Below are 72,089 nucleotides of genomic sequence, written 5' to 3'. Positions count from 1 at the left end.
TTTTCATATCTATGGCATTTATGAAATGAAGGTCCACTTGCAGCAGATTTTATTTCTTATTATTTCTTTTTGTCACTGTTATCTTAAGTCAAGATTATAAATAGTCTCTTTGCTGAAAGTTGTAAAATCAAGTATGACTTATGCATTATATACATGTATATTTATGCAAAGTGAAATTTAATTTGGTCTAACTCAATGCAAGCTATCCTCAAAACTTTACTTATACTTTTCTAATTCATTTCTTCTCTTTTATAGAGTGATTTAAAGAACTCACTTTATTTGAGTAAGTTCTGTATCTCTTGATTAAAGTAATAATTTACCAATTTTTTTTCCTAATACAATAAAATACTTTATTCTAGGGTGTGGGTTTTTTTCTGACCTGAAATTTTACATCTCTGAGATCAAAAGTTTTAATGTATTAATGAGGATTAGCTTGTTTCAGAGCTTGTATGGAAACTTTCAAATACCATTAAGATGTTGCAGGAAGAATGTGGCTTTCATTTAATCAATGAGTGGTTCTTATTCAACTTATGCCCAGTGTTGTTGCAAGATATTATGGTACTCAGAGGACAAACCTTAAAAACAAGGACTTTTTAGACTTGGTCAAAATGTCAAAGATTTAAATGTTGTTTGTGTTCCTGTTTAGACTGAAAATTTGAAGTTGTAAAAAAAGCTAGCTGTTCAGAAGTGAAACTGTCCTGAAAAAACTTTTCATGTCATTCATCTCTGCTAGACCATCCTGTCATTCTTTCTCCATTTCTGTTTGTAACTGTTGTAGTTCCACTTTAATTCATCTGTAATGCATTTACTGAGTGAGAGAAGGAAAGTGAGGAAACTGTGAGGTTGCTTCTTTGTACTAGCGGTAGAGCTGGGAAATGGATGCTCTGAATTTGTAGGGAGGAATTACATACCTCTTACTAAGCAAAGGCTTGGATCTGGGAGTTGGAAGCAGAGATAATTACCTCCCACCATCCCAGAACTAGACACCAAAATACTCTTGCAGCTAGACCTTTTTTTCTCCTTGACATAAACTATGGCTTAGACAGTTTGTTGGCACTGAGAAGCCCAGTGTAACATTTGTTCCTTCACATTTTCCACGGAGCCTAGAGGTTACAGCTGAAAACTAAAGGTTACAACACCTGTTATGGAAGAAGCCCTTCATAATCTGGGAGCTTGTTACAACTTCTGAAGTGATTTAAGCAACATGAGTCAGATCTTCAAAGGGATTTAAATGTTGAAAATGTCAAGGGTTTTTGATGACTAGGCATTGAAAAAAATGAAGTACCCCTCTGTATCTTTAGCAATGGAAACCCTTTAAATGCAGCGTGAAGATCCTTAAAGATATATTTAGCTTGCACAGCAGGTAGGTGGTCTGTGTCCAAGAACTTAATTCTCTTCTGAAAGTGGACCCAAGATTCCTAATTCACTCACTTTTGAAATGTGATATTTTTTCTTTCCTTCCAACTGTTCCTTGCAGTTATCTTGCTCTATATATAAACTTAAAAATGAAAGAATTTATAGCATAGTTATATCACAAGTCCAACTTGCTTGATTTCTAGCCTACATGTAAAAGCTGACTAACATTTCTAACATTTTGAGGTTGGGATATGGGAATCACATTTTATTATTTATCTACCTGTGCTTTTTGAAGACCAGCAATTCCATTTTATTGAAATACATAATCTTAGTATGCCAGACATCAGTGCTATGAAATGTCACCTGTGCCCATTTCTTTATATTGTAAATCCTTGAACATTGCAAAAGAGGTTAGATTAAAGAGTAGTAGCACTTAAAAGACAATGAATAAATTGTAAATTACATATCTGTACATGTGGGCCTGACTCTAGTTCTTATTATGAGCCGTTTATGCTGGCAGAAAAACACGTCTCTCAACTAGGTGTAAATATATTTTGCAAGAAGTTCTGCTTCACACTCTTTGGACTAGCTTGGCTCCCTGCTGACTAATAGCCATGAGAACATGGTCTTAGGCTGTTTGTGTTAGCATAATTATACAGATCACTGTAAAAATTAACATTAGTTGTTTACACAAATATCAGAAATTTACATTTGTATAACCCCCATAAAATATATAAAGGGATCTGAGTCTTATCTATATCAAAAGTTTGTCTGTATAGTACTTTGTAGGCAGGTAAGAACTCTTTCATACTTTGTTTACTGTGTTTATCCTCCAGGCTATTTGAGAGCAGTGTGAGCTTGATTTGCGGAATACAAAGAATCAGCTATCTACCTGTATTCAGAAGACGGTTGTATAAATCTGGGTTTGGTGATTTCCTAACTATGTTCAATAGCTCCTAGACAAACCAGCAGAAGCCACTAACAGTTCCAGGCAAACTAACATATGCACACATCAGGAGTAAATAAAAGTCATACCTCACCTGCAGAGAAGCCTGCTCTACCCATTTTTTAAATAAATCTGGCTCTTTCCTTATTCACTGTGGTATGAGTAGCTGTGGTTAGTTGTATTATACTGGTACAAGATTTGCGTGAATGGGTAAACTGAGCCCTATATGTTCAAAGTAGCAGTCTTAGTTAACTCATTCATCAATTGAACAGAAACCAAATGCTATTGCAGTGGGAGGAGGAGGAGTTGTTTATATTATAACTTCATCTGGCCCTGTACCTGTTATTTGGGAGGCTCCTACAAGCTCTTTGAAGTCATTTTTCTCATATTGACATCCTCCCTTTCCATATGTTTTTAGACACTACAGTATGAATTATGCTTATTATGGAAATGACAGCCAAATCTATTTTGCTCTTACAAGTGATGTGCCAAGACAGCCTCTGTTCTGTCAGCAAGCATTGCCAAAGTACAAATGCATATGGCAGCAACCCTTTTTCAAGTTAAAACAGAAATGTTGAAAACTGACTTCACTAATTTATCAAAATTGCTTCCTGGCTCTCCTGGGTTTTCTTCTGGTGGCTACAAGACATCCTTCTCCAATGCAACTGGAAACTCTTTGGAGCTAAGTCAATATTTTCATTCACAATTCATGTTAACACTGGACCTGAACATTGCAAGGTGCTGAATCTCTTGAAGGGAAGGCAACCATTGCTTTACAACAAAGAAATTGTGGTCCTACTCTAGTGGTATGACATTATTTTGGAGTTTGTACAATTACTTATAGTTGTGAGAAATTGGTTTGAACTACTACTAACAGAATATCATTTCTTTATCAATATAATTCCCTCTCATTGTATATGAATGCACCTGTGAGGTCAAGACAGACAAAAAGTAGGCCCCAACTCCTTTTTCTTCCACAGAATTTAAAATATCAATACTGGAAACAGTGGGAATACAGCCTTCCTCTCTGTCCTGCAGAACCTCTGATGGTTGGCAGTCTTCTGGGAGTTTGGGGCATGGTCCACCAAGCAGGAGAGGTGCTTTGCTCCTTTTCTCTTTAACATTGACATCTATCCCTGTTCCTATCCTGAGAACTGGAGGGCCCAGTACCATTGTCCTTCAGGCACGGAGAAGTATCACTCAGATGTTCCATGCTTTATGAGGCTGACTTGGAAAGAGATCTACATGCTTTACTTCCTTAAGAATTATTTACAATGTTATTTGTTAACTGAATTCACTGATAAAGTTCTTCATTGTCTTTAGGTATTTATGAATGCTGCAGTCATGTTTCTTACCTTTACTAGCTCTTCTTAGTATACAAAGGATCTCTTTTTATACTCATTGTTGTTTTTTTTTTTTTGTATAGTGAATCAATTAGTTAAACACACTTTCATTTTGTGTAGTGTAAGCATCTTGCTGGGCAACGGCTTTTTTTAAAATGTGAGTGGATCCTGACTCTCTTCAGTGAAGTAGCCTTGACACCTCTGATAGGTGATGACGCAGCAATCTCACATAAGGGATAGTGTGACGGAGACTTAAGTTACTTTCTCCCTATTCTAAAGTTTCTTGTGCAAGAATGAAAAAAACACTTCATCTTGGTGTTTGTGTTTGGTGTTCAGCATTTTTAAAATGAATGTTTTTTAGGTACTATTGACCACAAACCAAACCCTTAGCTGGTATAAATCATTATAGGCCCTATTGTCTTCAAATATGATATTGATTTGCACTAGTTAAGTGCATATCCAGGATTTCTCAGTGTAACCACTGGGAAAAAGCAGATTTCCAAGCCTTTTCTTCATTCAGATCATGATCTATCAGTGTTTTTTATAACTGTCACCTGAGAAAAGGCTTTCTGAAATCTAGGCATTAGCAAAATGAGTAATATTGGATCCCTGCTCAGGAATTCCTCCACCAAGTGGCTAGTCCCACATATTTTTCATCTCCTTAGGAATAAGAGGTTATATAAGTAATGAATTGAAGTGAGTGGGGGTTTTTTTGGCTTGAGACTTTGAATACTTTACAAGATTGGGGTGAGAACAGAATATCTTTTATTGTTTCTCAGAAAATCCAAGGTTGATAATTTTTTCCCTCGTAAGTTAAATTTCAGGCATGTACCCTCTGAAGTCAGTGTCAAAATTCTCCTCAGCATCAAGCAAGAGCAGGACTAAGTTGGCTGATGGCACTGCTCTGAGCTGCTCCTGCAGGAGAGTTGTACACTAGATTAGAGAGTCCCTAAATTGGACAGGTCTGCCCCTTTGTCTGGCTGTCACTTGGCAGACATAACAGTGCTAAGTTTAGCTTTGTATTGATTGTAATTTGCTGTGGGATGCTGGGCAGGGAGGAAGATCTAGAAATGGAAGATTATAATGTATTATTGCATTTACAGTATTGATATTATTGCAAATAGTTCCCTAATTTCTACAGGAATATTTTGGGCACAGACACATAAAAATACTAAAAATAACAGCCTTGTTCCATCATTTGGAGAGCCAAAAAGTGTTAGATTATATATTGTGTAATAGAGTTAGTTCTTTTCGTAAGTTGGGAACTGTTTAAGATCTTTCTGAACTTTTTTTTTTTTTTTTTCTCCTAACTGCATCTTAGATTAACCAGAGTCTACAAATTTGCATTAATAGATTTTTGAAAGCAACTCTTAGTAGGAAATGAAGCTACAAAGTGTCTAACTGAGGGAAAATCTGAAAATCCCAAAGTACTTAACTTTCCTTAAACAAAGAAATATCTAAAGAGTAGTAGGAATCTGCCATGTAAAAGTTTCCAGAAGGCTTTCCAGAAGCTCTACAGCTGTACATCTGCACAGCCCTGGAGGGTCACGGTTACTACCCATAGGGTAGGAATGAGGAACTAGAGGTGCTTGCTGAGGTGTATGATTTGGATTAAATAACCTGGGCTGAAAAAAAAAAAAGATGGGAAGGGAACAGCCAGCTCAGCCTTTCCCTTTTATTTTTATTGAAAGTGTAAAGTTCTTTCTTTTGTTTGGGGAACACCACCAGATAATGAAACTGGGAATGACCACTTCAACTTCACTGCAGAACAATTAAGCCTAGTGTGGGTATGAGTCCTATTAAATGGATTTGAAAATACATATGGGGGTGGCAACTGAAAACCATATCAACTGTGCAGTTAAGTAGTGAGATAAGCAAAATGTTTAGATGCTGCTCCTTTGCATGGACACTTGACATCACAATGACTGTAGTCTTTTACCAAAGATACAGAACCACTTTACAATTCCTTTTGGAACAAAAGGAAAAAATACAAATAAAAAACCTGATAAACTAAGCACAACCAAGTACAAGCCCCACTTTAAACCGTTTTCTAAAACACTTTTTATGGCATTTGCCAGACAGTTGCTAGTCAGAATTGCTGTCCTTCACAGTCTCTGTTTACTGCATGGCAGGGAAGTCTAAGGCACTTGCTGCTTTATAGGAACATTGTCCATTTACCCATAATGGTTTCAACTGCTCCAGCTTTGAGTGTGTAGTGATATGATCACATCTGCATGCGGATTACCTAGTCCTGCTGGGGTTGGTCAGGCATGAATTACCCTTGGTAAACCTGTAAATGTTGTTACCACTCAGCTTTTGGTTGTTGATATGTTCGGACATAGCTTCCAAGAAATTTTGTTCTTCCCTTTCCTGGAAACTGGGGTTAGGATGCCTACTCTGTTGTTCCTCAGATCAGCCTCCTTGCCCTTGTGAAAGAGTAATATGATGTTTGCCTTACTCCAGACATCAGGCCCTGCCTTTGATTGCCACAACCTTTTGAAGATGATAGAGAGTGACTTTTCAATGACATTGGCCAGCTCCCACAGCATTGTTGGCACCCACAGCATCCCATCCTATAAATATCCAATTTGCTAAAGTGGTCCCTAAGTCTATCATTCTCTACTTCATGTAGTGCCTCCTTTCTTCAGAGACTCTCCCAAGGCTTAAGAAACTGCAAGGCATATGTTCAGACTTTACCAATAAAAGTTGAGGCACAGAATGCATTGAGTACCTCATCCTTTTCCCTGTCCCTCATCCTTTTCCCTGTCCCTATGTCCTCTTCCCTACTGATCAGTGTGTCCACATTTTCTTTTGTTTTATTTTTGCTGATGATATGCTCTAGAAGCATTTTTTCTTGTCATTCAGATTGCTTACTAGTTTCCACCTCAGCTGAGCTTTGGCCTTCCTAATTGTATCCCTGCAGGCCTGGGCAATGCCTTGATACTCCACCTGGTCGCTCATTCCCACTTCCATACCACATAGCTCCAAGGATTTGTATAACTGATAGAATGTTTTGCTGTACACTGCAAAAATTTTCCTTTTGCTCCTAATACCACTTGCTAGGGTCAACTCCAGTCATCTCTAGCCACTCTGTAAATGAATTTAGTTGTTGCCATCTTGTGATCACAGACTCTACGGAATCCCAAAATTTAACCTCATACTGTAGTCTAAAAACCAGGAGGTGGAGTTAAATTGTTGCTTTCCTTATAGTAAACATTAGATGACTAATTAGCAAATAATTGATTACTGGGACAATCATACTGAACAAATGTTAGTTTTCTCTGTGTGAGTTGTTGACCTTTTATCTGGACAGCTGTTTTCAAATGCTTGTGTCAGATGATGTTGAATACTTCATCTGTAAGAAAGATAAGTTGTCACTCCTAAGAAAGAAAGTATGAGGGTGTACATCTAGCAAATTTACAACATGGATTATATAGAATGAGACTGGTAGAATGTACACCATTCACTCTCCAGACGTTATTCATGCATTATACATAATAAGGCTTTCTTGTAATGGTGTTCAAGAATAAATAGTCTTAAGTGCTTACATGCTACAATAACAGAAACTCACTGTGTTATTTCAGACGGAATAAATGGACCGATATGTCCATATATGAAGGAATGAGAGAAGAAACCTTCAGAGATATAAAGGAACTAAACATGCGAAACATGGTCTTGAAATAAAATATTTCTACCCCCCCCCCCCCATCTTTTTACAGGGTTTTTCCACTCAGATAATGTAGATGCTTAAGGTACAATTATAACATCTTTAGAAGATTGTTAGATTATATGAAAGAGGAAATAGTAATATACGTACAGAGAGATACTGAGAAAGAGGGTATATGGTTTGAGTCAGAAATCCTCTGATCTCAAAAGAAGCAGATGATGCAGATAAAACACAGGCTTCACTGGCACAGCTAGCAGGGAACTTTTATGTGTACATAAAGCAATTATAAAAGGTGTTTGATTTTGCATTAAAGGAGCCAATTAGTTCCTTTTTTGACTAAAAATATATATTTCTACTTCTTATATTTTCAGCAGACAACAAACCAAAATGAAGCTTGGTAGAAGTCATTGACTCAAAAAAGCTTTTGAAGCATTTTAGTGCAATAATTCTGATGTGAAAAGTTCCCCCACATTGAGACCATTTTCCCATGTAGAAGGTTTAAAAAAAAAATAAAAATTTGACAAAGACGGTAGCTTCAGAAAGTTCCCGTGGTTCTGGGGTAGAATTGGACATTAAAAGGCAGACAGGAGCAACTGTTTGCTGGGCAGCCTACATGAATGACATGTTGGCTGTAGCTGTGGTGAACCTTTGCTGTGGGGTTATCCCTTGCAGGGTTGTTTGTTGGTTTTGTAAGCATATTTCCCTTGAAAACAGGAAGAGGTCAAGAAATGCCAGCAACAAGTTACTGACCATGACACAGAACAAAGAGCACTGGGTCTGTGATACACTGGAGAGTGCTGGAGTCTCTGTTTGTTTTTCTCTGTTGTAATTGCACTGTTGTATTACACAACATATTTAGCTTTTGGTCTCGTGTGGGAGCAGCTTTCAGGAAGGTTTCTGCAGCATAATAGCTTCCCATGAGGAATGGTTTCAAAGGGCAACTATAGGATATAGATACAAGAGAGCTGCTGATATTAACATGTTTTCCTAGTGATTGTTTCTGAATAACCGTGTTTTAAAGTACTAACATTCGTTTATTATAGAGCATTTATGTAGTGGGAAACACTGCAACCTATCTAATACTCCTCCATTTCTTGTAACCTCTTAAAAATCATCGCTGTTATTTCCAGGCATTATTTAAATATTTTAAATAAAAAATGTTGTTGATAAAACAGAATGGTTGAAACAAGACTAAATTGATTAATGGATATGTAGATAGCTGATATATAAAAAGTCTTGGAGGCTGTTTTATGAGATCTGAGGATCAAGGTTGTTGTCCTGGCACAGAATGAAAGGTGTCTTGTCACAGATATGTTTGGCAGCCTTTTAAGGATTTGAAAATGCTTCATTCATATTCACAAGAGCATGGAAGTAGGTCAATCACCACAATGTGTCATGCTCATGGAATACACCAGCAACACCACGATTTTTTATCCTTTTGGCTGTTGTGACTCTACCCATATATAGAAGTGAACAAATGGAGAAGTCCCAAATTTAACTTCAATTTCCAATACCAATCAATGCCAACTCTGTTTTAAGATTTTGAATGAACACTAGCACTAAGATTTTAAGCCTTTTGCAAATATCTTCAACAGGTTTTGATAGAGCTTCTCTGATTCTTTGGTAATGCACTTTGAACCATTGTATGTAATTATTTTCTTGGGCAACTTCCAGAAATCAAAAGACAATAGCACATATTCTGATTGGCCTTGATTATCACCAAGGGAAAAACTCATTTAATCTGAACATATAGCTTTCTTATGCTTTCATGTAGTCTTAGAAGGGGAGATGACACAAGCAATGCTCTGGCTTTTAACGTAGGCCATGCCTTTTTCATGCTAAACATAACCTGATAAATTGAAAACACCTCTTGAAAGTATCCATTCAAGAATTTTTATGTATGCTGTTAATGTGAACAACCTTCATAGTTTGTTACTTAGCTGCTTTTAAGAATTTCAGATAGAAAGAGTACTGAATAAATAAATAAATAAATAAATAAATAAATAAATAAATAAATAAATATGTGGGTAGTAAATTCAGAAGGCTTTCACTGTAGATCATGTTGTAAAAGGATATTTCAAAAATCATGTTCTCCAGAAATGCTTAAGGAAAATATGCCTTTATTGTTGGCAAACAGTACTGCAGATAGATGCTTTACTAGTATGTGGCATTTCTCCATTTCCTCTCTCTTATTTCCTTTTTTCACAAGGCTGATTCTTTAATTTAAAAGTTTTTTTAAAAAAAGTTATCTTGTAGAAACAGCAAAGATTAATTTGTTTAGATAGACAACAAGAAATTATCTCCCGAGAAACAGTGTCTGTTGAATAGTGTATTAAGAAACTGAATTGTTCCAAAAGCAAGAAAGTCTCCAAATTCATGATAAATGTTTAAGTTTTTTCCTTTGCATGGGAACAAGAAGTCAGTGCTGAGCCATCCAGCACCTGTATTACTCTGGGCATACAGACTTTTATTTCTATTAACGGTAAGCAGAAGAAAGTTATAAAAAAAAAACAGTTTAGACTTTAGGAGGTTGTTGGGTAGGTGCCTGAGCTAAGGACGATTTTGTTTTGCAAACCATGCCTCTCTGCGACAGATGACACTGAACAGACAACACTTTAACCAGAAGCATTTTTAACCACTAGTCAGAAGCAAAGGGAGGCTTTTCTGCTGCTGTAAAATCATGAATTTCAGTTGCTGAGATTACGATCTGTGGGACGCACTAAGTGGGATGTAAACCATAATGCTGATGTTAGCTGGCTTCCCAGCTGAAGTGCCGTATGCAGCAGCTAATCACCTGCTTCTGAGAAGAGAGGAGGTATGAGGAGAGTTTGTTTTTCCTATAAATTGATCTCTGATCCTTTCATCCCTCAGTATAGCCGTACTTGTTTAGTCTACTGAGGCCTCTCAGGGGTAACACATAATGAAGTACAATCGTGCAAGGGTGTTCATTGCCACAGCAGTGCTGTTAGCTGTGCTCTTTAATGGATTTGAATAAAACCTCGTTCAGCAAATAGCATGCTGAAAACAAATATTCTTTTTGTTGTCTTAGGATATACTGTCCCTGTTACTGTACCGCATTTGTTTTCAAAACAGACCCAGATAGGGTAGCATTTTGGTCTTTGAACTTTGAGCTGCCCAGTTGTCAGGTACTGATGCTTCAGTGTGAACCTTAGCACAGAAACGAATCACTGGCTTTGAAATATGAGGAGAACATGTGCTGTCCTGGTGGGTGAACCATGTGGTAGCTTTCTAATGTCTTTGTCATTTTACTAAAATCAGAGCTTCCATGGAGAAGTAAATTAAGGAAATACCCAGCTTAATGCAGTCTGTTTGAGCTGCTCCATGCTGTGCAGCCAACCAAGAGGGGAGCAGAAATACAGCCTTAGGCCAGCAGAGGTGGTGAGTCTGAAAGCTCAAGGGGTGACCAAAGCACCCAGCACGTTTTCAGGCAGTTTATAAAGGTGGCAAAAATCATTAAATCCATTCCACTGCTGCTCACCAGATGTCACTGCAGAAATGAATTAATTGCACACAGGGAGCCAAACTGTGTTTCCCTTTCTGACACAGAACTGGACCTTGACTTGGACTCTGCAAGAGGACAGTGCAGATCATCACCTTTTGTGATCCCATCTTTGAGCATTAGGGCTTTTAAACCACAAACCATTACCAAAAAGGTGACTAATCTCTCATTGAAATCAGTGACAAATGTGGAATTCGAAGTTTGCCTCATGTGCATGTGGGGAAAAATCAGCCTGATTTACCCCGCTGTCCTGCCTAGAAGAGGGAATGGACAGGACATTGGTTTTGCCCCTGTTTGCTGGCTGAAGCAGCAGTGTTGGGGTTTAAGAAATTGCTCGCTCCTAAAATCCTGGAGGAGGAAGGAATCACGGTTCAACCTGTAAGCCTCACAGCTCCCCAGGCCACCTTTGGGTCAGACAGTACCCTTCCCTCTGTGCCTGAGGTCACAGATTCACTACCTGCCATGTCCTGGAAACTCTTGCCCAGAATGTTTGCTCCCCTGGTTGGCAAACATATTCAGGAATGGGATAGAAGGAGGGAACGTTCATTCAACAGGCATGCCTTTGGCGTACCAGGTCACAGTCTGAAAACACATGAAGGTGTAAATAAGAGGTCTGATATTTCACCAAAATTTCAGAGCTTAAAATTCCTGCTGGAACAACTGAAATGTAAGGCTGAAGTGAAAGTACAAAACACTGTAAAATTCTTATGACTTTAATGCCAGCGTGCTTGTTGGATAGTTATTCACTGTAGATATGGTTAGTGGTATGCAGGCAGCAGATTTTTAGTTCTGTGGCATTTTGCTGACTTTACAGTAAAATGGTCTTCCTTTCTCAGATTTTAATGTGCTATGTCAGGAGTAAATTATATAATGGATGCCTGGGACTTTCTGTCTTGTGGTCTGACTCTATAACAGATTTCACCCTTCTTTTCCTCAGAGAGGGTAATTAATGGAGTGCACTATGATTTCCATATGAGATAATCTTCAGAGAACTTTATTTAGTTGTTTAGCCTTGTGAACCATTTGGCTTTAAAAGAGACTATGTTGACACTATATTGTGCAAAGTACAAGCAGTATTTATGATTTTATTTTTTATTTTTTATTTTTTATTTTTTATTTTTTATTTTTTTCTTTTTCTGCAGAGGACCTCTTTAATGTATTCAGGTTTCTGTTTCTTATTGATGTAAAAATGTGTATGTATTTTCGTATTTTCACTATTTACCTAGCTCTATAAAGCTGTGTATAGGTGTTTGCATTCAGAAGCGGTTTAACAGTTAATTGGTTTCAATGAACTGAGAACCTTTTCCATAGGCTTCCATTGTGGGATCAGGTTAGTTAACAATTTAGCTAGTTTACTTTTAAGTAGTGTATGCCTCAGTTTCATGGTGAAAGTTAGTAGAGAGACAGGTGTCTGTAAAGCAAAGACCTTATTATCACGCAGAAGAAAATCTGATGATCCTGATCTTGGCAAACTGGATTAACTCACACTAGTCCTGAAATGCTTTTTGTTTGTTTTTTACTTTTTTTTTTTTTTTATTTTTCAGCTGAAAGACAACATGGAGAATAGATGAATAGATCCAAGAAAAGGGGGAACATGAAAAAGAGAAATGAGTATTCTCTCTGGCTTTATTGTCTTTGTTCATCTGCAGTAGTAAAAGTTGCCTAACTGAGTATGTGGTAAAATAATCATTTGTCAAAGAGGTAAACTTACTGTACACCAATGTTCTGCATTTAAAAGATCCCTAGTGTGCTATGAACTATATAGTGTTCATAAAAACTCATACTCAAGAGTCAAATATTCTTCCTTCTTCAATTACTGCAGTTTTCCACTGTCTCTAAGGATGGGTTATTAAACACTCAGTGTCAAGACACACTACATTGTACTTTGTATGATGTATGATAAATTCATTAGGCCATATTTTTTTGATTTCTGATTATATATATGTATGGTTATCATAGACACCAAATTAAAAAAAAAAAAAAAAGAGAGAAAGAGAGAAAGAGAGAAGAGAGAGAGAGAGAGAGAGAGAAAGAAAGAAAGAAAGAAAGAAAGAAAGAAAGAAAGAAAGAAAGAAAGAAAGACAGACAGTAGGAGTCTCCTAAAAGTCAGTAAGTCAATAGGCAGGTTGATTCTTGATTCTGAGAATACTGTGCTTTAGTCCATGAAAGCCTGAGGTCATTTTTGCCTGGACATTGCATAAAGTATGCCTGCCAGATTCAATATATATAATCCAATGCCAAGTGACTGAAATTAGGGTTTTACTGTTTGATCTTTCAGGCAAGTAAGCAAATTGTCACTTTCATTTCCCAATAATTGCTGGGATAACAGATCTAGCTGTTCTTTTTTCCAATGTACACTATTAACCAAGGTATGGAGGAAAGAGTCTGATCAAAGGTAATTAACGAATCTGAACAAGATTTCATTGGGGTATTGGATCACATTTCCTTTACACATGTCAAGAGGAGTATATCTAAAAAAAAGGACAAGGCTGGTTAAATGGAAATGAAGCTTCCAGAGGAAGTTATGTTCTTTTAGAGGTAATATGCTAAAAAGCTGAGATTATAAAACTATTGCTGAAGGAGCAGCATGCTCTTACACGTTGCTAAGTGCCCCCGAGCTGACATCATCATTAGTTATTTATAGCACACTAGTATCTGAATGTCCCAGTAAGATGTAAGGCCTCCTGATATCATCCTCTGTCCAAACTAGAGGAATGTCCTCGGTCCCAAAAAGCTTGCAATGTCATCTAATCTCATTGATGTTGAAGGCAATCAGACCATCTAAAGAGGGGCTTCAGACTCATATAAAGGAAAGGTTTTTGCAGGAACAGCATCTCAGAGAAACCTTTCTTGATGGGTAGATTAATAGTTTCTTAATGAAATATTTTAATTACTTTGGCTGACACAGACAAGTGTTATGGCTGGAATAGAAAAAAGTCAAAATGATCATATATCTCTTTCTTTAAAGATTTTTTTTTTCAAATGTCTTTCATGATCCAACAGAGCACACAGACACATAGTCAAGAAGTAAGAAAGATGCAGGGACATATATATTTACATGTTGCAGATTTTGTCAAGTGACTGACAGTGGAGTGAGCAATTTGAGAATTCAGAGTAGTGGTTGTACTAAAAATTGGAGGTTGTGATAAAACATTTTTGAAGGTTGGCTATTTTACACAGCACTTAAGTCAATACAGACGCTGTGCCTACCTTGTAAGAAATCCATCATTTCTTACCAGAGAGTGAAGAAGTTCTATTTTTTTATTTATTTATTTTTTAAATTTTATTTTAGAGAGCACTTTCAAAAATCTTACTAATCTGTATTCTGCAAACCCACTACTAATGGCAGGTTTGTTGGAGTGTAAACCACTCTCTACTTTGCCTTGGGCTGTCTGGTTTGTTCAAGTTACCCTGGAACAGAAATAGCTGTAGTTTTGGCAGTATCAGTCCTGTTTTACTATAGGGAATACATCACTATTTAGCAGTGAGCATTTCCAAATGCAAATGACCCTCCAAATTAGGGATGTCCTGCCTCTTAGAACCACTACTAAACGACCACCTGCATGTGTTCGTATTCAAAGCTGGTCTACTCACCCCATATGCATCTCCTCCAGTGTTTTATTCGACAATCTGTTTAAGCTTCGCAAGGGAGCTAGCAAATTATGTATTGCTCATTTTGTCAAAGTCATCATTGATGACAATTCCGGCATCAAGAGGCTCATTTCGTTCTGCAGATGTTTTTTTCAAATAGAAGATAAATCATGGTTTTCAATCTTTTTTCTTCTTTTTTCTTTCCTATGTTCTTTCTTTCTTCCTTTCTTTCTTTGTTTCTTTCTTCCTGAGTGTGGGGATATACAATCTACTGCTAGGAATAGGAGTGGGAACACATAAAAAATAAATTAATTCAAAAAATATTGAACCTCAAGAGGAAATCCATTGCAAGCCTACATAACCCATTAGTATATGTTATATTTAGTACCAGTATAATGGACAGGAAAAAATACCAAGTTGTTTATATAAAGGGAATGGTCTCATTCATATTGGATAGCATCCCAAATTCCAAACCACAATTTACAGTCTCTGGCCAACCCACAGCTATTTTTTAACACAGGATTTCCCAAGCCTGTAGGGTGGCATCTTCAGATGAAAAGAACAAGTGACCTCAGAGGTAAGATGCTGTAAGAGGCTCTTTTTACATTCTCCCAAAGTGCACCTTGTCCAAGGGCTATACTTTACACTGTGAAAGGAACACACTTTCCTGCCAGTCTCTTGAAGTTGGCAGTTAGTGGTCTTAATTTCAGGGCATCACATCCAGCGTAAATTCAGTTTTTCAGAAGCTTTCCATGTTCATTGACAAATGATGTCATCCCATTTGCTAAGAAAATGCACCTCTCCATGATCACACTATTTTCAGAAACTGTAAAATTTTCTGAAGCTTGTTGGAAGACACATTATCCTCCACAGAACATCATAACTTTTTTGGTGGCCAATTCTCTCAAATGATTTAAAGATATTTTTTCATTTGTTTTGAAAAGAAATCATGGTATTCCTCCTCTGTAACTGGAAGTGATGAGTTATGGGAGTCTCAAGTGTTGAGTGTATCAAAGGTTAAACATATCAAGAAAACTTCTCACAGAGAAGGACAGATATTTAACATGTCTTGCAGTTACCCTAAGGGAATTGACTGGAGAGGCATACAGAAACACTGTTCAAGTGTACAGGGTTGGGGTTAGAAAAACCAAGGACCATATAGAGTTGAATCTGGCAATACATATGAAGGACAACAAGAAAGGTTTCTACAGGTCTATCAGCAACACAAGAAAGATGAGGGAATATATGGGGCAGTGGATATTGTGAGACAGGACATGGCAAAGGCTGAGGTACTCAGTGCCTTATGTCTTTACTGGTAAGACTGGTGTTCAGAAATCTTAAGTCCCTGAGACCAGTGGGAAAGTCTGGAGCAGGTAAGACTTACCCTGGTGGAGGAGGGTTAAGTTAAAGAACATTCAAACAAACTGGACATACACGTCAGTGGGCCCTGATGGATCCAGAGAAATGTACAAAACAACTTTTTTCCTGTAAGGATGGTCATGCACTGGACCAGGTTGCCCAGAGAGGCTGTGGAGCTATTCAAAACTCATCTGGGCACAGCCCTCAGAAGTCTTTTCTACCTGACCCTGTTCTGAGGAGAGTAGACTAAGCAATCTCCAGAGATCACCTTCCACCTCAAGCATTCTGTGATTCTGTGTGATTATATGAGGTTATGAGACAGAAATAGCTGTGGTTTAAGCAGCATTTAAATTCCTTCATTACTGTAGGCATATTATTTTTTAACAATACAACATTTCAAATATAAGTGACACTACTACTACTACTAGAAAAATGTTTAACTGAAGGCAGAGTTTACCAATTAAAACATGTTGAACAAATATTTTTTTAAACCAGGTTCAATAATAAACACTTCTAGAAAAATGTAACTCTTCAATTTAAATACTTACTTTCCACTTTTTTTTTTTTTTTTTTTTTTTTTTTAAATCTTAGCAGCAACAATGGCAAACAAAATTAGAAACAAAAGGAAACAAACCCTGTGAAAAATATCATCTGGTAATTTAAGCTTGAGCTACCAGCGTTTGGATGTCCCTGGTGCTTTCTGTTGAAACCTCAGTGTTATATTTTAGATGAACAGTACAAGAAAATGATCAATATGTAGTTAGTAGATTTTCTGTCCAGAGCAGTCTTACAGGACAGAGAACACGAGAATCTTGACCTCAAAGCAATCCAGAAGTGACAGCCAGCTTCAACCAGGCTACCTCTACATCAGTTTAAGAGCAGAGGCTAAAAAAGAACTAGTGATGAAATATTAGACAACTTGTAAGAAATTTAGAAAATCAGATGCTCATGTGTATCCTATTGGAAGGGCAGTTCATTTGCCTTCAAAGAACTCTGTAACTACTTTTTTGAAGACACCAGATAATGTTACACACAAAGATATCCATGTCATATTCCCAGACTGTCCAAAACTGGAAGGCTGTGAAGCTATTATGGGGCAAGCAAAAATTGTTTGATATAGTGGCAAAACATGACAAAGCCTTAGTGAATAATTTTGAAATCTATTAGAATAGCAGCCCAAGTGACACCTAACCTACCCTCCTGAAAATAAATAAATAAATAAATAAAGTTCATGTAAATCTGCATAGTTCTTGTACAGAGTTCTTGAAGGATTGTGAAAGAAAACAGATAGGTCTTTTCACCATGAATAGTTAACACTGAAAATTGTTTAGACTTTTGGAAATCAGATGAACTACTGGAAATCGCAGAAGTGACAACTACAAGAAATTGGCAGCTCAGACAAAGTACCACCCCAACTGATTTCCTTTGGATAGTGGAACTTAGATGACTTCTCATGAGTTGGTGGAATTTGACAAAGGATATGAACTTTACCATATCACAACATCACTGCCAGACAAATAGGAAATTCCAAATTTCAGTAAAGAAAGTAAAGAAACAAAGATGTCACGTGGAAAGTTATTCTTTAATGGATAAACATTTCCATGGTATATCATGATAACACCCAGGTACTTTAGCACATTCAGCATGTGAATTATTATATCTTAATATGTCTGAAAAAAAAAAAAGGACAAATATATTAGATATCGTTGCCTAAGCTAAGCTTGGTACCGTAAACAAATCAGATTTCCTCAAACATTTCCTCGTTACAAAATGTGTATGTGAAAGCAAGTTACCTGTGCTGAAATGATGTGTTTCATTCAGGTAATATGGAAGGCACAGACTGATATTTCACCAAATCCACTAATCCACTAATGTATTTGCAGCACAAAAAGTGTGAGTATCCAGGATTATAAAGTACATGCTACATTGAGATCTGGTGAAAAAGACTTGGAAAAAAATGATGTTTTACAAGTGGCTGAGTTATATTGGAATAGTCAATTAAAATGACTTATCTCCAAAAGAACCTGAGTGCAAATCAGACTTCTCAGGAAGAAATGTCTGCAGAGTCCTGTGTCTTCCACGGAAGCCATAAAATATATTAACATCATCTAAATATTCAAGGGAGAAATTTCACTTTACTTCCAACTCCTTCTCTTAGAAAGTCTTGATAAAATCAAAATACATTGCTAGAACTTGGGCTACTACTCTAGATTTTATATATGGATTTAAAAAAATTGCTTTACTTTTATGTGAGTCACTGCAAAGGTTTCAGCAGAAAGACACAAAAATTCAAATAACTGTTTAACAAGCTTCCACCAGATTACCAGATTGATGTAAAGATACAGAAAACTGAAAGTATGAAAATAATGAGAAAAAATAACAAGCTACAGAGATGTTAACAAATACAACCTTCAAAGAGATCTGAAATGAGATATTTAAAAAAAAAAAAGAATAATTTCAGTAAAGCTTTATTTTATTTATTTTGATTGGAAAACCAGTTAAGTTTTATTAATATCTTAGAGTTTTTTTTTTTGTTTGTTTGTTTGTTTTTTTTTTTTTTTTTTTTTTTTTACACGTATTCCTGTGTGGCACTCTTTTATTCCCTTCCTTTAAAATAAATTTTACATACTGATTTTCAGGCACAGTTTACTGTTTCCTGCAAAAAGCCAAACTCACAGAACTATCTGCTGGAGTTATTGTTAGCACACAAATAGACTAAGACAGATCGTAAAGTCCCTGGTGATCCAGGAACTATATAATGCTGACTAGCTCCAGCAGTGCCAGCAAAGATTTCATAAGCCAGTACTTGGATTTCAGCAAGCTCATTCCCTCTAGTTCTTTCCGCCTGAGCACTGACTCAACCTGACCTTATCACTGCCATAAGCACCACACTCTTCTCAACCTGAAAGGAATGCTTGGGTGTTCAGTGTCAAGTTGTCAAGCAAGCACCTCCCAAATCCCTGGCCAATGTGGTGGTGGGCTGAGCACCTCCAAATGCTTCAGGCTGTGTCGGAGGCATTGGCTCCTGGGGAACTTGGTGCTTGGGTGGCTCACAGGTCAGATGGGGAAGGGACGCATGCACTGCAGCACTGCTGAGAAATAGCTTCAGAGGCAGTGGAAAAGTGCTACTGGGTAAGAGCGATTACATGAGGAGCTGTTTGAGATGCTTCACATTCCTGTTCAACTTCACCCTGGCACAACTTACAGGCGGAGACAAGCCCTTATACAAGAGGCATAACAAGTAACAGAGGCATTAATGTTATGAAGCACTGAGTGTTTCCAAGAGTTAAATACATGTATGCTTGGCACTGAGAAATATGGGGAGCAAAGTCATGCTCTTATGTTTCAGAATAACTGCAAATAAAAATTAAATGTAAAAGTGTTCCAGCCCTATCTCAGTACTATTCGGTCTGCCTAAGATCAAGGCTCAATGTGTGCTTTTTCCAGCTGGATCTGTCTTATGCTGCAGTGTACATCTGGCTTCTTTTGCATTCTTGTAGAGTAAGCCTGGAAATTCTGCAACTGGTTCCCCTACTTTTAAGAAACAGTTATGATTTAAGTATGAGCACAAATAATAACACCAGGACAGAAGTCCCTGTTTTATTTACTTTATTATAAAATTTAATTTATTACATGCTTTCCCTACATTTTTGGTCTTCATCTTCAGTATGCTATAGATGCTTGTCCTGATAGCAGAGAATTGCATTTTATATAGTGTAGATAGGAAGAAACTGGTGGGTCTGGGATGTTTGGCCATCTGGGAGAAGCTAGGTTTGGGGTCTAATTGCATTAGTGAGTTTTTCATTCTAAATGATCAGCAGTGAAATAGTTAATCAGACTGAAGTGTAAACTTTCTGCAAGGCTTCAGAGTTAACATCAGTTGGGATGAACAGACCAGTTCACACCTCTCAGAACTAATCTCAGTCTGAAAGTTTTGTTCACTGTTCTGGAAGGTCACTTAATTACCATGAGAAGTTCAGGCACAATCATATGATGAAGGTTAAGCTCCAATATGTTGTTGTGAAGCAAGGAATAGAGCATCAAAGCAGAGTGAGCAGCTTTGCAGGTATGAAGTATGTGGTCTCTGTTTGTAGCTGTTTTGACCAAGTCTCATTCTTCAAACTAAACTGTATAAATCTCACCACCTAATATTGTCTTTTGTGGTGGTTTTACCGTGCTGGGCAGCTAAACCCCACAACCGCTCTCTCACTCCCCCTCCTTTAGATAAGGAGGGGGAGAAGTAAAGCAAAGAACAACTCACGGGTTGAGATAAGGATAATTTAATTAAAGGGAAATAATTATAATAATTAAATAAAGACTACCATTAACTAAACAATTTAACTAAGGGGAAATAAAAGGGAAAGGGGAAAAAAGGAGGAAAACAAACAAACAAAATAAATGAAAGCTATATGGAAGTGCAGAGGAAAGAAATTACTCTCTACTTCCCACAAATGAGCGATGATTGACCACGTCCTTGAAGCAAGGCCTCAATGCACGCAGCCGGTGTTCGAGAGGAGGACCGACGTCTTCTCAACGAGAGCGCACCCCTCCCCTCTTCTTCCTGTTTCCACCTTTTATTGCTGAGTGTGACACCACATGGTATGGAATATCCCTTTGATTGGTTTAGGTCAGCTGCCCTAGTGATGTTTCTCTCCTCACTTTTTTGCCCACCCCCTAGGAGGGTTAGAGAAAGGCCCAATGCTGTGCCACTGCTGCTCAGCAGTAGACACAACACTGGTGTGATAACACTGCTGTTCCAGCTACAAGTACAGAGTACGGCACTGAATGGGCTGCTGCCGGGAAAGTTAACATTCCAGCCAGACCCAGTACAAATATTCTTTGAGGCGCAAGGATATATATTTTTTCTTATGAAATATGTTCCATTTGCAGTCTTGTTACATATGGGAGGAGTAACTGAGGATTGTTATCCACTGTAAATGCTAGCAGAAAAGTAGCCTTTTCTAGAGAATGGCATCATGTTAAAAGCTCAGTGAAGTTACACTGATACTAATGATGGTTTAGCAGCCTGAGCAGAAAACGTCTTTGGCATAAAAAAAAAAAAAAAAAAAAACTCTTGGATTTTTGTGTCAGTTAGTTATAGTTAGTGAGAATAAGAGTATAAGAGCACTGAAAAAGATCTTCCATGTTACCGTATTTATTCTCTGTTAGGCAACCAGACAAAATGAATCCTTTTTCAGATGCTCTGAGGACTGAAGACTGCTGACATAATACAACAGTCCTTCAGCTGTATTGGTAATTAGGTTTTACATACTCCACTGGTGGCAGTTGTCTCTTCTACATCATTAGCAGCTGTGTATGATCCCTAATACGTTGCCTTGTCCAAGCAGTCCACAATTCCCCAATGTAGATAGGCCTGCAAAGTGCACTGAAATGAAGAGGACGATATTTAAACAATACTCCTGGGAGTCCTGCAACTAAAGCAGCCTGTTTTTTCCCATCAGCTTTTATCTTGCCTTAATTATATTATAAAAAAAAAAAAAAAAAAAAAAGAAAGAAAGAAAGAAAGAAAGAGGAAAAAAAGATGAAATGTGTCTCTGGCTTTGTCAATGTCTAAGGCATGTAAAGGATATGCTCAAATTGCAATTTTTCTTTCTCTTGCAGGGAGCACTTGCTTTTTTATTTTTTTTTCTTTGTGTGGTTACATAATTTCATAAAATGTACAGATTTATTATTTCATTAATTATCACTTAACTACATTAATTAATTATTAATAAAACACAGATTCAATTATTATTGAGAATGAAGGGTAAAGGTACCCTTCAGTCAAATTTGGCTGAAATCATCTAATGAGGTCAGAAGTTATTAGCAGAGAGACACAAACCGATAGACACAAATATGCATATACTGTGACCTCCTTAGGAGTGTGACTAAAATCAGTCTCTTTCCATCTCACCTTATAAAAGCTAGGGTTGTAAAAGAGATTTCTACTCTCTTCCCTCTGGTGTCTGTGTTTTTGATACTATCAGATCTTTTTGGCCAAAGAGCTCTGTATTACTCATCTCCTGATTAAGACAACTATATTTGGAGTAGCATTACAGACAAATTTGCTTGTCAGCATCTGCTTATGGTAAACGTGATGGTCCTCGGAGGAAAGACTTTAGCTGCTGGTGAAAGGAATTGTGGGGGAGTCACCGGGAAGCCTGGCCTGGAGCACTGGCTGCATCTGCAACATCTCCATGGACATGAGTCATCACAGCAAGGCAGGAGAGCTTTAAGACATGGAGGCCTCTCATGTTTCGACTCAGCAGGCAGTACGTGAGACATGTTGGCAACAGTCAGGCTACTGAGTCTCACAGCGAGAGACTGTCTGGTTAACAGGCAAACGTCAGCTAAATGCAAACCAAAGAGGCAGCATAAAAGTAGCACTGGAAATGTCCTTCCACAAAATCACTTCCTTTTACAACAACAATAACCAAAACAAACAAACAAACAAACAAAAAACATAACCTTGCACAAGAGAGAAAATATTGGAAATATTTTAATATTTTTAAATTTCCTTTTCCTTTACCCATAGGTTAGCATGTTGGGATAGCTGGGATAGACATTTCTCAATGGGAAAAAAAAAAAAAAATGAAAATAAAACACACAACAAAACCCCAAGCCCACCACATTAGAAGTGCATAAGTGGTAAATTTTTGTAGGTACTATATTTTCTATACAGAGTGACATTACAGAGTAAGTTCTTTTTCAGCTGAATCCAAGAAATGGCAAGGAAGGCAAACATCTAGATAGCAGAGTTGGGAAGCCTTATTGTCCAGGTGAGAGCTACTCACATTTCTGAGGGAACAGCAGGTCCTCCTGCTGCAGACTGAGTCCTTGGGAGGCACTGGTTAGAAAAAAAGAGTGGAATCCTAGTTGATTTTCTCTAAAGAACATGAACTGCTGAAGAGTCCAGCATCAAAACAGTGATAGCCTGTTGTATAGAGCAAGCATATTGGTTCAAATAACACCAGAAACAGGGCATTGCGTGTAGGGATCTACAAGCAACTTAAATTGAGCTCAGAGCAACTCGAAATACACAAATAAAAATGCTCAACCTTATGGGCAGTCATTCAAGACAAGTTAAAAAAAGTACATCCTAATCTCACCGTTACCAGAGGAAACGTAAATGGCAGTACATGCAGTGACTGAGAACAATGATTTCCGATACAGAGAAATCTGTCTGCAAAGTGACTTTGGCAAATTCAAAGATACATGCTGATTCAAATATATAAATATACCACAGAAGGAGCCTGCCAACTGAAAGCTGCCATATTGGTCGAGGCACTAAATAATCACCATCCTATTGCTGTTCAATAGCCCAGCAGAATCGTGGAGCCAACTGCAGCACAGCTCCAGCACTACATGAAAGTGCTAATATCAGACTTTAGACATGTGACTGAGGACTGATTTTTATTATTATTATTATTATTATCATTATCATTATCATTATCATCATCAAAAGCTACTTTTTTTTTTTTTTTTTTTTAACCTAAGGACACATGCAGGTTGTCAATAAGAAAACTCCCAAAACAGGCAGTATTATTGCTCAGAGCAGATAGCTGCTGACACATAGGGGTATCAGTGACTACTGAGCAGCAAGGTAGAGCAAGTCACGGAGCTCATCACAGTACAGACTTACAATTTCCTTATCCAGAGAAAATAGCAGAGCAGACATCTTGAGGTCTGCGAAGAATTTAAACTTAAGGACTATTTCAAGGACTGGACACCCTGAGGGCAACACAGAAGTAGAAATATATTCCTATTTGTAGCTGGGGAAACTACTGAAAAGCAAAGACCATTAGCTCTGATAAGGCCACAGAAAGAAGCACTGACAAGGCTGCAAACAAAAGGTATTATTATGCTCATTGAGATTAGCACAGAGTGAATTAGCAGCTGAAAAGTAGTTAGAAAGTCCTCAGGTAAATGAAGGATCTGTTCTGAGCCAAAACCACTGAGCAGAGCACTTGGAAGAAGTCAGTATCCATTGCTACCAACTGCAGACATGCTACTGTGATTTATTCATGGTCAAACTGCTTGCGACATCAAGAACAGATTCTGGCATGTTAAGCCAGCGATCCATCTAGCTTCTTGACAATCTTTGCCACAGCTATTGGCAGGTATTTTGGGCATGTAGGCATCAGCCTAGGCCTGACATGGACTGAAACTGGACTTCTAGATATAAGGAGTATAGCTTATGGCATGATTGTTATAGAAGATTGGGTGGTTGAGGTAAACTGAGAACATGAACTCAAACTGAAGCAACTTCTTAGGAAATGCTGACAATTGAATATTAAACTACAAACAGGCTGAGTCTGAAAGAGCTGAGTTTGTCTTATACCATATGTTTTCTGATTATCTTTTTAAGGATTGTGAGAACAATGAAACTGTAATAAAATGCCCAAGCAGGCAGACAAGATGAAAATTTCTAATTTTCAGTAACTTTTCAGATTCTGCACTTGCCCTTCAGATACCTCTTGAGACAGCTCACAATGATGCAGCATGGGGCTTGCCAGAGACACTGGAGTGGGTATCTGGAAAAGTAAATAAAATTATAAGTGAGCACCAGGCTTAAGGTGGTAAGGTATTTATGCAACAGCAGGAGTTAAAACAGTATACATCAGGAGGAGGCAAAGTGTCATTTTGCAAAGCCCACGAAACAGAGCTTGGACAGATACAGGGATAATGACACATCAGATTTAAAAAGGAGTTCTAGCTCTACTTCTTGTAGTGAAAGGCTGCTTTTGAGCACTAGGTAGATTTCTGTGTAGACATCAGAGAATACCATAGAATGGCAATGCTGAAGGCAGCCAAATAACTGGAGCACATCTGTGAGAATCCAAATACAAAAGATGAAGGAGTGATGTCCAGCAAAGTAGTTCTTGATGCAAGTAAATTGACCACAGCATTCATTTAAACCAATTTAACAGAAAGATTTTCTAGATAATCTTAAACTCAATGTTGTTCGTTCGTTGTTTCTTTCTTTTTCTTTCTTTCTTTCTTTCTTTCTTTCTTTCTTTCTTTCTTTCTTTCTTTCTTTCTTTCTTTCTTTCTTTCTTTCTTTCTTTCTTTCTTTCTTTCTTTCTTTCTTTCTTTCTCTTTCCTTCCTTCCTTCCTTCCTTCCTTCCTTCCTTCCTTCCTTCCTTCCTTCCTTCCTTCCTTCCTTCCTTCCTTCCTTCCTTCCTTCCTTCCTTCCTTCCTTCCTTCCTTCCTTCCTTCCTTCCTTCCCTCCCTCCCTCCCTCCCTCCCTCCCTCCCTCCCTCCCTCCCTCCTTCCTTCCTTCCTTCCTTCCTTCCTTCCTTCCTTCCTTCCCTCCCTCCCTCCCTCCCTCCCTCCCTCCCTCCCTCCCTCCCTCCCTCCCTCCCTCCCTCCCTCCCTCCCTCCCTCCCTCCCTCCCTCCTTCCTTCCTTCCTTCCTTCCTTCCTTCCTTCCTTCCTTCCTTCCTTCCTTCCTTCCTTCCTTCCTTCCTTCCTTCCTTCCTTTCTTCTTTCCCTCTTTCCCTCTTTCTCTTTCTCTTCCTTCCTTCCTTCCTTTCTTCCTTCCTTTTTTTTTTTTTTTTTTTTTTCTAAATGCAATCTGGGGAAATATACATAAACACACTTCAAAAATTGGAAATGATGTGCAGTGTAAAGAACCGACTGGGTATTGGATAAAACAGACTCACTCATTTTCTGATCAATTTCTTATAAGCCCTTGATCAATCTCATCTTCCTTGATCAATCTTATTGGTAACAATTTTTTTCTTCAATCATTTTGAATAAAACAACTTGTATAACAGCTGGAAAAATGACACTGTGCAAGTGCTAAACCAAATTTGTAGATTTAGAAATATTACAATTTCATTAATAATTCTGGGCATTTCCCAGACTAAAAGGTTCTTAAGGATACTAAAGCTCCAGCCAGAGATCCAGGAGAGCTGTTTTCAGGTTGTTTCTCCATCACAGACTTCCTGTGTGAACTCTAGTTCTTTACACTGCACCTTATTTCCAATTTTTAAAGTGTGTTTGTGTGTGTGTGTAATTGAACTTGCCTATCACAAGGATGTCTGAAGCACTCTCTTGGCTGAAAAATACTTTGAAATGTGGTAAGATTGGACACATACACCATACCTGTACATGACTGCAAATACTTCCTTTTTTGTGCGAAGGTATCTAGATGTTTTCTCGTGATTAAACAACACCCAATTAACTACACAATACTACTTACATTAACAAAGTTTAATCACATTCTCATTAGCAGCTTATTATAATCATTGACTCATCGTTTATATACAAAACACATGAATTAGCATTTTCTGTATATTGAGGATATGACCATAGTATATTACCTACCTATATGTCCTTTTATATTATAAACAGATAGGATTTTTTTTTTTAACTCATTATTTCTTGTCTGAAAAATTCTGTATTATGGCTGACAATAACATGTTAATTCATGTTAAATGTATTTTGGATGATCTTTAGCAGAATTACAATGGCTGAATCCAAAGCCACATCCCTGCAACAGCTTCCATAAAATGTCCCAGTCACGGATCTTTCTGTTTCTTACAACAGAAACATATACTTCTCATAAATCATTCATTAGAAGCAATAATAACAATGATTTGCTAACATCTTTACAATAGTTAATTAAAAATGAAATAATTTAATGTTACCTTACAAGTAAAACATACTTGCTATTACACTTCAGGTTTCATTTCTATAGGTGAAGCTAATTTCAGACTGAGTCAAAAGCAAAAGACTTCAACTATAATCTCAAGAATGATAATAAATTATTTGAGAAAAGTGGGGCAAAAAGAAGGGCAAATTAAAAATAAAATAAAATAAAAAATTATTTATTCTAATCTACCAGCACCACACAAATCTGCAGGTGCTTTTACTGAAGTCAGATAGTAAAGTCAAGGCAACAGTGTCAAGCAGGACACTTATTCTGGCTTCATCCTATGCATTTAATGCACCAACCCTAAATGACTGCAGCACTCATTCATTACTTGAAACTTTGCCTCTCCTGTCACAAGCTGTTTCCTTGGAGAACAAAGAAGACAAGCGAACAGTACTGCTGCCAACCAGACTTTCTTTTCAAGACGCAGCTGGTTAGTGAGCCTACCAGGGGAGGTGCCCCGCTAGACCTTCTCTTCACAAACAGAGAAGGACTGGTGGAGGACGTGATCGTCGGGAGCTGTCTAGGGCAGAGTGACCACGCAATGGTGGAGTTCACTATTCTTGGCGAGGTCAGGAAGGGGACCAGTAAAACCGCTGTATTGGACTTTCGGAGGGCTGACTTTGAGCTGCTCAGGACATTGGTTGGTGGAGTCCCTTGGGAGGCGGTTCTGAAGGGCAGAGGGGTCCAGGAAGGCTGGGCGCTCTTCAAGAGGGAAGTCTTAATGGCGCAGGAACGGTCTGTTCCCACGTGCCCAAAGACGAGCTGGCGGGGAAGAAGACCGGCCTGGCTCAACAGAGAATTGTGGCTTGATCTTAGGAGGAAAAAGAGGGTTTATAAGCTTTGGAAAAGTGGGCAGGCCACTAAGGAGGACTTTAAAGAAGTAGCGAGGCTGTGCAGGGACAAAATTAGGAAGGCCAAAGCTCATCTGGAGCTCAATCTGGCTACTGCCGTTAAAGATAACAAAAAACGTTTCTATAAATACATCAACACAAAAAGGAGGACTAAGGAGAATCTCCATCCTTTACTGGATGCGGGGGGAAACTTAGTTACAAGAGATGAGGAAAAGGCGGAGGTGCTCAATGCCTTCTTTGCCTCAGTCTTTAGCGGCAATACCGGATGTTCTCTGGATACCCAGTACCCTGAGCTGGTGGAAGGGGATGGGGAGCAGGATGTGGCCCTCATTATCCATGAAGAACTGGTTGGTGACCTACTACGGCACTTAGATGTGCACAAGTCGATGGGGCCAGATGGGATCCACCCAAGGGTACTGAGGGAACTGGCAGAGGAGCTGGCCAAGCCGCTGTCCATCATTTATCAACAGTCCTGGCTATCGGGGGAGGTCCCAATCGACTGGCGGCTAGCAAACGTGACGCCCATCTATAAGAAGGGCCGGAGGGCAGACCCAGGAAACTACAGGCCTGTCAGTTTGACCTCAGTGCCAGGAAAGCTCATGGAGCAGATCCTCCTGAGAGTCATCATGCAGCACTTGCAGGGGAAGCAGGCGATCAGGCCCAGTCAGCATGGCTTTATGAAAGGCAGGTCATGCCTGACGAACCTGATCTCCTTCTATGACAGAGTGACGCGCTGGGTGGATGAGGGAAAGGCTGTGGATGTGGTCTACCTTGACTTCAGCAAGGCTTTTGACACCGTCTCCCACAGCATTCTCCTCAAGAAACTGGCTGCTCTTGGCTTGGACTGGCGCACGCTTCGTTGGGTTAGAAACTGGCTGGATAGCCGGGCCCAAAGAGTCGTGGTGAATGGAGCCAAGTCCAGTTGGAGGCCAGTCACTAGTGGCGTCCCCCAGGGCTCGGTGCTGGGGCCGGTCCTCTTTAATATCTTCATCGATGATCTGGACGAGGGCATCGAGTGCACCCTCAGTAAGTTCGCAGATGACACCAAGTTAGGTGCGTGTGTCGATCTGCTTGAGGGTAGGAAAGCTCTGCAGGAGGATCTGGATAGGCTGCACCGATGGGCTGAGGTCAACTGCATGAAGTTTAACAAGGCCAAGTGCCGGGTCCTGCACCTGGGGCGCAATAACCCCAAGCAGAGCTACAGGCTGGGAGAGGAATGGTTGGAAAGCTGCCAGGCAGAGAAGGACCTGGGAGTGATGGTGGACAGTCGGCTGAATATGAGCCAGCAGTGTGCTCAGGTGGCCAAGAAGGCCAACGGCATCCTGGCTTGTATTAGGAACAGCGTGACCAGCAGGGCTAGGGAGGTGATCGTCCCCCTGTACTCAGCTCTGGTGAGGCCGCACCTCGAGTACTGTGTTCAGTTTTGGGCCCCTCGCTACAAGAAGGACATCGAGGTGCTTGAGCGGGTGCAGAGAAGGGCGACGAAGCTGGTGAGGGGCCTGGAGAACAAGTCCTACGAGGAGCGGCTGAGGGAGCTGGGCTTGTTCAGCCTGGAGAAGAGGAGGCTCAGGGGCGACCTTATCGCTCTTTACAGATACCTTAAAGGAGGCTGTAGAGAGGTGGGGGTTGGCCTGTTCTCCCACGTGCGTGGTGACAGGACGAGGGGGAATGGGCTTAAGTTGAGCCAGGGGAGTTTTAGGTTAGATGTTAGAAAGAACTTCTTTACAGAAAGGGTTGTGAGGCACTGGAACAGGCTGCCCAGGGAAGTGGTGGAGTCACCATCCCTGGAAGTCTTCAAAAGACGCTTAGATGTACAGCTTAGGGATATGGTTTAGTGGAGGGCTGTTAGCGTTAGGTTGGAGGTTGGACTCGATGACCTTGAGGTCTCTTCCAACCTAGAAAATTCTGTGATTCTGTGAAGACCATGGCAGAAAAAAAATAGGCCACATGAAGGAAAGAGAAAAGGAAGGATCATCATTTTTGTGTGGCGCTCTCCCAAAGTCCCAGGAGAGACACATGTGCCAGGACTTTTTTTGTCTGTCTGAGAACTCAGGGTTGTTTTTCAGATGTACCTGTTGCATAGCTCCATTATTCTCCAAGGTGACAGCAGAGGCAGGCAGACAAAACGTTTGACACCAGTTTCCTTTCCATTTTTGACAGGACCCACACAACTCCAATGAATTTTCTCTTTAGTCTATTGTTGAATTAGATTGCAATTGAAATAATTTAGCCAGGCAAACGTCAGCATGAGGTCACAGAAAGGGGAATGTTCTGGTGACCTAGGGAGATGAACTGGCCAATAGTTCAGACCTTTTCCTCAACAAAAAGCAAACAAGATGTACTGTTTTTCTTGAATGAAGGGAGGGTTGCTCTGATCAGAGAGTATGAAGTCAAACTTTCTCCTTTCAGCATGGGTATAATGCTTCTTTTCAATTTCATGATATTTTGTGTTAAACCCATTGAAAATTAAGTTGATTGCCTAGAGACTATAGCTACTGCTTATAGCTCGCAAGAGAGACAAGACAGTGTAATGATCTGTGACTGCATATCGTACATGTAGACTACAGCCATCAGTCAACTACATAATCTTCAGCATCAAGATTCATTAAAGTCAGTGGGAGTCATGTTGTTAAAACCCTGTGTGCAATTTGGGAAATGTAAGGGTTAATGCTATACAATAAAGAAACTGGGTAAAGGAAAAAGTGAAGAAGAAGCTGCTAAAGATGAGGAGGATGCAGCCAGTACAGTGCTTGTGGCTATAGATTACTCTTAGATTTTCACCACATAAACATTTTGAAAACAAAACAAATGACAATCTATCATGTCTTAGGAAGAGGCGTTATTTTCCTTTTTGGTTATACTCATCAAAATTACTATTTCCATTTGTTAAGAATATTTTTTTTCCCAAAATTCTTGCATGCTTATGAGCATGTCACTGCACTCTCCTTCTTTTCAAATAAGTAGCTGTAATAAAGTGGGTCTTTGGGATCTGAAAGTGTTAAAAAGAAAGTTAAACTTTAATTATGGGCTGTAAGCTGCTGAAGGGAGAATACTAGAGTGTAGCAATGACATCTGGACTAGTACTAGTGCACGTAATGCATATCTGTCACTGACAGCTCACTGGGTTACATTTAATTCACAATCATCAGTCATGTCTTCTTCTTTTATAAGCAAAAAAAAAAAGAAAAAAAGAAAAAAAAAACTACAGAAGCACCCGTAGTAGAGAGATTTGCTTCAGAGGACAGATTCTTCCACATGCTGATTCAAGCAGATGACCTTACAGATGAAAAATAAATGGACAAATAAATGCCAATATATATAACTTTTATATGCTGTGCTAATACATAATCTACCATGTCTAATGAAGCTTTGTAACTGTTCTCTTGCCCATACACTGTTGGTTTCTAACTGACATTCCTTTCTCTTGGTTTTGGGGGAATGCCTCTATGTTCTCTCTTTATGTAACTCAAAGCACAGCTTGGATTTACCAAAGCAAAGTGTGAGCAGCATCCGTCCACGAAGAGTAAATAAGTGTGAAATCTAAGAACCCGAAGTGGTTACAGCACCAGTTCAGAGGCTGTCTGAGCCTTTGCTCTGTAAGGTTGCATTTTTTGTCTGTGGAACAGGGAGTACTGAAGGAAACAGTGTTGAATAGAAATCAGCTTGAGTAAGAGCAGGAAATACCAGCTGCGTGAACTGACACTAAAACTAACTAAAAGCCTTGCATGACAGCCTCCTTTCTCCTCAAAATATGTAAGCAGCAAACTGCAGGTGTCTAGAAATGTTTCTCTTATGATATGAAACTGTTGCTTCCATGGCTCCTCAATAAGAAGACATATGGACACAGCCGATTTTCACTTAACTTGGTTGAGGCAAACAAAACAGCAGAAGCTATGGTAAATGCAGACCTCTCTGATCTCAAACTAAATGACAGTTTTAGCACTAACGCTTGTCCAGATGCTTTTGTTACAGATCAGAAAACCTGTTTGGCAAGCTCTCACTCATTTGGCGATAAGTATTTCAGTTGCCCTCCCACTAGATGTGGTCTCACCACATAAGTCATGTTTCAAGACAGAGTGAACAGATGAGCTTGTCTTACTCAATCACTAATATTGATTCACACATTCACACAGAAGAAAATGCAACTTTGAATTGTCTTGGCAGAGAATACACCTTACACATGCACAATTAAAGATTAAGGAATTAGCAGGTGCCGTAATCGAAGCCCTTCACAGTGGGTTCTGTGATTTGACCACACTTCATTATGCTTGTCCTCTTTGTGCTTTGAAGTGACCTCTGACTAGGTGCACATTTTGCTATGGTTTATGGCAATTATGATTCTTGTTCATGGTAGATTGCCTAGAATCTCTTTGGACTATCTAGTGTATAATCTTTCTTTATGTATTTCTGCTATACTACCATATGCATTAGCACTGGCCCGCTGGGTACCATTTTATCTCAGCTTTCATGTATACATTCTAATTATTTTACTACTGACCTGTCATTGGAGCTTAATGTTGGAAATAGAATCCACTTCTCACTGAGTCCACGACAAAATTATGACTCGTGACACCTTAGGTTAAGCTTTCAGTAATAAATATGAAATAATAGGGCATTTCGTAGTATGACAAATACTAAATTAGTAAGTTAAAATCATCTAAAAAGAACAAATAAATGTATAATGTCCTGACATAAATACATATTAGAAGAAATCCTAGCCATAATGGCATCATGTGTTTAAAAGTAACATTTTATCATATGATGAGTTCTATGGTAAGCTATTATTGCTACTTATTTTTTGCATAATAGTAGTGCTCAAAGGTTTGGGCATGGTTATGCCAGACACTGAATAACAGTTTTATCTGTATCTATATTCCTCCTACCCTGGCTAAGTATCAGTTTTTCTCTGCTTGGTCGATTTCCACAATCTCTCTTCTAAATATCCTTAAAACTGTGCTACTTCCAAGTGTTCCACTATCCACCTGTCCCAGGAAATAACCTTAAAATATTTTTTTTATCTCATCTTAAACTTGTCTTCCCACAGAGCCAGAAGAAGTGGCTGAATGCTGCACTCACTAATTCATACACCTCAAAATTCTCATGTATTTCGTCTGCTAAATCAGTCCCACCTAGCGATGTCTTTGGTGTTGGTGTTAACCTTTCCCAACATTGCTTTCAACAGGCTTTTAGGAAAAAACTGCTAAGCTCTTCTCTTCCCTTTGTCCCCATTGCGGTCGTGGCCGATCAACACTCCACCACATGCCTTGTCTCCTCAATCAACAGTTGCAGAGTTGTTTTTCTTGCACAATGTGTTATCATTTGTTGCTGCTATAAAATGGCAACTAATTATCTCCTTTCCACCACCTTCACTGAAATTGATAGGGGATGGCATTTTAAGGGGCCATTTTAAGAACATTCATGAGTATGTTATGTTTGAGGTAACCATTGTTTTCAAACCAGGCAATAGACTCACTCTTCCTTGTTCTTGCTAGAATGTTCCTTCCTCACTCCTTGTTTCATACAGCATGCATGTGGATGGCTTTTGATAAGAAAGCAGTATAATAATGTTGCCGATTCACAGCTATTAATTTCTTTGCATATTTGGAAAGAGCTTTTAATTCATCAAACAGATAAATAATGGAGACCAAATACAGTTATTGCTAAAGAGCATCAGCCCCAACATGTTGTTGCCTTTTAGAGTGGCAGAATATTCTTGTATTCAGTATACACCCAGACAAATTAGAGAGGCACATTTTATACTGAGATTTGTAGCAGATCTCTTTTAGTATTCATAGGTGTGCCAGCATAATACAATTCATTTAGGAATATGACACATCTGTGTAATTTGTAGGTGTTGACTGTCTAACCTTCAGACAACTTGATGGAAAAAAATAATTCATCCATAACAGAGACCTTTATTTTTCAATCCATAACATTCTATTTAATGTATTAGAAGTACATGAAAAGAATAGAAAAACAGGAAAAGTACAACAACAGGAAGAGAAAGAAATGCCTTACTGTATAACATTTCAGCAAATAATGTAGAGATGGATTATCCCATATTTTCAAATACTTTATAGTGAAAGTTCTATCAGTCTATGGGTCTATCTTACTTATCTTTGTGATAAAGTAAGAGAAAAACCATTGCAGTCATATACAGATATGACGTTTATTTTTCCAGCAATTCAGACAACTTGAACATGACAATATTGAGGAACATGTTATGAATATTTCATCTCATGATTAGAATCATCCTCAGATATAATACTCTACATTCACACGCCTTAACTCTGAAGTGACATATACAGTTGCATAATGTATTTACGTCCCGATCATTTTTATCAAAATAAAACAGAAGTTGCAGATAGCCAGGGAAGGATAATGAAAAAGATAACGTGCTCCTCTAATTTTAAGTCTCTTCTATTTAAAATACACTATGTTATTGCAAGAGAGTAACTTTTGATTACTTTGAATAATAAGACCTTTAACTTAAAAAGGCAAAGTGCATGCTGGGGCATTTCGACACTCAGGAGTGTCAGAGTGCCAAGATGCTGTTATCTGCACCATATGAACTAGTTCACAACTATCCCAGGGCTAGTAATTCTGCATTTCAGGAAATGCAATTTATGGTGATATTACACTTTTCATATTTGCACTAAGAGCGTCTCCCAGGCATCTTTTGCAGATTATGGTCCCACCTGGATCAGGAATAGGTCATGAGCGAGGGTTTTCTTGGTGAACTTATCTTTTTGTTTTCGTTCTTTTTTTTTTTTTTTTTTTTTTTAAATTTCCTGAGGTGTACAAAGTATACAATTTCCCTTCTCTGTGTTCCATGAAAGCACATTTTTTGAAAGAGGTTTAGGTGAGACAATACTGTCCTATGGAAACAGACCCTGAACTGAGCTCCCAGCTTTTTTTCAGGGGCCTGCCTGTGTCCATGTCCCCCAGCAAACCCACAGGCATGACTTCTTCACCAAGAGCTTTGTTCCACTCTCCAGACCCCTTCTCCACTCCCCTCTCCCAACTTTGGACTCTGTGGCCTCCTTCACGGCCTCGTTTCTTCCCATCTGCTGTGTGCTGGCATTTTTCTCTGCAGGAGGTCTCAGATGATCCTATTGGGTATAAAAGTGCTTTAGTGATCAGTAATTTGGAGTCAATAAACCTCCTTAGTAATAGGACTTGTTACTGAGCACAACTGCTGCTAGCTGCTCTTCTAGCCTGCTTCCCAGGCTTGTCCTTGCAGGAGGGGACAGCAGAGCCTAAGCATTTGCCAGTCATGCAGTTAACAGCAGCAATTGCTCCAGATAAAAAGAGCTACATCATCATTACCAGGAGGGAGGAGTGAGTCTAACAGAACACATTGCATGAACAATCGGGTAATTGGATCCCTACTGGATATGCAGCCTGAGTAGTAATTTCAGATGGCACCGATGGTGTTATAACAGAAATTATACCTCTATTTGTCATATTCCAACAGATCAAATTCTAACCCAAAGCAAAAGGTTGAAAGGCACAGCTACATCCATGCATACCAGAACTTTTCTGGAAAGGCTAATCCACTTTGAAATTTATGCCAAATTGGCAAAATCCTCCACTCCTTCTGAACTCAAACTCTTTGGTTTAGGCACACAAGGAATGTGAGAAAGCAACCTTTTTCAAAAATCCACAAAAGAAGGAAAAACCTTTACCATCCAGTATATTCTATGTCTCTTGGCTGCATGAGTGGGAAACATTCTGGAGAGTGATAGCATGCGCGGATGTGGTGTGCTAGCTTTTTTTTCAGTAATGAATTTTATGCCTGCCTGTTTCTGTTCCATTGTCTATTTTTAATTCAAATATGTAAAAGCTTTTCTTAATACAGACTCCCAGGTGTCAGTTGCTGCCTGGAGTCCCTTTTCTTTCCTCTATTGTTCTCTTAATTGTTACTTCAAAACAATTAGCTGGGCATTCATATGCAAATGAATGCAAATGTACAGGGGATTGGGTGTGAGAGAATACCACCACTCGTTAATTTCCACTTCAAGGTCTGCTGGTAGGAACAACAAAATTGCTTAACAATGTATTTTTCCTGGGCCATAAAGGGTGAACTCGCGACGATTCCAGCCATCCTGCTGGCTCGGCAATTGTTAAGATTCAGCTGTTTTTTGGTAAGATTTTTCTTTTATTTACTTATTTGGTTCTAGAGATTGTGTTAAATTTGCCACCCTGAATTGCCCTTGCCCTTGCTCGTTTATGCTCAAGGACATGCCTAATAATTTGGATACAATCCCGATTAGGATAAAAGTTAAATTATTAATATTACTGCTATTAATGTGATCCATTAAGAGAAAAAACCTCTCACTTGAAGGAATTCCTCATGTCTCAGACAAAATAAAACTTTTATAATTTATAAAAGAGTATGCTTTATTGCATTTAAGCCTTAGAAGAAAGATACACTGACTGATAGGCTGGGACTGGGGATGAATCCTAGAGAGACTTTGCCAGTTGCTAAGATAAATCTGATCTCTTTTGGAGCAGTTGTATTTATTGTATAAATCTGCATTCCCTTTCAGACTGTATAGTAAAACTCCTTATGAAAAATAGTTGGTTATTCATCATTCAGAACTGCTTTACAAAATAAATACCTTAGCTTTTCAGATCCAATTAATATACAGAAACCAATTAAAAGACCAAATCCTGCAATCATTAGGCAGGAAAAATTCAGAACCATGCGCTATCCTGAGCAGGAAAACCCACAGCACAGCAGGAAAACTCCATTACTTGGATGTGACTTTCCTACCAGGATCCCCTCGTGGGGAAAAGCGTGCCTCTAGGAGGCGTAACTTTAGAAAGACATTTCTGAGGCTCTGAGAAGAGATGATTAACTTTTAAGTCCACAATTACTTCTCTTTTATATTACTGGAGTGTTCTCCCTCTTTTATATCTTAAAAAAAAAAATCATTTAAACAGCAATAAGGGACTGCAATATGTATTCCTAAGGGTGGGTAGCATCTTTGTTATGCAGTGTAATTTTCATGTTTTGCCAGGTCCATTCCTCATAGAAACAAAAGGTCTCCTGGACTGTAGAGCAGTGTAAGGGCAGTGAGAGCTGGCTTGAATTCCCTGCTCCATCACTTACCCAGCAGAGCTGGGCTGGCTGTTTAGGCCTGGACATTCAGTTCTATTTAGATGTCTAAATGTCACTGCTATCAGTGAAAGTCAGATGGTTGCATACCCCTATCTAGACCTTGACTGTCCTGTGTCCTGGCTTCCTAGCTCTGAGATGGGATAATGATGCCCTATGGTGCTGTTGTGTGAATAAACACATTTAAGAATGGGAGGAACTTGGGCATAGTAATGATAGGGACCATATAAATACCTCAGGCAAAGAGGCACTGCCCCAATATAAATAAACAGTTACAAAGCAGCTATGAATGATCTGGGGAAGTAAGTCCTGTGAATAACAGGGCCATCTTCAAATTGCCACTAGCAGTGCACACCAGAAGAGGAGACCTTTTACAGCTGCAGAAGTGGCAATGAGAAATGGGGAGGATGGGGGTGTGTGTGTCTGTGTCTCCTCCAGTTCCTTGTACAGAGGGGTGGATGCTGCTAGTGGTACTTTGGGAGGCCACCCCCAAAGAATCACACCACTCAGTGCTTCAAGCGGATAAGGATGATAAGTCTCCTTCCTTTCATCCCTGCCCTTTCTCTGTGTCCTCTATGGCCAGCGCTCTATTTAAATAGACTTATTTATTTATTTATTTATTTATTTATTTATTTATTTATTTTCTCCACAGGCATAGCCATTTATGATGATTTAGCCGTAAGAAAAGACTTAAGGATTTTGTCCAAAACTAATACACAAGTGCCAGAAAGGGTCTTTAACCATAATACTTCTATTTTTCCTTCCTTAAAACTCGATGAAATTGAAATATCTGTCTTCATTATAACCTAAGCACCTGTGGAAACTTGGAAGGCACTGGATATATCCCCTTATGGGAAGAATAAATGTCTTATCCCAGCAGACTGTGCCCTCACTACAACCTATTCATACCTCACCAGTCAATATATTTTATCTTCATATGTGGTTGAAATAGGGCAGATTTCTGGGACTTAAACAGGCAAATAAAATGCATCCATCTTCCAATGAGCACATGGGAAGTTATTATTAGCCAGTGGGCTAATAGTAAAACATGCTGAAATACAAGGAAAGGAACAGGTAAGTTTCATAAGCATGTTTTACCCTTAAGTTTCCACTAATGTTTTGTTCTTAACTAGTTGTTTGAGACCTTTGCCTTTTGCTTTATAAGGCTGACAGATGAAACTTTAGAGTCCAAGGAATATTTTTAGTGGAAACAACACTGGATGCTGGCAGGGTGTCTTAACAATAGTGTGTTTGTTTTGGTAACAAGATTCAAAGAATGCATTATTTATAATGCTCTGATATGTGCATGTGGCAGAATGTGCACTGTCTGTATGCAGCAGTATAAGAACAGAAGTGATTTCTTATAACCTGTCTGTGCAGTTCTCCCAAATGCCTGTTGTGACTAGGGCCAGAATTTCACATGCGGTTTGAACCAGCAAAGCCAGTAAAATAAATACTTCCCTGGACTGCTCATTCCCACCCCATGCCCTCTCCCCACTCTGCTGTCAGCATGTGTGCTTATGCTGGGTTTTGAACCAGATCAAGGAGTCAATCCAGGTTAAAACTGGCTTAAAAAAAAATAAAAATCAAAAAGCAAGTTTAACTGCTTATGTTCTTATGCTTGTGATGCTATGGCCTGAAAGTCCCTTATATTGTGTGTTCTTTTAGGGCATTTCACAGTTTTACTTTCTTTGCATAGTCCTTTAATCTAAAATTCAAATAAGACAACTGCTTACTATAGGAAATACTACAACTTGTGGTCTTTACATTCCCCAACATTATTGTATATACCCATTTTAATATATATATACATGAAGAATACATGTGTATTATTTGTAATAAATTAAATATTTATTACATTATATATAACATAATGTATATAACATCTTTACATATAGAAATATATACATGCAGATATACAGTAAGTTGTACTTGAAAATCAGAAGTACCTTTTGGGGTGGTTGCACATACCACTATTTACAGTACGCACAAATGGCCATATGAGTCCTTTAGCCCTTTTGACCTTTACGATCCTTAATCTCACCACCTGAGCCATGGCTGCTGGAATCTGGACAAATAAAATGTTCACTGCTTGTCTCTTCACTTCTGCATTCTTTCTTCACTTTTAGGATGGATCATATAGGGCCATATTCAAATTCTCTGTGTTCCAGTAAAGTCCAAATACATGTACTTATTTTCCACTAACCATTGGAATCCTTGGGTATTTAGAAACGTCTAGACAATAGAAAGTATAACTCTAGGCTTCCAGAAAAGAGCCCAGATACTGACTGATCTACTTTAGAGATAGCTGATCCATCAAAATCTGGGCTTTTGTAGCCCTGGGCTTTTATTACTAGCCAGCAATGCAACCCCAGCTTCTGTCTCAGTGTGTTTCACAGCAGAGAAAGGAAGCCTGGCTGAGACTTTTCCTACTCCTGGACTTTGCTCTTTTGATGGGGTCTAGAACAATGTTTCTTTTTGTTCTTTGCTCTCTACAGCAAACTATTTTCAGGTGCTCACAGGCAGATGGTCACTCTAGCCCTTTTGAATTGCCTGGGACATCAATATAAAACATAAAGATGTTTTGCATAACTCTGGTCTCTTAGAGGCAGGTAGCTGTGATGAATAAAAAAGAATGGTAATAATTTAAAAGAGGAAGTATTCCTGTTTATTAAAGCCTTGAATGTACCATAATGTATATCTAACAAAGTTTTATGAAGTATAGATAAATAGACAGAACACAAATAGTGTAATCCCATTGCCAACATCAAAGCACACACATTTCAGAAGGGGGAAATGTGATTAGAATGCGATTCAAGATATAAAGCTTTTCACATCTCTGCAAAATGCATATATGTGTATATATATGTATTTGTATTTGAATATATATTAATGAGTTCTTTTGGATACAGATTGAAAAGCTCAGATCTCTTGTCTTTAGTATGTTCTAGTATTCTCTCTTTCATATCTGATTCTCCCAATTAAGAACATTATTCTTCTTTTTAGCAGACAAAATCCCCTACTAACCCTTCTCCTTGATAAACTCTACATTTCTCCTTATCTCTTCCTTTGCGTCTATTGTCTGATTATACCTCTTACATAGGCCTTTACTCAAGGTTAGTGAAATTAAACATTAGCTGGCTTAATAGGTAGCTAGTAACAGTAGTTTATCTACCAAGATAAGCTTCCAGATTTTGGATGTCTCAAATTTCTTCTTTTCCATTTTCATTGTTTTAAGACAACATTATTTGAGGACTTTGTGCTCCATCTCCTTGAATCTTCCTTACAAGCAGTTTCACTATATAAGACCTTGTGATAATTTCTTCTCTGGCAGGTTGCAGCTAAGATAGTTTTAATACATCAATTACTGGAGTAAAAGGGTGTTCTTATTTGAGAATGCTTCATATTCTTTAACTTCTGACAGCTTATATATACTGCAGATCCCATGACCCTCCTATGTGCTGCAAGATTTTTATATTCTAAAACATACCTTAAGAATCAAAGCATAGGGGCAAATTATGGACAGAACTGTAGGCTGCACTCTATTAGGAAGGCAGGGAGGAAAAATGGTAGTCTTGCCATGAATCCTTGTAAAAATAGCAAACGCAGGAGGTTGTCGGGACAAATGGAGCTGAAACGTTATACACGGAGAAATGAAAGGGAAACATGGTTAGAGGCCTCATGAACTTGTGTAATAATAAAGCTATTCAGATGCCTCTGTTATTCCACTAGTCTGTGTGTTGTGTGAAAGGCAAGATCAGAACATGGCTGGTTCCCTTCCACATGGCAGGGTAAGAGATATGAATTTTGTAGGACTTAGCTTTCTGTGTTAGCTACTACAAACCAAAATTAAAGATTTGTAGAATTGCCTGGAATGTAATGTTTCCACCAAGAACAAGGCCTCAGAGAAGAGTTGGCTGGACTTGTGCCTCATGCTTTGTCTGATACTCTACTTTTGCAGGATTTCCTCAACCAGAGATTCACTAAATTGAAAAGCCCAATTACAAACTACAAGTCTTCCAGACCCTGGCAGTCAGATAAGAGATGTAGACATGACACCCAAGTGCTTGGGATAAACACAGATTTCTTCAAAACAACAAACTTCTGCTACAATTATCCTGAGCTTGTTTAAACCCCGTTCAAGCAGGTTCAGTCCAGAGCTAGTGCCTGGGACAAAGTCTCCTTGTCTGAAACAATCTTTACACTTGTGCACAGTCAATAAGATCTGCAGACATCATTAGGACATTAGACATCCCTGATGAGATGTGACTGGTTACATTGTGTGAGGCAGACAGTCATGAATGCCGATTTCAGAGGCACTTTTCACAGTTCTGAGTGACCAACCTGCAGTGCCAGCAGCTCGCTGCCAGCCTCATGCAGCAGGGCAGCCGAATAAACAAATCTGCCTTCCCTCCTCCTGCTCTTATGGCTCATAGCCCAATAAAAGTGTGGCTGGGGACTACTAGAACTGTCACTTCATGGGACATTGGCCTCTGCTACTGACTGATGATCTTTTTCCATACCAAAGCTGAGGTTTGACATACTCTGTAATTATTCTCTGTAAGCGTGCCCTATCTGTGGCCACTTAGCCATCACAAATGAATCTAACAAATGTTTACCATTGCTTTTTGGATACTTCTTCACCTTAGTGTATGTCGTAGGTTCTGGTAGCAAGTCTGGGTGCTGATAAAAGGTTTTTTTTGGAAGGAATGAGCTGAGGGCTTTCTCTCCTATGTATGGCCTGTGGGTTTCTGCAGCTGAAGCTGCCACCTTCTTTTCCTGACTAACATATCAGGGTTAGCCTCAGGTGATGCTTTCTTCTCATCCAAACAGTTTCCCATGGTTCAATTCATGCAAAACCAGAATCCAGCAGCTGCACTATTACCCCATTTCAGATAGCTTTTTTCAATATTATTTAACAGGCTGTTGTCAATCAGTTCTATTTTAGTACTTTTTTTCAGTACTTTTCTCCTTGTCTAGGAGTTCTAATTTTCACAATCCATCTCCTTTCTCTTCAGTTGCTCTATAATCTACCCCATCAGCTATAATCTTCAATATCTTACCAATTTTTGGGCCTTCTCCAATCATGGTTTCTTATTCTACCCTGTTACTGGTAAAATCCATTTTGTGTACCATTTCTTATCATCAGTTAACACCTCAGCCCCTGATCACTAACCTTTTAGCAGTGACATCTGACGTATTTTCTGTTTAGTGCATACTTTTTTCTGAACGACAAACTGTTTCTGCAGCCTGTGAAACCTCTTCGAAATCAGCCACTCTTTTTGCCACCGTGTGACACAATATACCTGACTGAGGCTTCAAAGAGCAAGGGAGAGAAGACTGGGCAAAGATAAAGTGGGGCCTTTGTTAAACAGAGTGTTTCTGCATCCATCCTATTCCAGGCAAAACTCTGATAATCCACAATACCATAGCTTTCATGTGCTGGGGCACTGTGCCAGTGTTGCAACTGCTGCAGAAGGTAAGAACAAAGAAGGCAGATAAGGAGTTGTGCTGTAGGGGGGAAGGGATGAGTAGAAAAAAAAAATCTTTTGCATTCCTGGAATGATTGTGACACAATCATAATAATTCGGAAATAATTATATTTGTTATCAGTCAACATAATTTCCTGCAGTTCTACACACAATGTCATTTTCCTTTTCCAGCAGTCAGGCTGAACAAACGGTTCTGTTCTTGTTATTATTTTAGTACGAAGCAGAGCAATGTTGGTTGAACTAATAGTATAAACACAAGGATATCACTTAGAAATGCCTGAAGATTGGCACTTAGCCTATTGTTTCCCAACATGATGCAACCATATTTGTTCATTATCACTTGTTCTCTCATATTTTGCTGTAAAATGCCACGGTGCTGTTGCATTGTAAGGACAAACACTGCAATATGGTTAAAGACTAACTCTGTTTAAGTTATTATCCAGAGCCCATTACTGTAGTATTGGAGTGCATAAGAGAGACTATTTAGTAGATGAAAGAAAAATAATACAAAACCAGTATCATGCTGTTTATTCAAATGCTGTAGGCTAGAGCTCTGTGTATGACACATTTAAAATGACTGATGGATTTTAACTTACAGTTTAGGAGAGAGGATGCAGTCCCCCCTGCTGGGGCATGAAGGGGGTGGCTTCCTTCCACCAGACAGATCCCTGGCTCCCCAGAGGGACTGGCATGTCCTTGGAGAGGCAGGTCATGTCACCTAAAGTTTGGCTTAGAGACTGTCAGAGAAGGAGGGCAGCTTTAGTCTGGGCCATTCAATTCCCAGGAGTTTTGCTGTTGAAGATGGAGCCTGCTCCCTGCCTTCGGACAGCACTCCTCAAAAGAGATTTTTGAGGTGCTGCCAGTTCTTTCTGGCATCATTCTGTATTGCTTGGTGTCTTATAATTATGCTCATAGAGGCTCACACAAACTATGAGGAAACTTCATACCGTTTATTCTGTTGCTAAAGTCTCTAAGTAGTGTCCTGAGCTCAAAGGGAGTCATGCTGGGCAGGAATAACCAGCTCATTAACCTAAGTGGATTAGAATTTGGTCCTTTATGTTTGCCATACTTCCTTTGCAGTCTGCTTTTATTGTTGCTCAGGTATTTCCCATTGTCATATAATATGATTAATACATAAACATGAGAGAAACAAAAAGTCTAAAGTATCTCCAGTGAGTTTATTGGAAACTGAGTGCAAGAAAATGAAGACTGAAAAATACACATATATAAAAACAGGCTTATTTGTAACAGTCAGGAAAAGAAAAGAAACTGTTTCCAGCTCTTTTGTTTCTTTTCTCCCTAATATAGGTCAGTTAAGGCATTTACTCATATGTATCTCCAATTTGGTTTTCCATACACAGCAAAGAGAAGCATTCAGACTTTTTCTGAAACACCATGAAAGATTACTGTGTGGGAGGTTACAACAAGCATGATACAATAATCTTTGTTGGATATAGACTCATATAACATTTTTACTAGAGATGTGGGAGAGGAAAAGTGTCATGCTGATCAGATTCACAGGCCTTTTTAAGTTAGGAGACAGTGAATACTAGTGCAGACAATTATGTAATGGAATCTTGAGCAGTTAACAAGTATCAAAATAAGGCTCAACTTAGGCAAAAATCATATGGAATAAATTCTATGAAAAGGCAACTTTGAGGTCAAATTCATCACATGGTTTTAATGGAGCTTAGATCTTAAATATTTTTTAAGGTATGATCTTTAAATTTGTTATTTTGGACACCTGGCATCTATAGGAAATCATTCAACTTGACTGCTGACTCCTATCACTGCAAATTCTTTAAAAATTCTGCTGTGAATACTTGGAGTACAGTGTAAGATAAGTTTCTGTGCCAGCCAGCTTTTTTCACTTTAGTCTCATTTCAAAGTCACATTGATGAGAACAAAGGAAGTTTCTCAAGCAAGAAGAACTGAAAACAAGCTAATGAGAAAGAGTTTTCTGTTAGCCAAATTGGCTGCTTCCTTACAGGGATGTAGCTGCTTCCATGAAACAGACTGTATAGCATTCGCTGCTAGATGTTATTTCTTTAATAATTGTCATTGCACAAACACAAAAGTGCAAGAAATATCTAGGGGTATCTATCTATGAATAGCTATGGATAAATTCTAGAAGTGTATATTGTTTGATTAGAGAAACTGTAGCACTTCCTACAATTTATGCTCTAATTACAGGCTTTTAATATTTTATCGAGCAATGGACATTCCACTTAGAGGCTGATTTACAGATAGGCTCAGCACCCCATAGCTCCAATTGAACACAGTAGGACCAGGAGATCTCTACAAATCAGAGACCTTCCTCTTCTGATTTGTAAATCAGAGAACACCAAGTGAGAATCAATGTCCACAAGCTCAGGCAGAGTATGAGGAAGCAGTTTTATGCAGTGTGCAACCAACCAGTTGCACTGGAACCACTGCCATGGAAATAGCCAAAGTAAGCCCTTTGGGAGGATTAAAAAGGGATTAGGTGTCAGGAGCAACATATTAAGTTTTGTAACCTTACTACTGAAGAGTTACAAGGGTAATGAAGCCTTAAGCTTCAGAGTTTAAGTTGATGATCTGTGGGGGGTCAGGAGGAGATTGTCATCTCTATTATAAAACAGTCAACAGTTGAGCTAGGACATCATTGTTTTTGTATTAGTATGTTTGCCTTTTTAAGAAGCAGAACACTGGAAAGCATGAAGCTATGCTCTCCCCTTGTGTGACAAAACCCATATTTCTCTGAATACAAATTAGTTCTTCTTTCTGTGATGCTTTTGGAATATGTCTTTCCTGGGAGGACAGTGAAGTGGTTGTATGCAGAGGAAGAAGAGTTGTGATAAACATGAATTTAATTCTGATCAATACTGCTCTGAATAAAACTGTTTGTAGCAAAACAGTTAAGATTTACATGGACTAAGACATGACAATAAGTATACCCCTGTGTAGTCACCCCTATGTCTTTGCAACACTTTCCTCAGTGGTAACCTACCATGTTTGTCTATTATTTTCAGCCTCTACCATTATGCACCACACAGATGCACACCGTACAAAGGCATCCTTTGTACATGCTCAGTCTTTTCTCCCATGGGCATGGGTACACATGCATTAGCCTATTTTCCATGCACTCAGGCTGTTTTGGTAAGGCCCTTCCACTTCTTCACCTAACAACCTGGTGCATTTGCTTTTCCATTGCACCTTGAGGAAGATCTCAAGGCTCATGCTGAGCTGGCAAGTGGAGGGCAGCAGTTCTTACCTGGCTCAATGGCTGTTCCTCAAGACCCTGAAGAGGCCTTCAGGTTTCAGGAGCAGCCCAAAAGGTGGTGGCTTTCTCAGCACTGGGAAAAGGCAAGATACAGCTTGAAAGAAATCTGCAACAAAAGGCCTTTGATGGCTAGAAAAAACACAAACCAGTTTCCTTTCAGCAGTGTTGAAACTCTTCTTCATGGCTGCAGTGTTTGGTGCTATGCCCTGCTCATAGTAGCCACGTGCAGCAGCAGCAGGATCGCAGGGAGGCAGCCTCACAGGCATGACATGGGCTCCACATGGTGAGGTGGCCACAAGGCTCTCAACAGACCATGTCAGCTATCTTCCTAATCAGCCATTTTTGTTTTATAGCCCAATAAAACTAATATACTGTGTGTTTACCAGTGAGCTGTTTGCCTTGCTTCCAAAGCCAGCTGTGGATTTTGGATGAAGCAAGGAGCAACTAGCAGCCAAGATGAAAGCCTGGAGAGGTGGAATAATCGCTTGAATGAACATAGCAGGACCCTGCAGAGAGATGGGTAGATATAAAGTATTTTATAGCAGTAATTTAGAAAGAAATTCTCCTTTTAGCTCTGAATCCTTTGGAAGGATGTGATACAGTATACCTGTAGTTTTGAGATAGACGCAGGGAAATTTAAAACTTGCTAAGAGGTTACTGACGGTTTGCAGGAAGAGCAGTAATGGCTAAGCCTCTAGAAACCTGAAGGGATGTCACTATGATTGGATTTTAGGAAAAAGGAAGAATTGCTAAAGCAACAAAGTACATGTTCTTAAATAAGGAGCACCCTCACTAAAGGCTTGTCTTTGACATATGGGCACTGTATCCTGACAATTGTTCCCTTTCAGGTCTTGATAATTTAAGATTATTTTTATAATGCACCTTGCTGCAGCATGCAAATGATGTAGTCTTGTGTGCAATTTTATTATACAACAAAGCAAGGACCATCTGAACTAAAATTAATGCACAGTATTAAATCAGGTACTTAATCACTCATTTTAGTTTGATTTACTGAAGCTATTGTGTTCTTGTTCTATATTACAGAAAAAATTTAACAAGACACAACATGTTTCTAAATACCACGATATGTAGGCTCAATTTAGGAAACAATATAGATCATTCTGATTCTTAAAAAAACAATAACACCAGTAGACTTGCATATTAAAATGCCCTCTTCTCCTCTCAAGCACACCCATATACTGCCCTATGAAATGCACCAAAAATGGTGTATTAGTGTCCCATGTAAAAAGGCCATTAAGAGGACAAGAGAAATTACTTCAGCTGACTACAATAGTACAACAGTTTTTTTAAAATAGTGAAATATTTTTTACTAAAAGACTATTTTCAATACCAGTCTATGAAGGGAGCTGATTCATTTTGTGTATGTTCCTGCTCTGTCTTCATTTGGAGATAAATTATCACATTATAGTCTTTGCTCTCCCACTTGCAAATTAAGTTGTCATTCAGCAACTCATAAAGAGGCAAGCCGCAACAATCCATAAGAACAAATAACGCAGCTATTCTTTGTTTAAAAAATGTGGTTTTATAAACATATGGTTTTGATTTTTATTTATTTATTTTTTTACTTATTCTTTGTACTTGACTACATATTGGCAAGATGATTGTAACTTCTTTCTGTACTAGCTGGACACCATTAAAATCCTATTAATAGTAAATAAAATTTTTATACAGAAAAAAAAAAAAAACAACAAACTAGAAATCTATTTTCTAAAAGCTTAGTTATATATATATATATTTTTTTTTTTTCTGCAAGAAAAATTTTATCTGAATGAATTTTCTCAGAAAAATGTGAGTTCCAATAGAAGGAAAGAAATAAAAAGAAAATGTCTTTTCCAAGTGGCACAAAGAATGTCCAAGGCCTGTTGATGTATTTTGTTTCTTTTCCCACCACCAAACCCTAGTATTTCAAGTCCTAACAAAATGAAAAATTTCAAAATAATGAAATGACACAATAATGCAAATAAACGTTTTAGGTGAAATTTATTTTCCATCAAAATTGTTTTTCAGCTGGAAGTCTGCATGAAAACTGTCTAGCAGTCTCTTAAGAAACTCTGCTCTGGATATTTCTCTATGAACTGGTGACATTTGGTAGTGATCTCTTGAAGCTGTTATTTTTTTTTCCACAGAAGTTCTTAGGAGCATTCATGTTTTTAATACAATTATTTTTCAAGTTGACTTGAAGAAACAAAATTTTCCTCAGTGGTCTGAGGCATCTACTCTCTCCTCCAGTTACATTTTACAACACAAATTCTACTAACTAGTGGAGATCAGGAAATACATGTATAGCAGTGTCATAATCCCATGTTGTACCTGAATTAAACAAGATTTTGCAACAAAGGCAGGCATACGGGATTGTATCTCCTTCATGACATCAGTGCTAGATCCAGGCTGTGGTCTCACTTCCTCTCACTGCTTGGTGAGCACAGTGCCTGTGAGGCTCACATGAAATGAGAACAAAACAGAGAAGTGACCCAGTAATTCTATTCTCAGGAAGCAAGTATATTTTAGGAATGGTTTAAGCCATTTTACATTTCCTGAATGTCAATGATAGTGTCTCACAATTTTTGTCTGGACCACTTCTAGTCTTGTATCTGCAGTGGCAGGTAAAAATGGACCTGGGGTTTGGTAGTCTGCCATTATCCTGCTTACTCGCTTTTAGAGCTGCGCTACATCTTCTCTAGCTGAACTGACACAGAGTCAAAAGTGTGTGATCAGCTGTCTCTGAATTAGTGCTGCTTTCTTCCATGATGACACACCAGAGGAGACCATTTTTGACTTTGATTCATATAGTTTTGTTTGTTTGTTTGCTATCCTGGCTTTTCTACAGCCTACTGACTTACCATAGTACCTGTCTCACAATTACAAAATTCTCCCTCTACTCCTGTTTCCCCCAGTCAAGCAATTTCATGGGTGCTTTTCCAGGTTGGACTGGACAAAAATCTCTGGTGCTGGAAATGCTGACTCTGGCAAAACTGAATTAAAATATATATATATATGTGTGTGTGTTAGTTGGGAGAAAGATATTAACCCATTACCTATATTGCAGAGGGCTAGAGAGGCTCATACTCCATGCTCAGCCAAGCACTTTGAAATCCTTTTCCTCAACTGTAATAGCTGATGGGAAAAGCAGCCTCATGAGAACCAACTCTCTCTCTGAGCAGGCTAAAGGAGCGAGGAAGAGAGGACAGAAAAGCTGTAGAGGTTTGTTTTCATCTTGCAGAGGTGCTGGGCAGGGCGAACCACAGCTTTCCTGTGGTGCAGGCTGCTTCCCAGGCTGTTCCACATACATCCTGCAGAAGCTGAACACCTTATGGCTTGTGGCAAAGCCACGGAGGAGATCACAGCTTGTATTTTTTTCCTTGGAGTTGCTGAAAAGACTAAATTCCTTATCCACGGTTATAAAATAGCATACACATACATGGCTGCACCCTTTGTAATTTGTGTTTGTAGAGGAATGCAGGGTAAAAGAGCAGCTGTCAGTGAACAGGTTCTGGTGTCCAGGAACAGCAGACATTAGGTAGATGAACCCATCTCTTTTCAGAGATCTAGGCTTAGTCTGTAAGAGTGTTTAGATTTGTAGTTATTGAAAACGTAGAATATCTACGTATTATACATGTCAACAGTAGAAAGCTCCTTGGCAAATGCTCTTTTACAAGATGAACTCTGACCACAATTTACTTGATCATAATAGCTTGACTATCTGTAGACCTCAGTGTCTTCATACAACCAATAAGGAACTTCAACCCTATCTGATGGATGGGAAAACTAAGACAAGGGGAACCAGTGTATTGGTAATACTGATAGTAAGGGATCTGACATCTCAGGAATCCAATTTAACTGTCACATGTGTTCTCTGAATCTTGAGTGGGACTATGCAACTAAATTCTCTACATGATTAAAACAAACAAACAAACAAACAAACAAAAAAACAGAGTTTAGAATATTACTTATTGGGCTAATCAAACTATCTAGTCTTTATTCCTGAAAACAACAACAACAACAACACAAAAAAAAACAACAAAACAACAGCACAGTAGTCATTTTTCTTATTTCACAATACACAAAACACACAATAAACTGACAGAGAGTGTCTGCTAGTGTATTGCTGTGCAACAGCACTGAGTATGTGCTAAAAACAACAAGTCTGCAGTGTAATATGATAGAGAAATTGTTCAGCAAGGTCTTGACTCTGACTTTATGTAACCTGTATCAAAATAGTGCAAAAAAGGAGACAGAAGAAACCAGCCAAGTCGCCTCTAAAATTACCGCTGGCACTGGCACCAGTGAATGTAGATCATAGTATATTTCTATGAATAGAACTTGGAGGAGTTGCGGAAGATTTGTAGATTGTGTAATTTTGTTGCTGGAGCTGATGACTGGCAGCCAACTGCGACTCTGGTGGGTGAGAAGCAAGCAGGATGATGTCCAAGCCATCCAAGGGAAATCTTGGAAATTGCAAGGTACTTCAATCCTTGGAAGGTGCATATCTTTCTGCCAGTGAATACAGATATGGCAATGTTCCCCAGATTATCAGGTGAAACCTCTAAAGAATCTCTTGAGCCTTTGTTTGCCAGCTGCACAAATCATCAGCCTGCTCTTGGACATACTTCCAGTCTGAGTGGATATTATTCATACTAGGAAGTATCTGCAGGGTCAGGACCCATGAGTTATTATTTGTACTGCAATGCCTAAGGGCACTAAACAGGAATTAGAATACAAGGCGTCGAACATGGCACTTAGACATATAGCAACGAAGTTCAGCAATCTGCGATTTCCAGTAGACAGCAATGAGTGTGTACCAGAGAAACAGGGAGAAGGGCCATGAAAGGAGTGTAAAAGTGGTCAGCAGTAAACTATGAGCACTGTTTGATGAAGAAGTACTTATTGAAAGCAATGCCTTGTGGACTTTGCCGGACATTGCACATACTGTTTGAATGCTTGTGTACAAGGCAAAAGATATAGGTGCTGATAATTAGTCTGCGTTTTAAGTGTGGAGGTGGGGTTTCCATGTGTAGTGCAGTGACATTACAGATGTCTACAAATTGTGTCTTACATCTAAGTTGTTTATAATGTGATTGTAAACAGCGAGCGTATTGTTTCAACATGGTTAATGTTTATGAGATTCATTTCAGTTTATAGGTGCACACAGATTGCCTGGAAAAGTACCAGGACATTCTCTCTTTTTTTTTTTTTTTTTTTTTTTTTTTTTTTGATAGTGATGAAGAAACATGAAAGTCTATACATGCCCTTCTAGTGTAAAATCACAAAGGAGGAACAAATAAGTCCAAGAATTTCACAACTGCTTGAGTCTTAAGTTTCTGTAAATTACCTGATGTCCTCCTCATGCTTGTGGGATTATCTGAGATGATAAATAGGGCTATGCCAGGTCAAGAAAAGAAGAAAATTAAGACGAAGAATCCATGAGAAACTAAGGCTGCAATGTTGTAGATTCTCAGCATAGACATGCAAAGAGATTGTTTCCAAAGGCTTTCCTCTAGACACTATCAGAACCAGTAAAAAAGTCCAGCTGCTCACTGTACTGCTGTTGGCTCCATAACATGTGTGCTCTTTGGGAGAGGGGGAATATGTAGTCTGAATGGATTTAATGCTGCTTCAAGACAAATTAACTGTATTCAACATCTATAGCTTGCAGTTTCTGTGTTTCCCAGTAGAAAATACCATTTAGACCTGCTTTAGAAAGAGCTCTTTCTACATCCTCTACTATTCGTCCAATTTCCCTATGACCTAAAAAACAAAGAAAGGTATCAGAGGAGAAGGATGTACAAAGAAAGGGGAGGGCAATCATCAAGCATTGGCTTTATTTTCCTCCCCATAGTTCATTAGGTAAAGTAAAAAATGGACACATTAAATTTAGAGATATCAGACAATAATTTCCCTCTGCCTTTTACAATAGAAAAAAATGAAATAATTGTATCAAAATTTATTTATAAACAGAATAATTATTTTTTTTTCTTATTTTTGTTGTAGGTTTTCTTTTATCTCTGCAAACTGCCTATCTGGAAATTAATTACAAGGTAATACACTGGTAATCAGTCATTCATAGATAGAATGTAGATGCACAGTTTGATAGCATTATGCTTATAGTTTATAGAAGAAGGAAACAATTGCTGAATGGACACTTCACATAAGCCTCTGGATCCCTCCATCTCCCGTAGCTATGGTGGGATGTGTGATATTAGGATATGCTGTCCATACCCCTCCCTGAACAGTCAGAGCTGCACTACTTAAGATGCCAGCTAGATTATACATTTTTACCTGCTCATCTTAAAGAGTTAAGAGCTTCACTTTCCAGGAATGGCAAAGAAAGGAGGTGTACTGGGGAAAGAGCAAGACACCCCTGTTAAAAGTCATGCAACTAATTTCTCATGCAGGGTTGTTTTCACTCATTTTCCTGTTCTTCAGCACTTAATGATTTTTCTGTCATCAATGGAGTTTTAATTGAGTGGGATTAGGGGTGGATTAAAGGATCTCATCAGAACTCATACTCCCTGCATCCACTTCCTGTTGAGTCCTCTCAACAGAAGAGCTTTTGACATTAGAGAAGTGAAAAATACTTAAGACAGTGATACAGGGAGGGAGAACTCAATTGAAATGTAACCAAGGAACAGCAATTGTAAAGGCAAGCATATCATAAAATCTTGGAGATCATACATGTAGAAGGGTGTGATTTATGTGACTTTGCCCACTCCTGGATTTCACCTGGCTGTATACAGGAGGGGTTTAAGCTTTAGCAGACACGAAGACATCACCTCAACCCTTTACTCAACTGTTTATGGATGTTTTAATGAAAGATACTTTCCAGTACAAATCTGAATCAATATTAAAAATATTGTAAAATTCACAACATGAAAAGCCAATGGATTTACATTTCATTCTGTATTTACAATGGATTTAGAATCAAAACTACAGCAGGAGCATGAAACCTTTCTTTCTCTTTTTATGCCAGAGATAGGATATTAAAATTATGCATTTATTTGGGTTCTCTTTTTACTTTTTCCTCTTGAAAATACTTTATCTTATCTAACCAGGAGAAAAGGGTTATGGAATAGAATCTCTGAGAATGAATATTTTGAGTACTCAGCCAGACACTGGAGAAAATCCTGAACCAGAAAAGAAAAAAAAAAATACTATCAATGATTTCAGTGGGCACAGGTTCATATATTGCTTTCCATATAGTACAAAAGCTCACTTCTGCTCTTCATATCCCACTTTAATCACCAAGAGTTACACATGCAAATCCATGGCAGGGTTGTAACTACAACGTTTAAGACTAATTATATAGCTCTGGGAACAATATTCAAATCTCAGCGCAAACAGTTCTTTATCTTTTAGACACTATGAAAACTTCTCCAGTAACAAAAATTTCCTCTCAGATTTGTACAGCAGGTCTCAAATCTGATGTGCTGCTGACATTAATGGGATATATATGTACAGTGGAGGACAGCATTCACAAGTCAAAATCTACTATGAGGTTCTGTGAAGATAATGTAACTGAAGATTTCTCTTCTACAACTGAACTTGAAAGAAGTAATGACATTTTATCTCATGAATAATGTTTTAGTTACAGGTCTATACAAGGCTTAATTAGGTCCTTGAAAGTTAAACCTATCCAAAGAGGTCCAAAAAGCTCTGGGCTAAAATTATTTTTAGGATAGATATTCTTGTAAAGTGTGCTGCTCCTTAGGCATGACTTGGTGCATCCATTTCCCTTCTTCCATGTTGTCCAAACTCCCTATTATCATGCCTAGCTGAAAGGGAATGAACACATCAGTACTTTGGAGTGTATGACAATGAATTTGTGGCTGAACGTATATAGTAACATGAATCTGGCTGGTGAATGCCTTTAGCTCCTTACCAATCAGTATATTTGCAGTGAGCATCTGGGATTTGTTGACACCTAGCAGCCTGGTTAGCTCCACATGTATGCATAACAACATTCAACCTTATAGAGTTTTCAACCTTATAGAGTTACCAGGTGTCAACAAATTTTCAGAGAGGCTTCTGAGAGACCAACTGTATTTGTACTGCACAGCTGTTTTATGTATATGCAATAAAATAAATCCAAGCAATCTGGGACATATCAGAGTTACCTTATAATATCACAGGACTCACTTCACTACACACATGAAGACAGTTCTCTCTGGGAAATCCAGACAGAATTTGGTAGACTTATATATATGAGACTGTATTTCAGATGAATGCATTGGGTTTGATAAATATTGCTGTAGCAATGCAAACTGGTTGCTAATAGTCCACATGAAAACAAATCAGATAAAAAAAGGGTTCCATGTTCCCACCTATTCACAGTTAGACACAGTCAGGTGTGGAGCATTAGCGACTCAAGTGGAGCATGACTACAACGAGGTTGGAAATCACTGTTGAAGGACAGGAGCCCATGGAGATTCAAAGAAGCACAGATAGAATGAGTGAAATGAACTTAAAATACAGCTAGGAAAGAAAGACTCAGTTTCAAAGCTGCTTTTTCAGATTTCCACAGCTACAAAGACTACATGTTCATTCTTGATTATTGATTCCAACAATCAGAAAAAATGTTGATGGAAAATTCAGTTGCTTAAAATATAATGACATATGTTATGCTATGTTTGCCAAACATATATCACAACACTGATGGTTCATTAGTCATTTATGTATCTTTTTTTGAAAACACATGATTTTAAGAGTGTGACTTTGAGTCCAGAGTGTTTAAAACCAAATAGCATTGTGAAAATGATGTTAAACTGTGAAAATGGTGATTAGAATAACTCAAGAGTCAAATTCAGACACCTATTATATGCTGCTGAACTTCAGATATAATTGGGTCTGTCTCACATTGATGCTAAAAATAGGAGTATTGTAAATGAAGTGGAAGAAGAATTATGACACAGGATCCCATGAGTTAAAGCCTTTAGAGCATCAGTCCAGTGGTCAGACATAATCTAACATGGCCGATAGATTCTCCTGAAGTGCTCCTTTCCATTACAAGACAATTACTAAAAATAGGCAGAAGAGAAGGTGAGATGCTTTTGGCAACTTCCACAAAATGAGGAAACTAAAACTCAAGAGGTGCTTCAGAGTTCTCTAAAGCAAAGGAGATAACTCTAAGACTGACTGAGAACTACAAATATCTGTACAGTCAACATTTTTTTTTTTTTTTTAATCTTTGAAAAAGAGACCTTGACAGATGACCAGTCCTTTAAGAAGCTGAGAAGGAGCTGTTCTTGAATTAAACCAGCTTGCTGCTGAGAACTAGGACTAGGAGGAATGAGTGTGTACACACAATTCTCATCTTCTTCTTTGTAAGGTTTCTCTTTTAACATTTTTGGTTTACTAGTTGTATTAAAGTTTCATAATTACAAACTTGATGTTGGGCTTCTCATTAAATACTGATGAAGAATACTAAATTTATACTTAAGTTTCATGCAGTAAGAAGAGATCACAGAGAAGAACTCCTTGATTAGTTACATCTGTTTTTAATTACACTTAGTTTCTTATTTGTGATCAGAGTTCATATTTTCTTTATGTTTACTGGAAACTGTTTTCCTTAAATTAACTGTAGCATCAATGTCTGTCCTGGGGTAGTTATTTCAAGAATGCTGGCTATTTCTAGGCCTTTTATTAGTTCATTTAAAATACTTCTAGTTTGTTTGACAGTAAGAGTTCAAATTAAACATGCAAAATTACCACCGTGTACAGAAGTATATTGCCTTACTCTCTTTCTCTATGATATACAGAACTGCATGATTTAAGAGCATGATAGGACTTTTATGGGTGGATCTGACCACTGCAAGTATAGCACAGCAAGTTGGACAAGAAGAGCTGTTTCTATATCCTCAGGTAGATGCAGTATTTTCATGGAATTTTATAGTTTGAACAACTTGTGGAAATGGTGAAAGAGACTGAGAAGCACAGTCAGAACTTTGAATAAATTAGATGATATGATTTAGATGTGTTGCAAAAAAAAAAAAAAAAAACAAAAAAAACCAAACAGAAATCTGTGTATAAAGAGGCTTTGTGGATCAAGGCTTTGAAATAAGCTGGATTTGTAATAACAAGGTTTTAAAAAGTACCCAGTCTAGAGAAATGTACAGCTGAAATATTTCAAGTCTAATGTTTTTCATAATATCAGAGAAAAAAAAACTTTTCCTTATTTGAATTGTGTTTATTTCTGTGCCCCAGAAATGGACCCAATCAAATTGACTCAAACTCCATAGATCCAGGGATTTGACCTAATGACCTAACTCACAGACTTCTGATGTTTTACTTTTCTCTGACAAATTACAGGATATATGCCATCTTTGTTAGGCACATTAATGAGTTTCTGGCACAGAGCTGGAGGCAATGCTGTTTGTGCTTACCAAATAGAAAGTTTTCTGCACTCAGATCCTGTGAGACAACCAGGTCTTGGCACATAGTTCCTTGTTATTCCTAAAGAGAATACTGGAAAAGCAGGTCAACTTGCTTACTCTAGTATCATCTTTTGTTTGGATAACAGGTACATCTTCAGCTGGGGAGATACAATGTGGAAGGAGAAACATATCTCAGAGAGCTGGAATGCACTTTTTTACTAACTTTGAAAAGCTTCCAGAGAATTCATTGAAATCTATGTTAATCTAAAGTAGAAAGGGTTACTATAGTTACTAATACAATAGTTACTAAATATAATTCTCACTATATAAAGTGCACATTCTGGGATCCTATAAGTTGAAAAGATAAAAGATCTTTAATTACATTTGCCATGGTAATAAATGATTGGCTTCCTTTTATATAGTTCCATTGTAGACAGAGCATGTACATAACACTTTGAATGTTTTGAACAACTCAGCATCAGTATAAGAGTCCTTGCTCCCTCTCCCTTTTTTATTTAAAGGTTGGCAGTAATTTTTCATGTCAGGGTCATGATTGATGTAGGTTAACTTTCCCTAAAAATCTTTTGAAACATTTTGAGTAATGTTAAAAATTATGGCATGCAATACATCAAAATATTTTTCTAGGCTTCCTGCATAAGTAAATAAACACTAGGGAAATGTGGAAGGCACTCAGAATGTTTTGTAAGCAAGTTTCAGACTGCATGTTGCAGATTTATATGCTTCATAGCTTACGCTATGATGCATATTGCATTTTATTAAAATACATGGTGGGTGGGGAAGAGTTGGTGATCTACTACATTTGTGTCTTTGCCCACATCAACTTGCAAAGGAGATCAATTCACTAAGAAGTGTATCTGAACATGGATTATGTATCCTGTCTGTCAAGTGTCAGTTTCCTGGGGAAATACTAATAGCAAACCCTCAATCTTAGGCCAAATGTCAGGGCTGTAATGTCCAGCACTCTGAGTATGGAACATGGGATTACACAAACATCTGCCATTGACAGGCAAACGTAAAAGCCACTGATCTTCAGCAGTCAGGTTCTGAATAGCAAAGAAAATCCCTCCAAGACATAAATCCTAAAGATAAGTAAAGTAAAACAGGATGAGAAACAGGTAAAGCAGCAATGTATTTTCCTAAGAGGGAAAAAAAAAAAAAAAAGAGAAAAAAAAAAAGAAAAAGGGATGTCTACTGTCACTCAGTAATGCAGGTTAAATAGAAAAGGTAGACAGGCAGGTGTACAGTGTGGAGCTCCTCTTTTCTTAGTCAGCATCTTTTCATTCACCCTTCTAATCATGAGTGGGACATCACAAAAATCTGGGTTATTATTCTTCTTGTTAATTGAAGAATTTGAGAGTGGAGTAGAGTGCTGTCAGAAAAAAAAAACAGAACTGATGACACATGTCTTTTCTCATTAGGTTTAGGTATCCCACTGAGGTGTTTGTGAGAGGGGTCTAGAATCCCCACAAAGCCCATCCAGAATAGCTCAGCATACCCACATGAGAAGTCTACTTTTCTCCTTTGACATATGTAGAGCACAAGTCCCAAATCAAGGTAACAAGTTTATAGACTCGTAAATGTAGCCTGTACTGTAAGGGCATAGAAAATAGGTACTTACCTTTTTGAGATTCCGAGATAACCACAGCATGGCTGAGGTAAAAGTTCAGAGATGTTATAAAAGTATCACTGAGTAGTATCAGGAAATGTTAGAACATACCATCAATACAGTCTTTACTCCTTTCCATGCCAAATATTTACTTGTTTTTCTTTCCTCTTCAAAACCCATGTTACACATTATCTAAGCAAGATGGATTAGCTGTTCTCTGAGAACGCTTATCTTTCTCATTAGATGATTGCATTAGATATTAGCTTAGACTAGCTATATAAGTTTATACTGTTAAACTTAGGTGAGATGAGTCCCACATCTAATATGTACAGATAAACAGGAGTAGAATTATAGAAACATAGAAGAGAATATCCTGACTTGTGAGCAACCCAAAAGGAGCAATGACTCCAACTCCTGGCTCCATACAGGACTATCCAAATATAAAACCATAATAGAATCACAGAATCGTAGAATAGTTAAAAACATTTAAGATCATCTCAAATGTCTTTTAGGAGGTAACTACATTGGGAGGCTATGCTTTGGTATTTCAATGCATTCAAAATCAGCTGAGAGAACATTGTCTTAGAAAGCTGGATGTCATTGGGAATGTGACAGAAAATGATTGAAAATGCTTGAAATGATGTATTCAATGTCATATATATGATACTCTGCTGGGGCATGCAGTATAGAAACTAGACAATTAGCTGTCAGCAAGTATTTATTTGTAAAAGTTGTAGACTAGCATCTACTATAACTACCAAAGTTCAAAGTACATAACTTCTGTATAAATTTTACTTTTCCAAATAATTTATTTTCATTGTAGTCTTAAAATTAATGAGACAGACTATAACTTATTTAGCTTTCAGCTGTATAGTAACTAACAACTACAAGAAACTTTTCTGTTTTCATGGTTTAAGGCACCAGTGGCCACAGAGGATGATAGACCCTTTTGAGCAAAACTTTGTTACCTAAACTGACAGAAGACCAGTGTACTGTTGGCAATATATGAGCTGTTTGTCCTACAAAGAGATGGCGTTGCATAAATCTTGGAAAACTGTATTTAGTTTGCTGCAGCTCTGTAGAAGAGTATGAAAAATACAATTCTGGTACTTTCCTAGGAATCACATTGTTTGTCTCTGTTTCTGCATTCCTTAGCAATAAAGGAAAGTTTCAAGAGTTTTGTTCTTAGAATGTAGGCTAGAAATTATTTTTATGGTCTGCTCCATTTGCATGCTGTCTCACATCTGACAGTCCACTATGAGCAATTGAGAAACTTCTTCTGCATAAATTACAGTAAGCCTTATGGCAATTATTGCTATCTTTACTGATCCATGCAAAATCATTTCTTTTCTCATTCCAGAAAGTGCAAAGACTCTTCTTTTTAGGGGGTTGTTGACCATATTAAGGTTTTCAGCAATATAGCAGTGCAAGTAGAAGTTAACCAGGCCCCAGAGAGGCCTCGTTAATTAGAAGTTTTGTTACTTTGCAGAAGTGAATGAATTATGGGTAGAATAGTACATGAAGATTTTTACCTAGGAAGGGGAATTTTACTTTCTATTAATTGGGGAATAAAATATAAAAATGAGGTTATCTGTTAGACTGGAACATAAGCAGCTAAGTCCCAGGGTTGTTTTGGTATTGGACATTTTGTTAAGACACCTGCAAGCTTGGGCTATTAAAATAATAATGAATCACTTTAATGATGCTAATACAGAAGTGTCACAAGCAAAAAATAGAGAAGCACATGTTCAGGTATGGTTCATGAATGAATTGAGGTGTATTTAAAATCTTTTTTGTCTACTTTCTGAAGATGGCAACTTCAGTTTCTGTTATTCCTGTTGTCCTGCCAAGTTGAAGATTTTGTTTTACGAGCCTGTTAAGAGGTTTTGTTGGTTTATGTGTTTCTTTCGGTTTATGAAGGAAAAAGCTAGCTCAGGTTTTGTTTGACGTCTGCTGTGCAGATCTACAAAAAGGGAGGAATAATGTTTTTCTAATAATGTCTTCAGAGGCATGAAATGAATAAGGGAACAGGTAGCCCTATCTTTATGAGACAGTTAGCAGGTTGTATCTTGATTTGTTGAAGGAATGTTCCCTAAGGATTGCTGTCATGGTTGTAAGCTGTGTACTGAGCTGTAATTCAGTCAATTACAAACACATAAATAACGTCTAAATGCTACTTAAGACCACGCTCACTGTCTGCTTTGTACCTATGTGGAGCAGGCCAGTAGACACTAAATACCTATACAGTCAGTACTCAGCCTATGATAAATCTGTTGGACAAAATCACCTTTAGATACCAAACAGCTGACTGTGCAGGATGCTGGCTGCTGTTTTGGAAACATGTCTCAAAATCACCTTCTTGCATTTTAGTGGCAGCTGATATCATATCAGTACAATGTCTGGAGATACATCTTTTAGTATGTTATGGATTGAAATATGCTGCATAACTGCTTTTACCTGATCTCACATGAGAATTCTGGACTATTTCACAAATGTTCCTCAGAACAGATCGAAACCAAGCTGCAGCTAAGGCTCTTCAAGGCTGGCCCACAGTCCAAAAACATGTGGTATATATCCAGTGACCTACTAAATGAACAGACAAGGGGAGCATGGACACTTCCTATTGAAGTAGAAGTGAACAAAACTTGCACAGTTTTGATGAATTCAAACACCCTTTGTTTTATCAACAAATGAACAAATCAAACAATATCTCTTAAAATAAGTGATAGATAATAACTAGGGGGGATAAATTATAGTCGTAAGGGATGTTTGCTTGAAATAAGAGGTGGAGAATCACTGTAAATTCTCTCATTCATCAGCTAGAAGTGATGAGGCTTTATACATATGATTCACCTAAGGTTGATATAGTCAGCTTAGAAAGCCTGACCGCTTTGTTTTGAATGCTTGCTTCTGCATTTCTGGGTCACCTCAGTTATTAACAAAAAGAAATAATTGTGATGAGACTAGGCCATTGCTTTTAGTCCCTTTCAATTCCTGTTTAAGAGAAAAAGGATAAGCGATACTCCAACTTTCGTGAAGAAGCATTATTGTAATTTTATTCACATCATTTATGTGTGAATTGGTATAGTATGTGCCCACTGAATATACTATTTATTAATTAAGAGTCTCATCTAAAATATACTTGTACTTGATGAATGTGTTTATGTCCCATTGAAGTCAATGGGTTATAAATATATATATATATATATTTTTTTTGTGACGTGTAAACATACCTGCTTGATTTTGTATGTAGGATTATAGCAGATTAATGGAACCAATTTGGAAATTTGAATTTTTGAATATTCAACTTGAAAATCATGTAGCCTGATTTTTGGAGATACTGACCAGCTTCGGTCAAAGTAGAACCTTGAATTTTTAAGCGGTGCTTTACAATTCAAGCATTACACACCCTTGCCAGAGGAGCGTATAAGGAATTGAGTGTGCAATGTTTGTCATAAACTGTGAGATACACAGGTAAAATGAACTTTATAAGAATAATGACTTTTTATTGATGATACTTCTTAACTGACATTAATGCATTGTCTATCTGCAAACAAGACAATTTAAAAAAGAGAATAAAAGATATTCATGGACTAGCAGATGTTCTTTATACAGAAAATTGTATGGAAATTCATGGCTAAGATATGAGAAAGATGATTGAGTGCTTGAGACATATATTATTTTTAAAGAATTTTAAAAGGATTTTTAAAGGACTTATAAAGGATTTTTAGAGGTAATGATAAAAGATAGAAAAAAAATGTTTAGTAAAATGCAGGAAGATACAACCAAGTGTCATAAAGAGAAGCTGAGCAGAAAAAAACTTAAGCTGGACAGTCACAACAATGTGTTAATGATATTATTCATTAAACTGCTGGAAAATTTCCCAAGGAACATAGTGGAAGTCCCATTACTGACTGTAGGTTTAGAATGTTTGCCCCAGGCAAAGACTAGTATAGGTTTCAGGTTTTTAGGGGGGATTGTATTCGGTAGTTTTTTGAATGAAGAAAAGAAGAAAATTAGTAAAAACCTCTGATTTGTCTGTTACCTCTGCACAAAAAAAAAGATGTTAAAAAGTGAACAAAGAAGTTAATACATGGATTTTCTGAAACTAATCTAAACTGCTCAGTTCAGAGTTTGGCATATTCTGTTTATCAGCTGTCCAAATCTTATGGTGTTATGGTGCATTGCTACAGCAAAACCGGGACAGTAATGAATGGGTGAAAGCCATTGGATCATGATGGACATGTTGGATTAGGTCCAACATTAAAATGCAGGTCCTAAAATATTGGCAGTAATTAGGAGATTTATGATTTTTTTTCTTTTTTTCATCAGTGAAATAAGTTGAAGGATGGTTATCAGCCTGAGATGTAGGTAATCTTCTGGTCTCCTTGGAATTGGACAGCTCTGGGAATCAAACATCAGGACTAAATGAATCCATATTCAATTTCTATTCAAGACATTGCCTATACTTTGAACCATAATCATTTTGTTTTATGTGTTTGCTTTGCTGGGTGTGTGTTACTAGCCAAGGCCTTAAATCTCTCTGGCACAAATTACAAGTTTTAAATAAATAATTGGCAACTAATTCTACAAGTACTAAACAAAATTCTACCTCTGCCTCCAAAAGTACAATGAACACGGCTGTAATGTAATTCCTGACACATACACTCTGTGTACCCCACCGTCCCTCCCCCCAACCTTGAGAAGAGCAGATAGCACATAGTCAGAAAACACTGCTGCTAGAAGTCCTTGCAGGTCCACAAAAGACCTAGTAAAGTACACCATAACATCAATCGTATTATATATCATAATAGGAAACACCTAATATTGGGAAGTGTACTTTTAAAAGACACAAGGTCCAACAAACATACACTTTTCAAATACATCAACATCACCAGTATATCAATATTATTCTAGTGACAGCACCAAAATCTACTGACAGTTAAATGGACCCAAACCATTCTTTCCCCACTTGTTGGGAACTGGTTAGCAACTGTAAAGGTCTGGCTAAGGAAATATCTTAATTCATCTGCTAAAGTGAATTAAAAATGCATTTAAAATCTAAAAATACAATGTAAGTTAAAGCTAGTGCTCAAATGTAAAAAACCACCCACCCATTTTGATAATCTCTCAAGTTCCAACGAGGTCTATTCAAACTCCTGGGACAGAATGAAGTAAATAAATTTTACCAGTAGGAATAATGTGGTAAAATACAGAGCTCTTCAAAAGTATGATAATTATGTACACAGTTGTATTTGTCATAAAAAAAAAAAAAAAGACTAACAGTAAAATTTATCTAGAATCTTCTATAGAAAATTATCTGAAGACTACATGCAGCTGTAGTAATTTTGTTAAAACAAAAGTATTTTTACAGCAGAGTTGCATCATTAATTAGCATGTGAGCTTCCACGTTTAGCTAGCAGCAGCAACACCAGCACAATCAGTAGCAGGTGCCTGTATGTGATATATGTAATGCTACCATAGAATTTGGCAAGCAATGCTTAGGAAACTGCATAATGGCTTAATATACTTCAGCTGAGGTCTTCAGATAGTGTAAACTGACCTTCCCAGCATGGAGGGTGAGAGTCAGAAGAGATTGACAACTGCCAGTGCTGTCAGCAGGGAGATGCCTACAGCCAGCACATCCATCACTCGGCTGACCAGAGCACGTGAATAGGAGACCCTGGGACCATCTCTGTGTGCTTCCCAAGGGGTGCCAGAGGGGCACACTTACTCTTCCCTGGAGAGTCTGTAACTCAGATTTTGCTGGCTTAAGGAAGATCCCCTACCCATCATATCTTTAAAGACATCTTGTGCCCTGTCTATGCAGCCATTTAAGTTTTCTCACCAGTTGTCAGAAAAAGGCCAGGGTGTCTGAAATGAAGTCTGCCCAAGTCAGTTTAATTCTGTAGACACAGGACTATTGAATGAAAATGTACCTCCTTTCTGGACACCAGAGGCTGTCAGGAAGCACGTATCACAGTAATAGCCAGTGTAACTTGGACATCTTTCACTGTCAGAAAGAATGAACTTCACAGCCCACTTACGAGCACATTTCCTCAATAAAATCTCAGTTAAAATCTCTAATTACGATGTATTAGTTTACTGAAATGCAATGCTGCAGACATTTAAACAAATGCTTTTGCATTTTGTTGCAGCACCTGGACGTTTCTACTGAGTGATCCTTTACACATGGTATTTGGTTATTTGTCATTTAATGACAACCACAATGGAAGTGTCCCGTTTTGCTCTCATATGTGCACACAAGCTTTTCTCCACTAGTCTGTGAGGTCTAAGGAAAGCCTACTTGCTTCTATGCAGAAGAGAGCCCCATTTTCTAGCAGGAAGGATAGGATTTGATGCTATTTCCCCATTGTGCCTTTCCCATTATCTCTGTTCCTGTGCACAACGTAGATGCTAATGCACTGCAATATATAAAAGCTAAAGTAATTTAAGAAGCAGACTTTTCTCTCTTGCATGCTTCATGTTCATTGTAATGCAGGAATTCCAGGCCAACACAAATTGTTCCCCCAAGCATCATGAAATAGCTGAAAAATAAGGTACCTATTTATAATTAGGAATATGTACACACACATTGCAAATTATATGTAAGTATATATTTAAATACACAATTATATTTTAATATACATTTAATGTTTTTTTTTTTGTTGTTTTTTTTTTTTTTTTTACAATACATTTTGTGTTTATGCTTGTAAATATCTGCATATATGCATATAAGATTTTTTATGTTTATCTTGCAGTCTCTCAATCTTTAGGCCACAATTACTACTATTAGATTATTTAAGGCTTGTAGAACTTAAAATATACTGGAGTGAACCATCAACAAATGGTTCACAATTTGTCAATGCCCTGTTGTTTAATAGCTGGAAAACTACAGAGGAAACATTCTTCCATGTGGAAACAATGAGATGTCTGTAGATTTTCAAGCTTTGGAGAATTTAAGTTTTTTTTTGTTGTTGTTGTTTTGTTTTGTTTTTTCTTTCCCTTATGTATTAAAAAAAAGTCACATACCTACTTAGCTACTGTTATTTGTCAGTTCTGCCTGGTACTATATTAGTATGAAAAAATATTGCTTTCCCAGAGTGAAAACACATTAATATTTGTGAAATGCTTAGATACTGTGATGAGAGGGATCCTGTTAGGACTTAGACAGATGTATCTGCAACATCTGGCAGTAGATTTCACAGCCCAGTCAGAGGTCTGGCCTTGATGACTCTGTTTAATTATCTCTTGGCTAAGGGATGTATGTCTTTCCCCCTTATCTCTCATAATCCTACCGATATCCCGTCTGGGAAAAATATTGGGTAAGTGAAAACTTAGCCCAGGGAGTTGATGAGGTGAGGTAAATCTCAAGCTGCCAAATTCATGAATACTCAAAGTTTTAGCACATTTTTACAAGCTTTGGCAGAAGGACATCATTAATGTTTCAGAAGTTCTCCTGATCTCTCTTTATTGCTCTTTGGCCAGTGTCCCTGTAGTTTTTCAGTGTAGCATTCTTTTATTACTGGAAGGAAGACAATACCTCTTGCTGATAGGACACTCTTTTTCTTCTATAATGAGCTGCAAAATAAAGTGGAATATAACTGTGTAAGTAGCCTTAAACTTGGACATCAAAGTAGTACAACAATCAATCTTGGTAGTTGTTCAGCTCTCTCGAGCATTATCTTTATCATATTTCTAAATGTTCCGCTTTACTAATAGAGCATTTGTTACTATTAACTGTAGGTAGAATATTATACCTTAGCTAAATCTATCAAGGAGTAACATTTAGGTTCTGACACATGAGAGTCCTGAAGAAAGTTAATTACCATGACTCATTTCTTCCTTATTTCTACTGGTTTGGTAATTCTCTTTAAAATGTTATTTTTTACAATTGAGCAAATATCTCTCAGGAAATTTTTACCTAATCTAACCAGTGCATTTGATTCCACTGAGAAGCATCCAAAATATAGACAGAAATTCCACAAAATATAGTTGTGTAAGATAGAGTGTACTTTTTAACCAAAAGGGAAGTAAATTTTGGTACTTAAGGCATATAATTTATCTAATCAAGATTTTATATTAAGATTTTTCTAGCATATATTCACATAAAAGATAACTGAGGACAAACGTGCCCATGTTCTTTCTTGCAGTTTCCTTTGAGAGCTTGGTATTATTGTATTCTATGTATTCATGCAAAGTATTGAGGGTGAAATATTGTGCTGAATTTTTGTGAAAAAAAGTGAATATTGAAATTGACCACTGCTTTTGGCAAATTCATGGCAAGTAAGCTGATCCAATGTGATTAGCTTGACCTTTTTTTCCAGGAATACTGGCTTAATGTGCTTTGTGTAATATAGTATTGATAGTGCAAAAATAATAACATTGCTGTTTGTGTGTAGCATTTAAACACAGAAATTTGGAAAGTTAGATAAATTATATATATATATATATATATACACATTTTTTTTTTTTTCTAAAGAAGCAACCTAAAATTTGCATAGCTGGAGAGAGAATAACATGCATTTGGCTTAACAAAACAATATGGAATCACTGCTGATGGGAGCATCAGTTATTCCAAAAACACACTGAATTTATTTAAAGGAAAATAAAACCAAATGTATTTATATATGAAGACTTGACCATTCCCTTACTATTAAGGACTAAATCTCTTAAATACAAAGTTGAAGGAAATTAATCTTACAGTAATTAAGATCAAGACTTGATTGAATCTGAATTCTGTAGGTGTTTGAGACCAATCATGCTACCCTTATCATTTAGATTTCCTTGTTTTCCATGGGTCATTAGCAGAAGATTTACGTACAAGTGAACCTTAATGAGAGTTTAGTAAGGAGTTGAGGGCTGCATTCCTATCTGGTATAAATCAAAACTCAGTCCTTTTACATCCTTTTACACCTGCTAGCACTTTCAAAATGTGCAATGTCATCAGAACCTGGTGAATGTATAATTCAGGAAATAAAAACAGGATTCTATTTAGATAGAAAAGACATCATATTAACTTGATACGGGCTGCTGCCTAAGGCTTCATGCTGCACTTATTGCACTTGAAGAACCATCCATGTCAAAGGGCTTCCCCCTGTGCAGAGCACCAACATTCAGAATGCTAGAAAAAAATCAAGCCTAATGCCAACAAAACAAAAAACTTATTAATGATCTGCTAGATCAGTGAGTAAAAAAATGACATAATGACTTTTTTACTATATGGATTCATTGAAGGCACAGGAGATCATACACCATAGTAAATCAAATCAATAAATATTTAAATACTGTTTAGTTCATAGATCAATGGTCCAGTAAGCTGTAATGGAGCTTTCTGAGCCATTATGATCTGATGAAAAAAAACGCAAGTTACGTTTTGTTCATCTATTAGAAAACAAGAACCACAGTGAAGCTGTAATGGTCTACTGTGTGGAGCATTTTTAATTAACTATTCATCTGCTCATTAGTCAGGATTAATGCAGGAGGATCTATTAAGATCTACTGTGTCAAAGAATATGTCATACCAGGAGTCTGTAAAGCCTGAAGATATATTACCCAGTCACAGTACCATATTATAGACTGACAGAAAAATTGCATCTTTAAAAAATAAAGCTGGCTCTGAGTAATGTCTGTGCAAGCAAATATCTTAAATCTTTTTTAAAGTGCTATTTTTCCCAGTTCTGTAATTAATCAGAAGAGTATAATCTAAGATTTTTTTCCCCAAATCTCCTAACACAATCATGTTTATCAGTTTCTGCAGCACCATTTAAGAGATCCCAGTTATACTATCCTGAAATAATACTTCATCATCTTTTGTCCTCATAACCATGAAAAACAAAGTTCTAAAGTCAAGTTATTCAGGGAGCTGAGTTTTTTGGCACAAACCTTGAGAACTTGGTTTGTTTGGCCTTAAGAAGAGAAGCATATGGGAGATCTTACTGATGTCCTTCCCACCTGTATGGGCAGACAATGGAACCAGACTCTTCCTGGACTTCATTGTGGCAAAAGAGGCATTAGACACAAACTGCAACAAGGGAAATTGTAATTAGATATAAAGTTTTTTATTAATATATATATTTTTTTTTCATAAAGGTTTACAAGTACTGGAGCAATTTGCACAGAGAGGCTGAAGACACTCCATTCTTGTTGGTGTTGAAGGCTCAGCTGGACATGGCCATGAACAACTGGATCTAGCTGAACCTGCTTTCAGTTGGCATTGGGTTTTATTTCTCCAAAGACCCCTTCCAATTTCTATTCTTCCGTGGTTCTGTGGTTCTATAATTAGAAATCCAGAAAATCTCTGCAGTGAAGTTTTCAAGACCCATATTTATGTAAAAAATGTCAAAAATTTTAAACAGATAAATTATAAACATTTGGAAGTATCTGTAAAAGGCTATTTCTCTTCCAACTACCTAAGAGCTCTTTGCTGCACAACTGAGCTTTCATTTCTTAAAATAATCTCTTTATATATGTATATTTTTAAAATTACTGCCAATTTCCTCTTTCTTTTTACTTGGATAATTTGCATGTGAAGAGAAGGCAGAGGAATTGTCCTTAGTTTGTGCACAAATTAGGCAGTGAACCTTCTTCAGGATTATGTATTGCTGCATAGGAAAGGTGTTCAATTTGTACAATAATCTGCAAAGAAACAAGGATCACCTACTGCTGATACCTGTATGAGTGTATCTTCTCCCCAGGCCACTATAGAGGCATTAAAACTATACCACTTTATATTATAGTCTCAAACATTCCATAAATAAAGCACATAACAATTTTCTTAAGATGAGGCCTATGCATGTGTTCAATATGATGAACTTCTTTCAAGAAAAATATTGTGTGTCATGAAAAAAAAAAAAAGTTAGTGTGCTAACCTGTAATTATGGGCTATCTAAAGAAGCTGAATATTTCATTCCATGTTTTTCTGGGTTTGTATTTTGAGACAAACTTTGAGAAGAACTTTATTTAGAGCTACCCAAAGATTTGCAGATTAAGTCAGCAAGTTCTGGATAAACACTTAGTGTGACAAAAAGAAATGGCTGAGATTTTATTACTTTTTCCAAAGCTAGAAAATATATTAATGTATTACAGGACGGGTGAAAGAGAGAAGAACAATACAAAGGTGATATTTCACTACCTGTAGTGTTCTTTCAGTCAATTAATGATTACCAGCATTTGGAAAATTTGATACTAAACTGCAATGACCTTTGATGATGTTTTCAGCAGATTTTGGATCAAGTCGTTTTTAACAGAGTAGAGACCAGGAGACATTTAAACTTATTTATGCACCTTTTTTTTTTTTTTTTTTTTTAAGAAATAAGAAAAATTTAGAAACAGTGTGTAGGTTGCAAGGACAAAAAGTTGTCTCATTTCAGTATGTCCAGATTTACATATCTTTACTGGAAACTTGGTTGGAACACACTACTCAACATTTTGCTGAATCATGTGAAAGAATACCCATTGCCATAAAGATTATGTTATTACATATTTACAAATGTTCTGGCTATATTTGGAAATAATATCTAAATGATATCTAAATAGCACTGTAAAGCACATGATGAATTAAAGACTTGATAAGTTATCTCATACCTTTGAACATAGTAAGACAAGTTCTATTTTTCTTATACTTGTGAGTGGCCTTACTTTCCATATTAGGAAGTAGAAAGTGCTTCTGTTTCTTTTCTTCCTCGGAAGGACACATATCAGCTTTCTCTTTCAGATCTGACTTTGTAATCCTACTTAAATCTAATTTTTTCTCACATTTAAATACCCCCCCCCCAATCTGATATCTGATACTAGTTCAAAGTGAGGCAATCAGCTAAGAATAACTAAAAATAATTACTCAAAGAGCAAGAAAAAAATCAATAACACGACAAATCAGATTGAAATTTCTTCTGAAAAGAGCAACTGATCAAACCTTGCAATCAATATTTTGATTTTTTTTTTCCTCACATTGCAGAGATTTTTATAAAGCTCATACACAGTTATGACACAACTGTGATCTCAGCCTCACCTGAAGATGTCTGGGCACATACTTCTACACATTTCTGTATACTCAGTGAAATAAACACTTTCTGGCAGGACAGCCAGTGAGTCCTGGAGGAGGAATTGTGCCTAAAACTTATTTGTGTTGTCCAGTGAGGTGCATAACAAAAAGGAGACATTTGCACTTCTCTGTTATCCAGAGAGTGTGCAAAACCCAAATCTGGAAGGGTATTCCCAGAAAGACAAGGCATGGTTTTTACTGAGGTTAATATCTACTGAGGTGAGTAGGTAGCTGTACTCAGCATTTCGGAGTAAGTAGACATGTTTTTTCAAACTGATTAAGTACAGTGGTCAAGACTTCACAAGACAAAGCTGAACTATTAGAATTTTGTAATTCAAATTAACTAAATTATAGTATAATTCTCATACAGATTAGGTGAACTGTAATTTTAACATATTTTAGCCAAATAAGATGAGCTCTAGCAATTATAATATGGTAAGACGGTTGTGATCCCATCTCTGAGTGTTAAACTCTTTTTTTTTTTTCTCAGACTTGCTGTCCAAGCTTTGATAAGTTTGTTCATCGCACAGAACCTTCCTTTCTTCACCTTTAAACATTTAGTATGCTACCTGTTGTGTGGTAGGATTCCGGTCATCCATTTCTTCCATTTGCTGTCTGCTCTGTTGGTTTAAATCACTCTTGGGCAGTAAGAACCTGCCTTTTTCTTGAGTTTTTGTGACCATGAAGGTGTGCTTGGGACTTTCTGAAATATTAGTAAGACACAACTTCAGGATCCTGGGTTATGGTTTAGGACCAAATGACAGTGTGGCAACTAAATGGACTCAGATATCTAAACTCTTCAACGACAAATATAGGCACACAATGACTTACGCAACCCCCCTTTCCCATGCAAAAGTCCAGGAAGAAAGTCACAGGGACAGAGTGGCAGCTGGAGCCATGTAGAAGGTGCTCCTGGGTTCAAGTTGGGATGTCCATGGGCTCTCTGCCCATGCAACTCTGGATACCACAGGTTTTTGGCTTGGGTAGAGAACATTCCATTTTTGATTGTCTTTGTTCAAATTTGTGTGGTGCCTGGCAGCTGGCTATCACTGCTTGTAACTAATCTGTGCCCTGGTCCTGCAGGGCTCAGTGAAGCTCATAGGCCAACACCATGGTCAATTGGTCCTAATTTATGCTAATTGCTAGAGTCTGTTTAAAGATACTTCCACAACCTCATAGCATCCTTTAAGTACATCAGTTTCAGAGTATTTGACATTCTTACCCCTTTCCTACTGGAATGGGGATAGATTTGGCCACCTCAGAGACCAATGCCAATGTGAAGACATGAGGAAACAGCCAAGGGAAAGCCAGGGGGCATCACAGTCATTGGCAAAACTGACACATCAGAGCCAACAATAGAAGGGGAAAGAAATGCTTGTTTTCTCTAATGCACAATTCTAAAGTACTTACACAGCTCAGTGAAGAGGAGGAGATAGTCCAAAAGACAGGCAGAATGTTTCACATGAAACGGTCTCACTACTAAGGAAGTGAGAGGCGAGATAAATTTTTTTGAAAGGAGAGGAGAAAGCTAGACGTTTATTCTCTTCATCAAAGGGAAGGAAGTAGCAAATGAATCAGAAATCAAAGATTGAATATCATTGGTCTTGCTGACAAAGGAATCAGCAATCCCCTCACAGCAAGTACAGGGGTTTGTTGAACAAAGCAAAGAAATTTAAAAGTCTTGAACAAAATTGGGTCCTTCCATTTATAAAATTAGACATAATTTTAGTACAATATTTTGATTTAGGAGCTGTAAAGAAGTTCTGTATTAAAATATATATAAATCCCAATTTTCTTATGTATAATTAATAACGACTTTGTCCAAACCCTCTCCAGCCTCCTTTGTAATTCTCTTAAGAAAGCATTAAATGAGGGCATTTTCACTTTAGCTGAAAATCAATGACACTTCAATGAAGCATGCATTTCCAAAATTTTGTGAAACTGAGAGGCATGCAGTTCTGTAGCTAAGTCAAGAGGCTAAAACTTCCTATGTAATACTGCTGTTTTAGTAGCAGAAATGTTGGAAATAATTACAATCAACAGCTTAAAATGTTATGGGTGCTACTGTTATTCTCCTGGAAGTCTCGGGGTAAACTCCTGGGGTTTCTCACTTCAAATAGAATAATGCAGCATTCATTCAATATAAAAACAAAGCAGAATGATAAGTTTATTTTTCTAGGATTATGTTGATGTGGAAATATGATTCCAGGTTTTTGTATGGATAGAAGGAACCAGAGCAGAGCAATGTAGAAAAGAAAAAAGAATCCAGAGCTTTGTATCCAGAAGTGCCTCTGAGTGACTGTAGAACTACAGCCTGACATTTCCAGGTATCGCAGACATCCTGCTCCTGTTTCTGTTTCATCTGTACAAATTGTAATCTCTGTCTCCAGCCTCTGTTTGTACTACCCTGCATGAATGGCTGAAATCACAAATAGTGAATAGGGGTGGACCTGTACTGGATGAAAAGAGATCCAAAAAGGGAAGAAAAGGTAAAATAAATATCTAAGTTGCAACTGCTGAATACCTCACTTCCATCATTGGCAGATTGGCAGGAAAGAAACAGAAATTACAAAAATGTAATCCAGAAATGTGTGTTCCTTAACCCCACAAAGTGGATATTCAAATCAGTTGCCACCACTCCTTTCCTCTTTCAGCCCTTCCTTGCTGCCCACTGGCTCTGCACTATGGAAGCATAAAAACTAATGTGGTTCTTGTTCTTCTACTCTTCAAATTTTGGCTGTAGTTATGACAAATTAAAGAGAAGAAGTCAGCTGAGACTGCTTCCATGAAGTGGCAAATTATCTAGTGGCTAAAGCCAAGTTTCTGTTAAACATCTCACTTTATGTTAGGTACCAGTT

The 72,089-nt window shown here is 37.8% G+C and overlaps 1 long non-coding RNA gene across 1 annotated transcript; it reads left to right on the top strand.

Moving 5' to 3' along the window:
- Positions 1-35,323: 35,323 nt before the first annotated feature.
- On the top strand, positions 35,324-67,503 carry LOC311436550. Its single transcript, XR_014692941.1, has 3 exons — positions 35,324-35,442; positions 51,183-51,229; positions 67,281-67,503. It is a non-coding gene; the product is annotated as an uncharacterized lncRNA (long non-coding RNA).
- The last annotated feature ends 4,586 nt before the right edge of the window (positions 67,504-72,089 follow it).

Source organism: Aythya ferina (assembly GCF_964211825.1).
Source record: "Aythya ferina genome assembly, chromosome: 4".
In the NCBI taxonomy this organism is placed as follows: Eukaryota; Metazoa; Chordata; class Aves; order Anseriformes; family Anatidae; genus Aythya; species Aythya ferina.
Note: the sequence above shows the minus strand (reverse complement) of the source record. Positions and strands in the feature narration are given on the sequence as shown.